General features: G+C 46.8%; 3 protein-coding genes and 2 pseudogenes across 4 annotated transcripts; 2 read left to right on the forward strand and 3 right to left on the reverse strand.

Annotated features, from left to right (window-relative positions):
• Nucleotides 1-8612: 8612 nt before the first annotated feature.
• LOC125518288 (F-box protein At5g49610-like) lies at nucleotides 8613-9782 on the reverse strand. The gene has a single exon (XM_048683179.2). It carries the CDS (start codon nucleotides 9765-9767, stop codon nucleotides 8613-8615), a length of 1155 nt encoding a protein of 384 aa, XP_048539136.2. The 5' UTR covers nucleotides 9768-9782.
• Nucleotides 9783-20414: 10632 nt separating this feature from the next.
• Nucleotides 20415-21057, forward strand: LOC147957705 (uncharacterized). The gene is made up of 2 exons (XM_087531830.1): nucleotides 20415-20483; nucleotides 20596-21057. The coding sequence occupies exons 1-2, from the start codon at nucleotides 20415-20417 to the stop codon at nucleotides 21055-21057; spliced, it is 531 nt and encodes a 176-aa protein (XP_087387956.1).
• A 2365-nt stretch (nucleotides 21058-23422) lies between these two features.
• LOC125519655 (protein DJ-1 homolog C-like) lies at nucleotides 23423-36726 on the forward strand. Of its 2 annotated transcripts, XM_048684385.2 has the most exons (10): nucleotides 23423-23696; nucleotides 23897-24057; nucleotides 24250-24567; nucleotides 24639-24839; nucleotides 26058-26207; nucleotides 26291-26470; nucleotides 26800-26868; nucleotides 27417-27617; nucleotides 35404-35541; nucleotides 35624-36726. In XM_048684385.2, the coding sequence occupies exons 3-10, from the start codon at nucleotides 24370-24372 to the stop codon at nucleotides 35843-35845; spliced, it is 1359 nt and encodes a 452-aa protein (XP_048540342.1). In that variant the 5' UTR covers nucleotides 23423-23696; nucleotides 23897-24057; nucleotides 24250-24369; the 3' UTR covers nucleotides 35846-36726. The 2 variants fall into 2 exon arrangements, with proteins under 2 accessions (XP_048540342.1, XP_048540341.1); XM_048684384.2 differs by lacking the exon at nucleotides 23897-24057.
• On the reverse strand, nucleotides 30136-32600 carry LOC147957706 (uncharacterized; annotated as a pseudogene).
• LOC147957707 (uncharacterized) lies at nucleotides 32390-35397 on the reverse strand (annotated as a pseudogene).
• Nucleotides 36727-72089: the final 35363 nt, after the last annotated feature.

Below are 72089 nucleotides of genomic sequence, written 5' to 3' on the forward strand. Positions count from 1 at the left end.
GGGGAGGGCATATTTATAGGTAGAGGAAGCTAGGAGAGTCCAAATGAGGTGCGGTTTTCGGCCACGCGATCGTGATCGAACGTCCGAGATGAAGGAGGAGGTTAAGGTGGGTTTTGGGCCAAATGGAGGGGTGTTGGGCTGCAACACACACGAGGCCTTTTCGGTCCCTTGGTTAACCGTTGGAGTATCAAACGAAGTCCAAATGGTACGAAACTTGACAGGCGGTCTACCGGTAGTAAACCAAGGCCGCTTGGCAAGTCTCGGTCCAATCCGGAAATGTTTAATCCCCACACACGAGAAGAAGGTAGAAATGACCACCGGAGGAGAACGGAGCGCCGGAATGCAAAACGGACAACGGGAAAAATGCTCAGATGCATGAGACGAACATGTATGCAAATGAAATGCACATGATGACATGATATGCAATGCATGACACGTAAGCAATGACAAGGCACAACAGCGAATAACTGGAGGACACCTGGCACATCGGTCTCGGGGCGTTACATCATCGCTTTCTCATAGTTCGTAGGCTTGTCATGGTCAAGTAACATGACCTCCAGAACAGGATTACCGTACCACTCTGGTGCCGATCTCACTCTGGTTTACCTACAAGGTTCGGTAGTAACTTGATCTGAAGTTACATGATCATCATCATTAGCTTCCTCACTAATCGGTGTAGTAGTCACAGGAACAGATTTTTGTGATGAACTACTTTCCAATAAGGGAGCAGGTACAGTTACCTCATCAAGTTCTACTTTCTTCTCACTCACTTCTTTTGAGAGAAACTCCTTTTCTAGAAAGAATCCATTCAAAGCAACGAATATATTGCCTTCGGATCTGTGATAGAAGGTGTACCCAACATTTTCTTTTGGGTATCCTATGAAGACGCACTTCTCCGATTTGGGTTTGAGTTTATCAGGTTGAAACATTTTCACATAAGCATTGCAACCTCAAACTTTAAGAAACGACAGCTTAGGTTTCTTGCCAAACCATATTTCATACGGTGTCATCTCAACGGATTTAGATGGTGCCCTATTTAACATGAATGTAGCTGTCTCTAATGCATAACCCCAAAACGATAGTGGTAAATTGGTAAGAGACATCATAGATCGCATCATATCTAATAAAGCACGGTTACGACGTTCGGACACACCATTACACTGTGGTGTTCCAGGTGGCGTGAGTAGTGAAACTATTTCACATTGTTTTAACTGAAGGCCAAACTCATAACTCAAATATTTTACTTCTGCGATCATATCGTAGAAATTTTTTATTTTTATTACGATGATTCTTCACTTCACTCTGAAATTCTTTGAACTTTTCAAATATTTCAACTTGTGTTTCATCAAGTAGATATACTCATATCTGCTCAAATCATCTGTGAAGATCAGAAAATAATGATACTTGCCGCGAGCCTCAGTATTCATCGGACCACATACATCAGTATGTATGATTTCCAACAAATCTGTTGCTCGCTCCATTGTTCCGGAGAACGGAGTCTTAGTCATCTTGCCCATGAGGCATGGTTCGCAAGCATCAACTGATTCATAATCAAGTGATTCCAAAAGCCCATCAGCAAGAATTTTCTTCATGCGCTTTACACCAATATGACCTAAACGGCAGTGCCACAAATAAGTTGCACTATCATTATTAACTTTGCATCTTTTGGCTTCAATATTACGAAAATGTGTATTACCACGATCGAGATCCAACAAACCATTTTCATTGGGTGTATGACCATAGAAGATTTTATTCATGTAAACAGAGCAACAATTAATCTCTAACTTACATGAATAACCGTATTGCAATAAACATGATCCAATCATATTTATGCTTAACGCAAACACCAAATAACACTTATTTAGGTTCAACACTAATCCCGAAAGTATAGGGAGTGTGCGATGATGATCATATCAATCTTGGAACCACTTCCAACACACATCGTCACTTCACCCTTAACTAGTCTCTGTTCATTCTGCAACTCCCGTTTCGAGTTACTACTCTTACCAACCGAACCAGTATCAAATACCGAGGGGTTGCTATAAACACTAGTAAAGTACACATCAATAACCTGTATATCAGATATAGCCTTGTTTACTTTGCCATCTTTCTTATCCACTAGACATTCAGGGCATTTCCGCTTCCAATGACCAGTCCCTTTGCAGTAGAAGCACTTAGTCTCAGGCTTAGGTCCAGACTTGGGCTTCTTCACTTGAGCAGCAACTTCCTTGCCGTTCTTCTTGAAGTTCCCTTTCTTTCCCTTGGCCCTTTTCTTGAAACTAGTGGTCTTATTAATCATCAACACTTGATGCTCTTTCTTGATTTCTACCTTCATCGATTTCATCATCATGAAAAGCTCGGGAATCATTTATGTCATCCCTTGCATACTATAGTTCATCACGAAGTTCTACTAACTTGGTGATAGTGACTAGAGAATTCTGTCAATCACTATTTTATCTGGAAGATTAACTCCCACTTGATTCAAGCAATTGTAGTACCCAGACAATCTGAGTACATGCTCACTGCTTAAGCTATTCTCCTCCATCTTTTAGCTATAGAACTTGTTGGAGACTTCATATCTCTCAACTTGGGTATTTGCTTGAAATATTAACTTCAACTGCTGGAACATCTTATATGATCCATGACATTCAAAACGTCTTTGAAGTCCCGATTCTAAGCTGTTAAGCATGGTGCACTAAACTATCAAGTAGTCATCATATTGAGCTAGCCAAACGTTCATAACGTCTGCATTTGCTCCTGCAATAGGTCAGTCACCTAGCGGTGCATCAAGGACATAATTCTTCTGTGCAGCAATGAGGATAAACCTCAAATCACGGATCCAATCCGCATCATTGCTACTAACACTTTTTAACTTAGTTTTCTCTAGGAACATATAAAAATTAAACGGGGAGCAACATCGCGAGCTATTGATCTACAACATAGATATGCTAATACTACCAGGACTAGTTCATGATAAATTAAAGTCAATTACTCATATTACTTAAGAACTCCCACTTAGATAGACATCCCTCTAATCATCTAAGTGATCACGTGATCCAAATTAACTAAACCATAACCGATCATCACGTGAAATGGAGTAGTTTTCAATGGTGAACATCACTATGTTAATCATATCTACTATATGATTCACGCTCGACCTTTCAGTCTCAGTGTTCCGAGGCCATATATGCATATGCTAGGCTCGTCAAGTTTAACCTGAGTATTCTGCGCGTGCAAAACTGGCTTGCACCCGTTGTAGATGGATGTAGAGCTTATCACACCCGATCATCACGTGGTGTCTGGGCACGACGAACTTTGGCAACGGTGCATACTCAGGGAGAACACTTTTATCTTGAAATTTAGTGAGAGATCATCTTATAATACTACCGTCAATTAAAGCAAGATAAGATGCATAAAAGATAAACATCACATGCAATCAAAATATGTGACATGATATGACCATCATCATCTTTTGCCTTTGATCTCCATCTCCAAAACATCGTCATGATTTCCATCGTCACCGGCATGACACCATGATCTCCATCATCTTGATCTATATCAATGTGTCATCACATGGTCGTCTCGCCAACTATTGCTCTTGCAACTATTGCTATCGCATAGCGATAAAGTAAAGCAATTATTTGGCGCTTGCATCTTATGCAATAAAGAGACAACCATAAGGCTTCTGCCAGTGGCCGATAACTTCAACAAAACATGACCATCTTATACAACAACGTATATCTCATCACGTCTTAACCATATCACATCACAACATGCCCTGCAAAAACAAGTTAGACGTCCTCTACTTTGTTGTTGCAAGTTTTATGTGGCTGCTACGGGCTTAGCAAGAACCGCTCTTACCTACGCATCAAAACCACAACGATAGTTTGTCAAGTTGGTGCTGTTTTAACCTTCGCAAGGACCGGGCGTAGCCACACTCGGTTCAACTGAAGTTGGAGAAACTGACACCCGCCAGCCACCTGTGTGCAAAGCACGTCGGTAGAACCAGTCTCGCGTAAGCGTACGCGTAATGTCAGTCCGGGCCGCTTCATCCAACAATACTGCCGAACCAAAGTATGACATGCTGGTAAGCAGTATAACTTATATCGCCCATAACTCACTTGTGTTCTACTCGTGCATATGACATCTACACATAAAACCTAGGCTCTGATACCACTGTTGGGGAACGTAGTAATTTCAAAAAATTTCCTACGCACACGCAAGATCATGGTGATGCATAGCAACGAGAGGGGAGAGTGTTGTCTACGTACCCTCGTAGACCGGAAGCGGAAGCGTTAGCACAACACGGTTGATATAGTCGTACGTCTTCACGGCCCGACCGATCAAGCACCGAAACTACGACACCTCCGAGTTCTAGCACACGTTCAGCTCGATGACGATCCCCGGACTCCGATCCAGCAAAGTGTCGGGGAAGAGTTCCGTCAGCACGACGGCGTGGTGACGATCTTGATGTTCTACCGTCGCAGGGCTTCGCCTAAGCACCGCTAAAATATTATCGAGGATTATGGTGGAGGGGGGCACCGCACACGGCTAAGAGAACGATCACAAAGATCAACTTGTGTGTCTAGAGGTGCCCCCTTGCCCTCGTATATAAAGGAGCAAGGGGGGGGAGGCCGGCCGGCCCTTGGGGCGCGCCAAGGAGGGGGGAGTCCTCCTCCTAGTAGGAGTAGGACTCCCTTTCCTAGTCCAACTAGGAAGAGAGAAGGGGGAAGGAAAGAGAGGGAGAGGGAGAGGGAAAGAGGGGCCGCGCCCCCCTCCCCTAGTCCAATTCGGACTCCTCATGGGAAGGGGGTGCGCCACCTCCTGGGCTGCTGCCCTCTCTCTCCCCTCAGGCCCACTAAGGTCCAATACTTCCCCGGGGGGTTCCGGTAACCCTTCCGGCACTCCGGTTTTCCCGAAATCACCCGAAACAGTTCCAGTGTCCGAATATAGCCGTCCAATATATCGATCTTTATGTCTCGACCATTTCGAGACTTCTCATCATGTCCGTGATCATATCCGAGACTCCGAACAACCTTCGGTACATCAAAATATATAAACTTATAATGAAACTGTCATTGTAACGTTAAGCGTGCGGACCCTACGGGTTCGAGAACAATGTAGACATGACCGAGACACGTCTCTGGTCAATAACCAATAGCGGAACCTGGATGCTCATATTGGCTCCTACATATTCTACGAAGATCTTTATCAGTCAGACCGCATAACAACATACGTTGTTACCTTTGTCATCGGTATGTTACTTGCCCGAGATTCGATTGTCGGTATCTCAATACCTAGTTCAATATCGTTACCGGCAAGTATCTTTACTCGTTCCATAATACATCATCTCGCAACTAACTCATTAGTTGCATTGCTTGCAAGGCTTAAGTGATGTGCATTACCGAGAGGGCCCAGAGATACCTCTCCGACAATCGGAGTGACAAATCCTAATCTCGAAATACGCCAACCCAACATGTACCTTTGGAGACACCTGTAGAGCACCTTTATAATCACCCAGTTACGTTGTGACATTTGGTAGCACACAAAGTGTTCCTCCGGCAAACGGTAGTTGCACATTCTCATAGTCACAGGAACATGTGTATGTCATGAAGAAAGCAATAGCAACATACTAAACGATCGGGTGCTAAGCTAATGGAATGGGTCATGTCAATCACATCATTCTCCTAATGATGTGATCCCGTTAATCAAATGACAACACATGTCTATGGTTAGGAAACATAACCATCTTCGATTAACGAGCTAGTCAAGTAGAGACATACTAGTGACGTTTAGTTTGTCTATGTATTCACACAAGTATTATGTTTCCGAATAATACAATTCTAGCATTAATAATAAACATTTATCGTGAAGTAAGGAAATAAATAATAACTTTATTATTGCCTCTAGGTCATATTTCCTTCAATGTCAGTTACGCGTATGTGGAAATTAGGTAAACACACATGACAACTATGATTAACCATACATGAAAACTATGGTTGGACCACACGTGGTAATTAGGTAAACACACATGACAACTATTGTTTGACCACATGTGACAAGTAGTTAATCACACACGGCAACTATGGTTTGATTACACGCGGCAACTACCATAAATTAGACACGGCAACTATAATTAACTAAAATAGAGAGAGTTGCCATACTTTTACAAGTACATTTGCCATCCCGGATAACTAAAGTTGCTATCCCCCGGGGTAACTAAAGCGTCATCCCGCGGGTAACTAACGTAGCTGCGTCAGCGATGTGTGGGCATATTTGCTTGGTGCCACACGCGCGGGGTGTGGATGAATAGTATTTGTTGGGCTGTGGCACGAAGTAGGTGCGTCCACACATGTATGGGCAGTTGTAATGTTTGCTCACACATGACCCGTGTAGGCTGCCTTCTGATTATGCCACATAGGGCATGTGGGCGGATCTCTAATATGCCACACGTGTGAACGTTATCGGTGTCCCAAAACAAATACATGGATAATCCAAAGCCATCTTCCTAGCGATCTATATGTCGCTACATCTATTAGTTTGCTGATGTGTCTTGACCTCACACCAACACATATCATCTACTCTTATGGCCTCACCAAGCTGCCCTACGACGTGCTGAGAGCACCAACCGGTCTAAATTCGTTGCCGCCATCTTTCGTCGTTTCAACTTCAGGAGAGATCAACGCATTGACCTTGCCAGACCAACTGTCGTCGATGCCAGATAGCGCTATAACACTACGCTCGTCCATCAACACACGTCCAATGCCGAGATCTCGTTGCGCCACGATGCCGAGACCCGCTGTCATTGACGCAGTAGATGGCATATAACATATACTCCCTCCATTCCATAATTTGAATTAATGGTTTTAGTTCAAACCACGACAAAAATTATGAAACGAAGAGAGTAATTAGTTAGTCAAATCGATGACCTAAAACTAGGTGTACCTAATACACCCAGACGGAGGAAGTAATAACATCTTATATTATATACTCCCTCCATTCCATAATGTAGTGCTTCCTCTATTTCCGTGCTTCAACTTTGACCGTAAATTTAACTGCCAAAACCGATTGCGGCGGGAGCAAACATTATATCAGCGAATTCATATTCGAAAGAAGTTTTCAATTATATAATTTTTTCTCCCGCCGCAGTTGATCTCGTTGGTTAAATTTATGATCAAAGTTGGATCTCGGAAAGCACGAGCGCACTATATTTTGAAATGGAGGGAGTATAAGACAGAGGGAGTAGAGGGAGTGATAGCAAGCGCGGAGCACTAGCAGAACTAAAACACAAACAAAAACACAAATGCAAGGGACATGCAACAGCAGCCTTGCAGAAAAATAATACTCCATTGGCCAACACGAGCCTTCGAACATTCTGATCAAAACAGCACCGAATCCTGGACACATAAGCAGCAGGGAAAGAAAGACCCCAGCAAACACTTCCAAACAGCCCAGGAATTACTTTGCCAAAAACTTCAACAGAGGCCGCGCTATAGTAACAATCGGAAACCACCAAACTTTGTTGAGTGTCAAATCACACCCAACCACGCAAGTCTGCCGCAAAAAAAAATAAAAAATAAAAAAAATCTCCACACAAAGAGCATGAGCAACTAGGTGCTAGAGTTGCTACTTCATTCATACTCCCTCCCTCCGTTCCTAAATATAAGATTTTTTTAGAGATTTCAATAAAACTATATACCGAGCAAAATGAATGAATTTACACTGTAAAATATGTCTCTATAAATCTATATGTAGACCGTGTTAGAATCTTTAAAAGGTCTTATATATAGAAATGGAGGAGAACAGTTAGGAGTTACGACCACGGTGCGTACTCCACACCAATGAACTATAAACCTATGGAAGGGCATATCTAAACTAAATAATCAACCATTTCAATGGTGCTTACTCAACACCAAGGAATCATTTTAAATTGCGACCATGCAATTTGTGCTTCTAAAAGTGCAGTACTATTATCAGTGTACAAAGTGTTCCGTCCTATTAGCAGTAATAACATCTAAGAACAAAGTAATATAAGACATCGGTCAATGAAATAAAGTACTTGCTATCTTTTAACAATAATCACGTTGAAGTAACAATCCGACCCAAAACAGATGCAGTGACCCAATTACTGCTGCTGCGGTAACAATCAGACACAAAACCATGTTGAGAACCCAGATCACAGGCAGCTTCCCAAATATGGCTGAGAAAAAAACATCTCCACACAATGCAATAGGACCAAGGTGTGCACTGAACATGAAAGATTGAATTATTAAGCAACAGAAAGGAATATCAAAACCAAACATTTGTACAACTAAAACGCCATAATTAACTTCTGATGAAGGAATCAGCATTCCGAACTGCAACCATGCCTTTCATGCTTTTGAACAATGAACGCTGAAAGTAAATAGGGGGGAATTTCAGAACAGTTCTATAGCATAGGATACTCCATTGTTTATAATACTAGCATGATGCTCAAGATATCATAACAAGCACCGAATGATGATAGAAGAAGTGCCGATTCCGCCATCCAAATTGTTCGCTTCATACATGATAGATGCTTCAAGGGCACGAGTGCACGACTAGTCCAAAACATTAAGATGGAGCATGGCATCTCATAGCACAATAGAGAACAGAGGCTCCTTGTTCACAGCTTCTTGTTTTTGCGTCTCAAACAATGGAAGTGAAATCATGCTCTCTTGGAGGCGATGCCAACTAAGTGTCCAGTGGTTTTCATGCTCTTCGCTTTCCACATTTCCTAAAAACACTCCATCAATATCACAGTGTAATATACGGCTACGACGATTCTGAACCAACAACTCACGCTCGTTCATCACAGCCATGCTACGAACATATTTGATTTGCAAATCAAGTGGTAGTGATGCCTCCATCACTGACAAGTTAATCTGGTACAAAAAGCCCCAAGTTTCAGCATCGTAGTCCTGCAACACCCAAACATCTAAAGTAGTGACACATTCAGAGGACGTGCGGCACAATGCTAGGGCACCACCCATATCCATCAATGACACCATATCGCCCAATTGTGTTGGGCGGCTCATCTGCCGGAATGTCTCGGCTATTGTGTCAAATATGTTGAGACCCATTGCCCAATGCAGGCTACCACGATGGTGCACTGCTCGGCAATGGTAGAACCAATTATCAGGAATAAACCTTTGTTCTGGAACTGTCGGCCACTGGATGCTTCTTGGCTGATCCGATCCGACCATGAGGACGAAGTACTCAAGCGACTCAATTGCTACGTCGCTCCCATCGAGCAGCGTGTATGACCAGGGGTATGACACCCAAAGCACTCGGTGTTCTCCAGATGTGTGATGCCGGTAGAACCCGGCTACACTGACCAGGAAGTGTGGTCGTCGTGCAGGATGTGGCAGGGACGCACACTTGCGGGTGGCCGGGTTGCAGACGTAGAAATCGGATTGTTCTTGTTGCGACAGAATGAGGAGGCCATCACAGGTGGCGCGGTGTACAATGACGTCGTATTTGTGCCGAAAGACGGGCCGTATCTTCAGATCATCACCGGAGGTTCTGACGACGCGGGAGATGCCCTTCCCGTGATTGATGATGGGGAGCGAGGGCTGGTGGCGGTGGTGGTCGAGGATGAAGGCGTCGGTGGAAGTGCCGCTGCGCCACGACCTGTGGACCGCGTGGCAGCGGAGTACGTCTTTGACAGGCAGCCGGACGAGGATCTCGTGGACGACCACCCACTCCGGTAGGTCGTCGAAGATGGTCGCGCTGCGGCTCCCTTGCATACTGATTCCTCGCTGATATATATATACACACACACACACACACACACACACTACTATATAGTGTATGAGTTTTGAATCTTTGAATTCATGCATTGAAATGCATTTCTGGCCATTCATTGAGCTCCATCGGACGGCTCATAGTGCAGGGATTCGCTGCTACAGTACCATTCAATGTTATCAGGGTCTTTCCAGAAACATCTATTGATTGGCCCTGAGTAAGGGAGCCCACGGCATGTCAGTTCACTGGAGCAAACAGAGTCATCATGTCATACTCGCATCGCCTGAAGCAGTACAAATTGTTTTATCAAAGCAGACGGCCGCAGAGGTACATGGCCTGTGTGGTTGGAGAAACAAATGGGATCCGTACCAATAAGTCTGACAGGAGGTGAAAAAGTAGAACGATAAAGAAGTAAACAAACCAAACCAGTGCGTGAACCAAACAGGTGCATTGCGATCATACGATACATGGCATCACTGCCTCCCATGCATTTCTGGGTGGAAAGCCATGGTAAACGCTACGGTAAAACATGGCAATAGGTAGAGTATATTACAACCTGCATTTTAAAAATACATTTTAAATATGTTAAAAAGCAGTACAAAAACAAATTTCACATGTGCATTTTTGCAAAATAGTGCAGGGAATAAAGTTTTACAAAATATGTCTTTTTATTTTACCTCCACATAAAAGATAATTTTTACTGCTTCTAAATAGCGTTTCACGACACATTTTTTTGCCTTTTCACACATACAAAAAGAAATATTTTTCCACGAAATTTCCTGTGAGCGCATATAACTTGGAGGGGGATGAATGCGTGCAACTTATTTAAAAAAAAATTGTCATTACGAAATGTATTTTTTGAAGTTGGTTCATATGTATTTTTTCAGAACTTTTTAGGTGAGTTCATATGTATTTTTTCATAATTTTTGTCATTTAGAAATTTGTTTTGAGAAGTGGGTTCATATGTATTCAGGTTCGTCTATGTATTTTTCGCAATAGGTATCCCAAATTTTGTGCAAATTACATATTCATGTGATATGCCAATTCCGAATACATGCACAATGGACATTTGTCTTGAATCATTTCTTCGTCATTTTCATGACTAATTCTCGCCAAATCACCCTGCAACGTAATGACGCGCATTGCGCGTGCATGCATACTAGTATATATATATATATATATATATATATATATATATATATATAGTGTTACTATTCATCACCCAGGATGCGGAATAAGTTATTCTTCATCCGAGGTAATTTTACGATCATTTCATAATTAAATTACGTTTCGAATTCAAATAATTACATTCCTATTGATTCACTACGTAAAAGTTGACATAAGAAAATAAAAATATAGGTCATAAGACAAGAAAATTTGCAGTTTATGTGTATTTTAGACTATGTTTTTCCGTTTATAATTTTATATAACATAAAATATTTTTTACGGCGATTATATATTTTCTTACGATCCCTATATATATTTGTAGGACGGTGGAGCGAGGGGTCGACGCTTGAAAAAAGGTTCCAAGGAAAGAAAACAGGCGGATGGAGAATGCCATGGCCGGAGAGAGTCGAGGTGACTTACTTTACTCTGGAGCGGAGGACGATGGAGCGAGGGCGGCGGTCTCCGGCGGTGACGGGACGGTGTCGTGTTCGTTCCCGGTGGCGTCTCTGGACAGGAAGACGAGACCTATCGATCTGAGGGGCGAAGGGTAGACCTTTTTTGACAAGAAAAAGGGAAAGCAACACCGCAGATGGGATTTGCTTACGATCGTTGGATTACTAGCGACGTGGGTCCTTTTGTAGGGTTTCCTTGGAATTTGCTTGTGTATGACTAACAGAAACAAGAAATCACGGTGGATTAGCATTTGGAACGTGGATCCACCTTAGTTTGCTTCCGTGTAATGCTTCCTCAGAACGAACTGCTCCCGAGAATCTAGCGCACTAACAACCATGCCATTCCTCAACGTTTGTCCGTATACCCAGGCGATGTCATCAGGGCCGGGCCGGTAAAATCCGGGACCTTGTGCGAAACTAAAAAAATGAGACCCTATCTCACTAGAAAAAAAATAAAATATCAAGCAATTATAATGTATATTTGATATAGTGTCTTACGTAACAAATTATATTGTATTGAAACACAAGATATAAAAGGTGAATAAAATAAAATTATAGTAATATGGTAGTAGATATCAATTAGAGATTATGCATCAATGTTTGACAATTAAACGAACCGTCTAATTCACCTAGTCTTGTGTCCCGTCAGATTGAACTGCTATACTATGATCTTTAATCGAGGAGCAATAATGCAAGAACATATCTTTCCATTGATACATGTGAAAAGTTAATTAAGAAATAAGAATTAGGAGAATAGGAATAGAATTTGGAGTAAGAACCCAGCGGTATTCCTACCTGACTCAAGAATCTGAGATCACGAAAGTAATAATCGATGGATGAGAAGTTGCAAACCAATGAGATACTGTATTTGCAATACCAAAACTAACGTACAACGTAACCTCATCATATCCTGCCTCTACCTATACCTGTCGGCGTGTCGTCCGTCGCGACGTCGTCGGATCTTGATGTCTCGATGGCAGGAGGCAGGGGGATGCGCATGCGCCATGTCGCCTGCCCATGGATTCTCGATGCGATCGATGGAGCAGAACTAAACCGCCCTTTGGTTACAAAAAAACCGAGCAGATTAGCTTATTAATTTTTTGAGGGAAGATCGAGGCATCGAGCAGATCAGCATGCCCTAGCACCTTGGCGTCTGGGATCGCAATCGAGGAATCGAGCAGTGGCTTGGGATGGTCGAGCAGCAGCCTAGTGGACGCACACACTGGGGAGTCACGCGCCAGCGGACAGAGGCCCAATTCTATGCGAGGCCCAACACCTACCGTAGAAAAATATGTACAAAGGCATTTTAAAAAAGTTTGGGGCCCCCTAAATTGATGGGCCCTGTGCGGGCCGCACAGTACGCACAACTATGGGCCCGGCCCTGGATGTCATTGTAACGTCCTCGATGCGGCTATATCTCCCACGTGTCGAAACACGACTTAGAGGCGTAACCGCATTGAAGGCAATGTCGCAAGAGGGGTAATCTTTACACATCCCATATACTGAATAAGAAAGGGAATATAGAGTTGGCTTACAATCGCCACTTCACACAATACATGAATAAAACATTACATCATCCAGATACAATCAAGGTCCGACTACGGAACCAAAACAAAAGAGGACTACCCCTAATGCTACAGATCCCCGATCGCCCCAACTGGGCTCCACTACTGATCAACTGGAAACGAAACAACACAATGAACGAGATCTTCATCGAGCTCCTCCTTGAGCTGGGTTGCGTCACCTGCACGATATCATCGGCACCTGCAACTGGTTTTGGAAGTAATCTGTGAGTCACAGGGACTCAGCAATCTCACACCCTCGCGATCAAGACTATTTAAGCTTATAGGTAGGGAAAAGGTATGTGAGGTGGAGCTACAGCAAGCACTAGCATATATGGTGGCTAACATACGCAAATGGGAGCGAGGAGAGAAGGCAAAGCACAGTCGAGAATCTATGATCAAGAAGTGATCCTAGAACTACTTACGTTCAAGCATAACTCCAACACCGTGTTCACTTTCCGGACTCCGCCGAGAAGAGACCATCACGGCTACACACGCGGTTGATGCATTTTAATTAAGATAAGTTTCGGGTTTTCTACAACCGGACATTAATAAATTCCTATCTGCCCATAACCGCGGGCACGGCTTTCGAAAGTTCAAATCCATGCAGAGGTGTCCCAATTTAGCCCATCACAAGGTCTCACGGTCAATGAAGGATATTCCTTCTTCCAGGAAGACCCGATCAGGCTCAGAATCCCGGTTACAAGACATCTCGACAATGGTAAAACAAGTCCAGCAAAATCACCCGCTGTGCTGACAAATCCCGATAGAAGCTGCACATATCTCGTTTTCAGGGCACACCGGATAAGCTAAGCGTACAGGAGCCCACGTAACCCAAGTTGCCAAGGGATGGCCCTGCACGGTGCTCTAGTTTGGACCAACACTCAGGGGAGCACTGGCCCGGGGGTTTAAATAAAGATGATCCTTGGGTTGGCCGACCCAAGGGAAAGAAAAGGCTAGGTGGCAAATGGTAAAACCAAGGTTGAGCCTTGCTGGAGAGTTTTATTCAAGGCGAACTGTCAAGGGGTTCCCATTATAACCCAACCGTGTAAGGAACGCAAAATCAAGGAACATAACACCGGTATGACGGAAACTAGGGCGACAAGAGTGGAACAAAACACCAGGCATAAGGCCGATCCTTCCACCCTTTACCAAGTATATATATGCATTAATTAAATAAGAGATATTTTGATATCCCAACAAATATCCATGTTCCAACAAGGAACAACTCCAATCTTCACCTGCAACTAACAACGCTATAAGAGGGGCTGAGCAAAGCGGTAACATAACCAAACAACGGTTTGCTAGGACAAGGTGGGTTAGAGGCTTTACATGGCAATATGGGAGGCATGATAAAGCATGTGGTAGGTAGCGTAGCATAGGCATAGCAATAGAGCGAGCAACTAGCAAGCAAAGATAGAAGTGATTTCGAGGGTATGGTCATCTTGCCTGCAAAGTTCTCCGAGAAGACGAAAGCTTGATCCTCGAACACGAACTCGTCTCCTGGCTCTACCCAAAGCAAGAACACAAGCAAAGGAAGACACAATCAACCATGTGCAATGCACAAGCAACATGATGCAAAACATGGCATGATATGCGGGATGAGATATGCAATGTATATGCGAGCTCCGGAAGGAAAAGATTGAATCAGGCCTCAACTTGGAAAACCAAGAGTGCCGCTGGAAAGATGAGATGATTTTGGTCAAAATCGATATAAAGATCACCGGAATCGGATGCACGGTTTGCAAATGGCAAGCAAAACAATAATGGCACAAAGCTGCGGTTAACAGCACGAGGCCATCTAGATGCATCAAGAACAACAAGCTACTGCACTCTAACATAACAACAAAGCACATTGCAGGGATCCACTCAAGATGCTTGACAAAAGATGAACACTGAGCTAAAGCTAATTCACTCAATAGCAGGTTCAAACAAGCATGGCAAAAGAGCAAAAGATATCAGGTTACAGACTTAGTGAAAATAACATGTCAGGATTTTAACATCAGAAAGCAATGTTTAGAGCAAGATAACAACATGCTACAGGAACATATCATATCAAAGAAAGGCATGGCATGAAGCTACTCAAAGCATACAACAAAAGTCCCTTACTAACCATAAGCCAAAAGGGATCAGAAAATATAATGACAACCATGTGAACATAGCAACTTTTGTTAACAGATTCAGACTTGGCAGAAAAATGGAACATGGCAAAACAGATTCATGTATGCATGTTTGCGAGCTCGATGCACTCACCACAAGGCATTGCATGACAAACTAAGCATACACCCAGCAAGTAGACATGGCATAGAAGCTAAACATGGCAAGAACAACAACATAGCATGCATGGAATAACTACAACAACCTCGGCAAAATTGATTAACACGTAAACAATCTGCCAGGAACATTTTATAGCAAACGTAGAGCAAGATTGAGTCATGCTAGGGTACTCCATAATTACAAACAAAGACATGGATGGATAGAACATAACAATATCTCAAAATCATCCTTACTGAACATGCTCAAAAGAGGTATGGATCTCACTGTAGCAACATGAATACATGACATAAAAATAATATCAGGGAAATGACTTAGAAGAATTCTAAGTCCCTGTAATCAGCAACATCACAAGAGCTACTTTGCATGCTTGTGCTAGTCACCACAAAGATCACAAAAATACATGTCATACACCCATGTAAATATGGCATGACATACTTCAAAACACATGAAGGGCTCAAGTTCATAGGAGGCACACAACAATCATTGCAAAAATGACAAATGTTCAAATACTGATAAGAATCTGAAACTAATATAAACTAGCACTCTTACAACAGAATTTAGGGCATCAAGATGAACTCAAATGAACATGGTCCAATGGAATGAAATGAAGTACTCGTCGAGGCGGACAATTTAATATGCTACACACCCAAAACGGAGCCACGAATGCAAAGTTATAATGCGATGTAGAATGCATAAAAATAAGCAGATCTGGGGACAGACGAAAATCAACCTTCAGATCTAGGGTTCCGTCCGCGAAAAATTCGGGGAGAGCCACATATATATAGGTAGAGGGAGTTAGGAGAGTCCAAATGAGGTGCGGTTTTCGGCCACGCGATCGTGATCGAACGGCCTAGATGATGGAGGGGGTTTAGGTGGGTTTTGGGCCACTTTGGAAGGGTGTTGGGCTGCAATACATACGAGGCCTTTACGGTTCCTCGGTTAACCATTGGAGTATCAAACGAAGTCCAAATGGCACGAAACTTGACAGGCGTTCTACCGGTAGTAAACCAAGGCCGCTTGGCAAGTCTCGGTTCAATCCGAGAATGTTTAACACCCGCACACGAAAAGAGGCAAAAGGGAACACCGGAGGACATAGGAGCGCCGGAATGCAAAACGGAAAACAGGGAAAATGCTCGGATGCATGAGACGGACATGTTGGTATCCCCTCCTTGCTCTTGTAGTCTTCCTTCTCTCACCACTCTATTTTTACTTGTGATCTTGCACCTGGGTGCACTTCACAGGACCAATGTAACATGTGACTTTCACAGGTTTCTAACCTGTTTTGAAATATAAGGTTGGCATTCAGCCACCTTTTCTTTCAAAAAAAATGCGATGCACATGATGACATAATATTAAATGCATGACATGCAAGCAAATGACAAGGCAACAACAACGAATAACTGAAAGACACCTGGCACATCGGTCTCGGGGCGTTACAGTCATTCTCTTTCTTAAGGCAGCACATAATGAGGTAGAGGCAACTAAAGTACTTCTAAATATTTTTGGGAGTGCCTCAGGTCTGAGTTGTAACATGAACAAAAGTTCAATAACTCCAATTTCTTGTGAGGATCAGCTGATTGCCGAGTTTGGTAACACCTTAAACTGTCAGATTGAACAACTTTCCATAAAGTATTTGGGTCTACCGCTTAGTCTAAAAAATTTGCGCAAAGAGGACTTTCAGTGATTGATTGACAAGATCAGGAACAAATTAGGGACATGGCGAACCGGCTTTCTGTTTCAGAGTGGTCGTTTGATATTGGTTCAGGTCGTGCGTTCGGCTATACCAATTTTCCACCTCACGTCGTTGGATCCACCTCCGTGGGTGTTCAAGGCCATTGATAAAATTAGGAGAGCTTTTCTTTGGAAGGGTACTGAAGTTGTGAATGGTGGCCATTTTTAGTGAGTTGGAAATATGTTTGCAGACCGAAGGAGTGTGGTGGCTTGGGCATACTGGACCTTGAAATTATGGATTCTGCTCTCAAGTTGTGTTGGGCGTGGAAGGCTCGTACTGCTCGGGATCGCTTTTGGAGTATCATGCTCAACCCCCTGGAGTATAACAATAGACAACTTTTCAATGCTACGGCTCGAGTGGTTTTGGGAAATGGGCAACGATGCTACTTCTGGACGGATAGATGGATTGAGGGGGCCACTGTTGCAGATTATGCACTGGATGTTATTAACGCTGTCTCAACAGTCGTCAGAGAAAGAAGAACTATTGCAGATGCAATGATTGATGGAGCTTGGATTAAAGATATTAAGGGGCAGATTTCTATTCGTACCTTCCATCAGGTGTTAAACTTATGGGAGATCGTTACCAATATTCATCTTGATCCCTCGAATGAAGATAAGTGGACTTGGACTTGGGAGGCAAAGGGAGATTATTCACCAAGGTCTGTTTATAATGCACATTTTTGTGCTGCGGTAAAGCAGCATGGCCAGTGGTATCTGGAAGACTTGGGCGCCTCTGAAAATTAAACGTTTTCTATGGTTGGTCGTCAGAGGGTATGTATGGACAAACGACCGTCTTGCAAAACGTGGTTTTCCTCGCCAGGTTGCTTGCTACTGTCATAACACTCCAGAAATCGTTCATCATTTATTCATAGGTTGCTCGGTCATGCAGATTATTTGGAATATGGTGCTTCAGTGGGCTGGTTTTTGAGTGAGATAGTGGCTCAAGGATTACCGTCTCTCCAGGATTGGTGGCACAATGCTAGACTCATTACTCAAGGAACTAAGAGAAAATCTCTGAACTCCTTAGTTCAGTTGATAATCTGGAGCATATGGCGCGAGAGAAACAGAAGAGTCTTTGATAATCGCTTCACACCTTTGCAAAATGTCGGTGATCAAATCAAAGCTGACGCTAGGCAGTAGGAGGTGGCGAGTTTTGGTCGTTTGATCCTTCATTAACTGCATGTTATTGTGTTCGGCTTGTAGGGGCTTTTTTGCGTGTTAGCTGTTCCGCGGTTGGGCGTGTAGTTCGTTTTTCTATTTTTTTTCTGAGTTGTTTTGGATTGGTCATGTTGTTTACCCCTCTTTCTTTAATATAATACATGTAACTCTCCTGCATGGTTCGAAAAAAAACTGCAAGTCATCCGGCGCCAACTGCCTACGGCCTTCATGAGGTCCTGTTCATCGACCCCAAACTGGTTAGGGCGTGGCGTACAACGGCACTGCGGCACGGCTTCCTCGAGGTCTTGTTCAAACGGCACGGCTTCCTCAGGGTCCTGCTCATTCAGTGCTAACCGCCTACCACAGGGTTCTATTCATCCAACCTCTAATCGGCTGGGGTGGAGTGTACACGCACGCGGTAGCAATGGAGACTATTCATCGAGAGTCAACCGGCTAGGTCAACTCTACGTGTCGCGCAAGGTGGCTCGATGCAACAACTGGTTGGTCTCGACTCTACGTATCGCGTGCGCGATCGACCGGGCCTCCTACACTACCGTGCAAGATCGCAATAACTTGATCGAGTCACAAATCGATCGCTCGGGTTCAGTAGTGCGAAGGAATCGCTCGGATTTGATAGTGCAGAGGGACCACTCGGTTTTGATAGTGTGAAGGGATCGCTCAGGTTCAGTAGCATGAAGGGCTCGCTCGAGTTTGATAGTGTGAAGGAATCACTCGGGTTTGATAGTGTGAAGGGATCGCTTCGGTTCAGTAGTGCGAACGGCTCGCTCGGGTTTTATAATTGATAGTGCGAAAGGCTCGCTCGGGTTTAGTAGGGCGAAGGGCTCACTTGGGTTCAGTAAGCTAAGGGCTCACACACATGCGCGTACAAGAGAAACACGCAAATTACCCCTACATCGCTCGGGGCCGACCACCCACCATATATCGAGAAATCCCTGCAGTTTTTTTGCCCCACTTCTAGCATGATTTTTAAAGTCATGACGGCCCAAAGAATATCATGCAAGTGCGCCTTCAGCCTACCCAGGATGAAAGGTTCATTTTATGTCATAATTTTCTATCATAGAAGTAGATGTCCACCACATCCGTAATGATATACTCCCTCCGTTTTTAAATATAAGACTTTTTAGAGATTTCAATATGGACTGTGTGCGGAGTAAAATAAGTAAATATACACTCTAAAATACGTTTATATACATCCATACGTAGTCCATATTGAAATTCTCTAAAAGATCTTATATTTAGGAAGAGGTAATATGTTTTTGTCATAATTATCGTCATGTAAGTGACAAAATATAATTTTATTCGGGTCATAACGTCATGGATGTGTCTTTTCCTTGTAGTAGTTTGGGTCCTTTTTCACAAAAACCCTTTCAAACCAATCCAAATCTGTGCAACAGCTAAATGTTCTAGCTAGTCAACTGCGAGGTGTTTGTGGCGTCAAGATGCTATGCCGGTTCAGTCTTTTGAAGGTGATCATAGGGTTTAAGATGTGCATGCGTGCGTTCATAGCGGTGAGTGTATGCTTATGTATGTGAGCGACTTCGATTGTACTGTGTTAAAAAAAAAGAAGCTATCCACCGTGTGATGTTCGCCTGCTGGAGATTTGCTTAAGATATGTGTGCAAAGTTCAGACAAACGAAGATGTCGAGGAGCCAGACTACGAGCATCACATGCAGCATTGTAATCTATCCAAGAACCATCGATAAGATACATTAGTAACACACATAATGAGCTCCAGGGGAAGAAGAACAAGTGACTGGCGCTCCAGACAAGCCATGGTACCAATCTAGAATAATATTACCGGCTTACCGCCCAAAGAGTACATCAGTGCGGGAGGACGATTAGCATCCAAAGCAACGTTGCTATACACACGACGTCTATGCACGATTTACGGACGATACTAATAATCAAGTCCGGTGGTGTCATCAAGCTCTTTGCGGGACACCATCCGATTGCACATCGTGCATGCATCATCCATTCACCAGTCATCCGCGAAGTAGTTTCGCATTCAAAGTGTTGGAAGACATTTTCGGTTCCTACATCCACGCCACCACACCATACCGTTAGCTCTCCAAGACTCCAACGGCCCATGATCGGATGCACCTTCCTTCTAGGAGATAGCCTAGGAGTCAGCTTAGGTAGTTTGTTTTCTTGTGTGTGTATGAGACTGTATATATGTTGCCACTGTCAATTAACGAGATCATCCTGACTCAATCCTTGTGTCTCCTCTCTACATGGTATCAATCTTTCTCCATCCTTGGCATCTCGCTTCCGCCTAGCCTCGATGGATATCTTCTCCGATGTCTCCTCGTCCGGCACCAACCCCTTCGCCGCCGCGGCCGGTTCGCCATTGGTGCCACTCTCTACATCCTCTCCCTCAACGTCCACTCGGCGATGCCTGTTACTCTGCAGCTCTCACCGCCAACTACACTCTGTGGTCCTAATTCTTCATCGCCGTGGTCCAGTCCTTAGGCATCACGGATCACATCGACGACACCGTGGATGCTCGTCAGCGTCGCTTCGACCCCGTTTGGGCCCAGGTCGACTGGTGCATCATCCGTTGGCTCTACGGCCCTGTCTCCGAGGAGATCGCCAACACCATCCGCGTCAACAACCCTACCGCCATCGTCCTGTACACGGTGATCAACACCCTGTTTCGTTCCAACCGGAACCAGCAGGGGGTGCAGGCGCTGGAGGAGTTCGACGGGCTGCACCAGGGTCATCTCTCCATCCAGGAGTATTGCACCAGATTGAAGATGCTCGCCAACACCCTCGCTGACTGTGGCATCCCGCAGACCGACAAGGCCATTGTCACCAACCTGGTTCGCGGCCTCAGCCGGAAGTTCGACCACGCCGTCGGCCATCTCACCTACGACGAGCCACCAGGTGTTGTAAACGGCGTAGGTCGGTTCGAGATATACAAATAGGCATTGTGAGAAAATGTGAATGCTCTTAGTAAAATAATAACTGCACTTGTACTGCACGGTGTGAGTGTGATTCACATGATACAGCTAGCCCAGCATGCTTATGGTACGAAAACGAGAAGAGACCATCAACACACTATCAATAAATTTCCCTTTGTCTGTTTCGTAAGAAAATGGGCTCCTTTTGCAAAGATTTAAGAAGTTTTCTAGTAAGTACAAACTATAAAGAAAACCACTAATCTAGAGTTCAGAGAAGTCATACACTTTAGTAACTTCTTTTTTACTGGAATTGTCCTCTGAAATCTTGTAAAGCTTTCCATGCATGACATAGTCATACTTGTCAGCAAGTGTTTTCCTACCGGCCTGGAACAAAGAAAGCAATAACATGAGCTTCCCGAGTATCTGCCCCTAAACATGCGTCCTCCATGAAGACAAGTGCATGTGAGGTAATAACAACATTTAGGCAACTGCCACACATAATGAGCCGCATTCACCTCATTCAGTTGCCAAATCATTTCATGATCAACTTGTAAAAAGAATCAGGTCCTGTTACCTGTGTATAGATTCAGTGTCGGAGCTAAAACCATGGTGAACTTGTCACCAACACGCATTGGGTACACATCGGTAGCCACATCTAATAACATGTACACATCGGTAGCCTATTGGTCTATATACCGTCGTGCCGTAGCCACTCCTCCACCGTCGGTGATTTCGCTCGGTAGTCACCCACCGCCGCTCGTTCGTTGACCCCTGACCGCGCCGCCTAGCCGCGCCGTTTTGGATCCGCTGATGCGCGCCGTTTTTCTTGCCGATTCGGCCGTTGGCCGGAGCGCCGGCGCCCGTTTTTGCGCCGGAGCTTGTCAGCGAGGCCCGACCTGAGTTATACGTACGTGCCATGCACGGCCGCACAGCACGACCCTGCCAGGCACACTAATTACATGGACCATGTCGGGCCGGCACACGGGCCTTCCACCCAGGCCCAGGCACGGGCGACCCATCGACACGTTTAGTAGTCAGCCGATCTATTATTCAGCCTATTGGCCTATATAAATTAAAAATATATAATAATAAAACTAAACGGCCGGGCCGGGCCAGCATGCATGCCCAGCCTCCAGGCCCAGACACGGCCTGGTAAACCATGTGCCGGGCCAGCCAGTCACAAGCCGGGCATGCATGCTAACGGTCCAGCCTGCCAGGTACGGCCCAGTTGGCCAGGTTTGCGAGAGCAACTAGTTAATGAGGACTCATTCGGAAGCCTCGCAACGATAAGCGTCACTTGGCACGCTCTCAGCCATTTGCCACGTGTCGCACTTCGGGCGTTCCCTTTGGATTTTATTTTTTCGCCCGCGTTTTCAGTTTTTAAAACGGTTTCTTTCGATGTTTTGGTTTTCCACGGGCCTTCCTTAGCTTTTCGACAAAAAAATTTTGCGTGAAAAAACGCGTTTTTTTTTTCTTTCGCTAGAGTCATGGTTTTGCTTTCGTGAGAAGCACGGTTTTGCTTTCGCGAGAGTCACGGTTTTACTTCTGCGAGAGTTACGGCCGTGCCTCTCGAAAACGGAGAAAAACGCGTTTTCTATTTTTTTTCCTTTCGCGAGTCACGGTTTTACTTCCGCGAGAGGCACGATTGTGCTTTCGCGAGAGTCATGGCCATGCCTCTCAGAACGAAAAAAATGTGTTTTCTGTTTCTTTTTCTTTTTGTGAGAGTCACGGTTTTGCTTCCGCGAGAGGCACGGTTGTGCTTTCGCGAGAGTCACGGCCGTGCCTCTTGGAACGAAAAAAATGTGTTTTCTATTTTTTCTTTTCGCGAGAGTCACGATTCTGCTTCCGCGAGATGCACATTGTGCTTTCGCGAGAGCCACGGCCGTGCCTCCTCGGAAACGAAAAAAAACATGTTTTCTCTTCTTTTTTTTCTTCTGCGAGAGTCACGGTTTTGCTTCCGCGAGAGGCATGGTTGTGATTTTGTGAGAGGCACGGTCGTGCCTCTTTCGGAAAGGTAAAAAACCGTGCTCCTGGTCTGGTTTTTTCGTTCGGTTTTTTTTTGAAAAAAGTTCATCAAAACCTATCAACATGAGATCTATTTTTGAAGATCTCGACGCGAGGAATCCAATTGTGAAGGCGGTTTGAGATTTGGACGCACGGTTTGAGAGATAAAACGGTTTGAATAAACGGATCTACGAAAAAAGGAAAAAAACTGCCCGGTTGTCGCGCGCTGCATGTGCTCCACTTGCCGCAACCAGGCGAGTTGGAGTGATTTCGCAGATTTGCGCAGGACATGAGACTAGAAAACAAAAAGGTAGCCTGGGGCGCAGCCCACTTTCTCTACTTTGCTGGGCCTCGGCCAGTCAGCCCAATAACAAACAGCGAAAAATTGAGTTTTCGACGAGAAGAAAGGAGTCGTCCCGTGCCCGTCGAACCTTATCCAGCCGCCGCTCGCCGCCCGGCAGCCGTGCGTTCCATGCCCATCCGGCGATCCCCGTGTAGCAGCGAGCATTCCTCCCCTCCCATCTCCTTCCTGGCTGCTCCCCTTGCTGATCTACGGGCTGCTGCCCCGTCCGGCTGACGGCTGACCGACGAAGCGGCGCGCCGGTGGTCTCGACCTCGACGTCTGGCGTCCGTCCTTGGGCATTCCGCCTCAGCCAAAGGTATGCTCCACCTAGCCATCTCAAGTTCAACTCGATCTTAAGTTCTACAGGAAATGCGGCCGTAGCCCTCGGCATTATTAATGCTTGATAGATTGAAGCATGGTCTTTAATTAATTCTCGTTGCCGTTAGTTTGTAATAATTCTGCAGTTTTGTAAATGTGGAAACCAATTTAGTAATTTTGTTTCAATATAATTTGCAGGAAGGCAAGAAGAATAGAAAAAAATAAGACAATAACATCTTTTTTTTTCAAGCTCAAACCACGGTCCTTTGTATGCATTGAAACTGCCACTTTTTTTTTTTGGTCATTTATACAACAGCGACTGATTGACCATGCCTAGAGATTTGAGTTACAAGAGAGAGGTAAGCAAACCTAGAGTTATGAGTTATCTAACAGGAATGTCACCTGTTATTACTTCCTGCAAATAGAATTAGCTTCTTCATACTTTAGCTATCAAATCTGAACTGGAGTGCTCTCTCGAACTGGCAGATATCATATTGCAGTTTGTGTATCTAAAAGTCCAGCTAAACCTGCACTTCGTCTCCATTTTGCAGTCAGAAGGAGGGCGAGGCCGTGAGGGTGCCGTAGCTTATATCAGTTCGTGTGTGCTTTGACGGCTCAAAGGCTGCATATTTGTTGGCTTGATTTTGTTCATCTCCGAACTCCAAATTCTAATGCTCTCCGTGTCTAAACCCCTTCTCTCCCCGACCTCCCTTGCTGCCATGGCTATTCGGCTGCCGCCGACGCCGCATGCACCAACCCACTACGCCCCGCCTCACAGGCGGACATCGCCATTCCGCCCCGTCATGCGAGCGGCTCCTTCTTCTTCCACCGCCGCAACGGCCGTCTCATTGCCGCCATCTCCCAAGAAGGTCTGGTCTCCACTAGTTACCTTTCTCTTTGACAGCGTCAAGAACCTGAATTTCTGCTTTGTACTGTGAAGGTTCTTGTGCCCATTGCCATGGGCACAGAGGAAATGGAGGCAGTCATCCTAGCCGGCGTCCTCAGGCGAGCAGGCGCTGACGTAACGCTGGCCTCTGTGGAGGACGGCCTCGAGATTGAGGCTTCCTATGGGACGCGCATCATCGCAGACAAGCCCATTGCAGCGTGTGCAGACCAGGTGTTCGACCTTGTGGCTGTCCCGGTAACCCACCTCTCTTATTACGATTATTATTTTAATATTTGTTTTGTTTATAAAAGGAGCAAGAGCTTCTTATTTTCATTGCTGAAAAACGATAAAACAGGACATAAACAGTTTTTTTGGGCACCAACATGGCTGTGCTGGTATCCTGAAAATTTTGGCCTGATGCAACACCACCATCCTCCTAGCTGGCCCCATCCAGCCTTAAAAACCTGACTCTTAGAACTCCAACATAACAAGCAGGACAGCCTCAACACCTTACAGCCAAACTAGTCAATGCAGCGACCCTTTCTGATAAACCACCAAAAAATAGCACAAAGAAATTACTCTCTGCTCCAGCTTTTCAAGCTTCAACCCCCTTTGACCAAAGACCACGGGTGGCATGTGCAGTACCAGCCAAGCTCCTTGCCATTGTTTGTTTTGAAGAATATGGTTCTGAAGAACAACCCAATCCGACGACAGGTTAAGCCATCATCAAAATAACTTGTGATTGGATCAGTGGGAATAATACTATTGGAACTATTCCTACATTTTCATTAAGACCAAATTGAAGCTGAAATCCCAGAAGCAATAACCTGACGTTCCGTAATAGTACTTGACATTTGCCAACTATGCAACAGATAATCCTTACTGAATATTACTGAACCACATTTTTTATAAGGCCAAGAAACCTGAGCATCTTTCAGCGTAAGGTAAAGGGAACGAACTGTAAACTTGCCATTCTTCCCCAATGTCCAATGACGTCTATCATGCTCCTCCAACAAAACCACCGCACTACATAACTGACTTAAAGAACTCCAAATAACAGCCTTCTTCTCCCAAAGGTTTCTCCTAAATGTGACACAACCAAAACCCTGAGTGAAAACTTCAGCTACTGTCCAATTCGTACTAAAGGTAAGATTGCACAGCCGAGCAAACTGAACCACTAATGGCCTATCTCCTATCCAGTGATCTTCCCAAAACCGAACAGCTTATTGGATTTAGCAGCAGAAACTTATGGAGCATTTATAGTCTCTCTTTGGGAGAGCATTCAAATATTTCTCAGCATTTCTCTTCGATACTGCAAAATTTCAAACTGTTTCATCATATTTTCTCCCTTCTCGTGCTGATTGCAGCATGCCATCTCTTCGTTGTCACTCACTTGACCTGTGTTGTTATATGTGTGTTACAAACTGGCAGTATATAAAATCTAATTTTTGATTGTTGGGGCGATGTGTTCAGGGAGGAATGCCTGGTTCAGTACGGCTGAGAGATAACGAGATCCTTCAGAGAATTATGGTTAGACAAGCTGAAGAGAAAAGATTGTATGGTGCTATATGTGCTGCACCAGCTGTTGTTCTCATGCCCTGGGGTCTTCACAAGGGAAGAAAGGTGGCCATTTTTGCTACATGACTAGGTTTAGTTGATCAAGATCTTCTTTAGTTGACATTGCACCCTTATTCCTTTTTTGCAAGATCACCTGTCACCCGTCCTTCATAGGAGATCTTCCAACATTCCGAGCTGTTGAGTCAAATGTTCAGGTTTCAGGAGAGCTCACTACTAGTCGTGGTCCTGGGACAGCATTTCAGTTTGCTTTATCATTTGTCGAGCAATTGTTTGGGCCTCACGCTGTTGAAGATGTGGACAGTACTTTGGTTCGTCAAAATAAAACTTGCATATCTTTGTTTTGTATCATGCCTTTTAGCTGACTAGACTATTTCTTGTAAATTTAGTTGTTCATGTGTTGTTAAACTTTTATTAATAGTGTACTACTGTACCTGCAATTCAGATTGTTGTTTTTATTCTAGGAAGTGCTATTTATCTTTCAGTTCCTTATGCTAGCAAAAACAATTTAGGGAAGACTGCTATCAAGTTTTTAGACTATGTTCTTTTGCTATAACTTTATGAGGTGCAATTTCTTTCTTGTATTGTAACACCTTCTGACCACTGTGCCATTGTTGGAAATTGCCCATGGATATTACAGATTGATGCTGCTCTTGAAAGAAGTACAGAAGTCAACAGAGTTGAATGGCCTTTTGATCACAAACCTCAGGTCAGTTCATGTTTGAACTATGATTTGTGCTAAATTATTAGCTCAATAATGTTTGTTTTTTACATGTACAACCATCATTAATGTAAAATTTATGTTACAACAAAAAGGATAATATGCTTATGCAAGTCTCTCCTTTTTTTACAAAGGGCAACAAGTCTTGCTTGACAAATGGATGCCTAAAGCATTTCTTGTAAAGAAAATGGGATTGGGCAACACCAGGGTGAATACTTGCACTTTCTTTATTTACAGCAATGCCTGCCTAAAGGTGCATGCTTGATTTAAGAAAACTCGGTTTGATTGCGTATGCCCTAGCATGCTATATGAATTATTGTCTATCTATTGATTTCCCCTCATACACTGTCACTGTATGTGAAAACGCCCCCATGCCATGTTTCTATGTGAAACACATTCAAGCTAGTGCACGTGAAAAATAAAGATCATCCATCTGTCTAGTCCTCATTATTTCGGCCATGAGCACTGATGGGGAAAATATTAGGAAAGGTGCAATCAGAGTCCAAGTTGTGTGGCATTGATTCTCTCTGAAACAGGTTCTCATTCCAATTGCAAATGGGTCTGAGGAGATGGAGATCATAATGTTGGTGGATATTTTAAGACGGGCAAACATAAATGTGGTGTTGGCATCAGTTGACGAGTCCACAAATATTGTTGGGTCTCAAAGAATGAAGATTGTTGCTGATAAATGCATATTGGATGCTTCTGATTCAAAATATGATCTAATCATTATTCCTGTAAGCTGTTTTGCATTTCACGTTTTTATTTGATACTTCCTATTCATAATATAAGCTATTTTACAGTTTGTGCTAGTCAAATATTTCCTTGTTTGGCCATCAGTATATATTGCAAATATTGACAATATTAAATTGCCCTTACTAGATTTTCATGAAGTATTTTGTTCATAATATATAATTAATTTTTTTGACGCAACATTGTAGAAATTGATGGTCAGAGTATTTATTGGGGGACCATGTAAATATCTCAATAATCATTAATCGGAGGGAGTAATCATATATGTCAAGTTGCCTACTCAAAACGCAGCTGTTGTTCCTGTAAGATATTTGGTGTTGAGTTGATTCGTGGATGAGGAACAAAATGCTCAACCTTTTTATCATAATGCATGCCATTCCAAAGTGTGTGTTACTAATAAAAGACCATTCCAAAGTGCATGCCTAACATGCCATGATCACCTCACTCCACTATTTCTTGCATAGGAGTTGGCATGCACACCAATTTGTGACATAGATAGCTACTAGAATACGAAAAAGTCCAGCTCAAGAAAAGTTTGAAAATAAATAAATTTACACGTGCATCTTTCGTAGTCATATATGAGAATGTTTAGCTCGGGACTAGTTTGTAAAGAAATAAACTTACATGTACATCTCTCATGGTTATTGGTAGAAACTAGGGTTCTACCGGGTCTAGGCCGGAGGTTGTAGGGGAAGGAGGGAGCTGGTTGTGGACGAACTCGCGGCCGCCGGCGGCTGGGCGCCGTCGTGCGCGAGGAGGCAGCGACTGAGAGGGAGATGGCGCAGGGGAGGAGGCGGCTAGGGTTAGGTCTCCCGGCTCCCTAAGGAAGCCGAGCAAATATGATTGCTTCTTGCTTAATTCCAAAACGGATCCTTACACGAGTTTATATAATCCTCCTACTAAGATAATTGGGCTAAGCCCCTAATGACGATAAGATAGACTGGGCCACAACTAACTGGGCTAAGCCCCTAATATGCCCGTCATAACATTTCTCCCCGCTTGCACAAACAGCTCGTCCTTGAGCTGGAAGGCGGGAAAGTGCTTGCGGAACTCCTCGAGGTGATCACCCGTCGCCAAACACCTCCGCGGCAGCTGGGGCGGGCAGGTCGCCGAGCCCAGCGCCGGCGGCATCCTCCTCAATGTAGTCCGCAACCTCCAGGTAGAAGTCGTGGGCAGACGTGGCCGGGCACGTAGGGCTCGTTGCCATTGAAGCACAACCCTTGGCGGCGACGCTCGAGTTGCTCGACCGGGGTGAGCCGTCGAAACGGGCGCGCCGCGGTCGCGGCTAGGGGTGCCGCGGAAGCCTGAGCAGGCCGACCCTGCGCGGGAACGTCCGGCCAAGGTGGCGGCCCAGCGGCCCGGGAGGGTGACGCCTGCTGAATGGCCACCGCGAGGCGCTCGAATGCGCGAGCGTAGTACATGGCCGTCTGGAGGTCCTGGGGTCCCTGCAGCTCCACATCCACACAAATTTGATCCGGCAGACGGCCAACAAAGAGCTCGGCCCGCTGGCGAGCCGTCACGCTGGGCGCGTGGCACGCCAGGGCCTGAAAGCGGTCTGTGAAGTCCTGCATCGTAGAGGTGAAGGGGAGACGGCCCAACTCCGCCAGCCGGCTCCTACGTATCGGCGGCCTGAAGCGAAGGAGGCATAGCTCGCAAAAACGCTCTCATGGAGGCATGCCGCCCTCGTCCTGCTCGAGAGCGTAATACCAAGTCTGTGCAGCGCCTCGAAGGTGATATGAAGCGAGCCAGGTGCGGTCCGACGCAAGCGTGTGTTGCCCCCGGAAGAACTGGTCACACTGATTAAGCCAGTTGAGGGGGTCCTCAGTGCCGTCGTAGGTGGCGAAGGTGAGCTTTGCGAAGCGCGGCGCCGTCTGGGTATGACCGCCGTGGCCCGTGGGGGTACGACTCGGTGGTGCGGAGCAGCGGCGCCGGGTCGGTGATCACAGGGGCCCCCACGTGGAACGGCGGCGCGTCGAGGCCAACGTAGGGGCCCGCGGAGCTGGAGGATCCGCCGTACTGCGCCTGCTGTGACGACACATGCGGCGGTCCCGAGGCTAGCGTGTAGACCGGCTGAGACGACGACTCGGTCAACCAAGCCGGTAGCAGGGATGGCGAGGGCGGGAACCGGACCTAGTGGATCGGGACTCCCGCCGGCGCGGTCGATGCGGGGACGGAGCTGACCGACGGTGGTTGCTGCAGCTGCAGCGGTGTCGCGCCGGGCAGCGGCAGCGGCTGCAGCGGAGCACCGGGCATGGCGGAGACCGCCAGGAGCGGCGGCTGCCACTGCAGCCAGGGCGGGGCGGTGGTGGCGGTGGATGGCAGCAGCCACGGCGGTTGCTGGATGGGGGCGGTGGGCGCGGGAGGCGCGGCGAGAGCCGGCACCGGCCACGACGACCACTGCGGGGTAGGGACGGGCGATGGCCGCAGTTGTAGCCTCCCAGCAAACGCAACGGAGGCCGCTGCGTGCGGCGAGTACCACGGCAGGGCTGGTGGCCCGGTGGCGGGCTGGCGTCGGCCAGCGGCAGGGGCGGCGACAGCCCGTAGGGGCTGGCTAGGTACAGCCGAATACCCTGGACGACGGCGACGAGGTCGTTGAGGACCTCGGTGACCTCCTCCGGGGTGTAGGCGGCTGCTGGCGGCGCGGTGGAGGGCGCCGACATCTGGGTAGCTGCGGCGCCGGAGGTGGAGAGCAGCAGCACGGATGGGGAGGGCAGCGATGCGGTGGAGAGGGCCAGCAGCGCGGTGGTGGTGGTCGGCAGCGGAAGCGACTGGGTTGGCGGCGGGGAAGACATGATCGAACCGAAGCGAGCTGATACCAAACTGGTAGAAACTAGGGTTCTACCGGGTCTAGGCCGAAGGTTGTAGGGGAAGGAGGGAGCTGGTCGTGGACGAACTCGCGGCCGACGGTGGCTGGGCGCCGTCGTGCGCGAGGAGGCGACGGCTGAGAGGGAGATGGCGCAGGGGAGGAGGCGGCTAGGGTTAGGTCCCGGTTCCCTAAGGAAGCCGAGCAAATATGATTGCTTCTTGCTTAATTCCAAAACGGATCCTTACACGAGTTTATATAATCCTCCTACTAAGATAATTGGGCTAAGCCCCTAATAACGACAAGATAGACTGGGCCACAACTAACTGGGCTAAGCCCCTAATATGCCCGTCATAACATTTCTCCCCGCTTGCACAAACAGCTTGTCCTTGAGCTGAAAGGCGGGGAAGCGCTTGCGGAACTCCTCGAGGTGATCACCCGTCGCCAAACACCTCCGCGGCAGCTGGGGCGGGCAGGTCGCCGAGCCCAGCGCCGGCGGCGTCCTCCTCAATGTAGTTCGCAGCCTCCAGGTAGAAGTCGTGGGCAGACGTGGCCGGGCACGTAGGGCTCGTTGCCGTTGAAGCACAACCCTTGGCGGCGACGCTCGAGTTGCTCGGCCGGGGTGAGCCGTCGGAACGGGCGCGCCGCGGTCGCGGCTGTGGGTGCCGCGGAAGCCTGAGCAGGCCGACCCTGCGCGGGAACGTCCGGCCAAGGTGGCGGCCCAGCGGCCCGGGACGGTGACGCCTGCTGGATGGCCACCGCGCGACGCTCGAACGCGCGAGCGTAGTACATGGACGTCTGGAGGTCCTGGGGTCCCTGTAGCTCCACGTCCACACGAATTTGATCCGGCAGACCGCCAACAAAGAGCTCGGCCCGCTGGCGAGCCGTCACGCCGGGCGCGTGGCACGCCAGGGCCTGAAAGTGGTCTGTGAAGTCCTGCACCGTAGAGGTGAAGGGGAGACGACCCAACTCCGCCAGCCAGCTCCCGCGTATCGGCGGCCTGAAGCGAAGGAGGCATAGCTCGCGAAAACGCTCTCATGGAGGCATGCCGCCCTCGTCCTGCTCGAGAGCGTAATACCAAGTCTGTGCGGCGCCTCGAAGGTGATATGAAGCGAGCCAGGTGCGGTCTGACGCAAGCGTGCGTTGCCCCCGGAAGAACTGGTCACACTGATTAAGCAAGTTGAGGGGGTCCTCGGTGCCGTCGTAGGTGGCGAAGGCGAGCTTGGCGAAGCGCGGCGCCGTCTGGGTATGACCGCCGTGGCCCGTGGGGGTACGACTCGGCGGTGCGGAGCAGCGGCGCCGGGTCAGTGATCACAGGGGCCCCCACGTGGAACGGCGGCGCGCCGAGGCCAACGTAGGGGCCCGCAGAGCTGGAGGATCCGCCGTACTGCGCCTGCTGTGACGGGACATGCGGCGGTCCCGAGGCCAGCGTGTAGACCGGCTGAGACGACGACTTGGTCAACCAAGCCGGTTGCGAGGACGGCGAGGGCGGGAACCAGACCTGGTGGATCGGGACTCCCGTCGACGCGGTCGATGCGGGGACGGAGCTGATCGGCGGTGGTTGCTGCAGCTGCAGCGGTGTCGCGCCGGGCAGCGGCAGCGGCTGCAGCGGAGCACCGGGCGTGGCGGAGACCGCCAGGAGCGGCGGCTGCCACTGCAGCTAGGGCGGGGAGGTGGTGGCGGTGGATGGCAGCGGCCACGGCAGCCATGACGGTTGCTGGATGGGGGCGGTGGGCGCGGGAGGCGCGGCGAGAGCCGGCGCCGGCCACGGCGGCCACTGCGTAGTAGGGACGGGCGATGGCTGCAGCTGCAGCCTCCCAGCGAACGCAGCGGAGGCCGCTGCGTGCGGCGAGTAGCATGGCAGGGCTGGTGGCCCGGTGGCGGCGGCCGGCAACAGGGGCGGCGACGACCCGCAGGGGCTGGCCAGGTACAGCCGGATACCCTGGACGATGGCGACGAGGTCGTTGAGGACCCCGGTAACCTCCTCCGGGGTGTAGGCGGCTGCTGGCGGCGCGGTGGAGGGCGCCGACATCTGGGCGGCGGCGGCGCCGGAGGTGCAGAGCAGCGGCACGGATGGGGAGGGCAACAGCGCGGTGGAGAGGGCCAGCAGCGCGGTGGTGGCGGTCGGCAGCGGAAGCGACGGGGTTGGCGGCGGGGAAGACATGATCGAACCGAAGCGAGCTGATACCAATCTGGTAGAAACTAGGGTTCTACCGGGTCTAGGCCGGAGGTTGTAGGGGAAGGAGGGAGCTGGTCGTGGACGAACTCGCGGCCGGCGGTGGCTGGGCGCCGTCGTGCGCGAGGAGGCGACGGCTGAGAGGGAGATGGCGCAGGGGAGGAGGCGGCTAGCGTTAGGTCTCCCGGCTCCCTAAGGAAGCCGAGCAAATATGATTGCTTCTTGCTTAATTCCAAAACGGATCCTTACACGAGTTTATATAATTCTCCTACTAAGATAATTGGGCTAGGCCCCTAATAACAATAAGATAGACTGGGCCACAACTAACTGGGCTAAGCCCCTAATATGCCCGTCATAACATTTCTCCCCGCTTGCACAAACAGCTCGTCCTTGAGCTGGAAGGTGGGGAAGCGCTTGCGGAACTCCTCGAGGTGATCACCCGTCGCTAAACACCTCCGCGGCAGCTGGGGCGGGCAGGTCGCCGAGCCCAGCGCCGGCGGCGTCCTCCTCAATGTAGTCCGCAGCCTCCAGGTAGAAGTCGTGGGCAGACGTGGCCGGGCACGTAGGGCTTGTTGCCGTTGAAGCACAACCCTTGGCGGCGACGCTCGAGTTGCTCGGCCGGGGTGAGCCGTCGGAACGGGCGCGCCGCGGTCGCGGCTAGGGGTGCCGCGGAAGCCTGAGCAGGCCGAGCCTGCGCGGGAACGTCCGGCCAAGGTGGCGGCCCAGCGGCCCGAGACGGTGACGCCTGCTGGATGGCCACCGCGCGACGCTCGAACGCGCGAGCGTAGTACATGGCCGTCTGGAGGTCCTGGGGTCCCTGTAGCTCCACGTCCACACGAATTTGATCCGGCAGACGGCCAACAAAGAGCTCGGCCCGCTGGCGAGCTGTCACGCCGGGCGCGTGGCACGCCAGGGCCTGAAAGCGGTCTGTGAAGTCCTGCACCATAGAGGTGAAGGGGAGACGACCCAACTCCGCCAGCCGGCTCCTACGTATCGGCGGCCTGAAGCGAAGGAGGCATAGCTCGCGAAAACGCTCTCATGGAGGCATGCCGCCCTCGTCCTGCTCGAGAGCGTAATACCAAGTCTGTACGGCGCCTCGAAGGTGATATGAAGCGAGCCAGGTGCGGTCCGACGCAAGCGTGCGTTGCCCCCGGAAGAACTGGTCACACTGATTAAGCAAGTTGAGGGGGTCCTCGGTGCCGTCGTAGGTGGCGAAGGCGAGCTTGGCGAAGCACGACGCCGTCTGGGTATGACCGCCGTGGCCCGTGGGGGTACGACTCGGCGGTGTGGAGCAGCGGCGCGAGGTCGGTGATCACAGGGGCCCCCACGTGGAACGGCGGCGCGTTGAGGCCAACGTAGGGGCCCGCGGAGCTGGAGGATCTGCCGTACTGCGCCTGCTGTGACGGCACATGCGGCGGTCCCGAGGCCAGCGTGTAGACCGGCTGAGACGACGACTCGGTCAACCAAGCCGGTAGTGGGGACGGCGAGGGCGGGAACCGGACCTAGTGGATCGGGACTCCCGCCGGCGCGGTCGATGTGGGGATGGAGCTGACCGGCGGTGGTTGCTGCAGCTGCAGCGGCTGCTGCGGTGTCGCGCCGGTTAGCGGCAGCGGCTGTAGCGGAGCACCGAGCGCGGCGGAGACCGCCAGGAGCGGCGGCTGCCACTGCAGCCAGGGCGGTCCGGTGGTGGCGGTGGATGGCAGCGGCCACGGCAGCCACGGTGGTTGTTGGATGGGGGCGGTGGGCGCGGGAGGCGCGACGAGAGCCGGCGCCGGCCACGGCGGCCACTGCGGGGTAGGGACGGGCGATGGCTGCAGCTGCAGCCTCCCAGCAAACGCAGCGGAGGCCGCTGCGTGCGGCGAGTACCACGGCAGGGCTGGTGGCCCGGTGGCGGCGGCCGGCGGCAGGGGCGGCGACGACCCGTAGGGGCTGGCCAGGTACAGCCGGATACCTTGGACGGCGGCGACGAGGTCGTTGAGGACCCCGGTGACCTCCTCCGGGGTGTAGGCGGCTGCTGGCGGCGCGGTGGAGGGCGCCGACATCTGGGCGGCGGCGGCGCCGGTGGTGGAGAGCAGCAGCACGGATGGGGAGGGCAGCGGCGCGGTGGTGGCAGTCGGCAGCGGAAGCGACGGGGTTGGCGGTGGGGAAGACATGATCGAACCGAAGCGAGCTGATACCAAACTGGTAGAAACTAGGATTCTACCGGGTCTAGGCTGGAGGTTGTAGGGGAAGGAGGGAGCTGGTCGTGGACGAACTCGCGGCCGGCGGCGGCTGGGCGCCGTCGTGCGCGAGGAGGTGACGGCTCCTGTCTGAGAGGGAGATGGCGCAGGGGAGGAGGCGGCTAGGGTTAGGTCTCCCGGCTTCCTAAGGAAGCCGAGCAAATACGATTGCTTCTTACTTAATTCTAAAACGGATCCTTTCATGAGTTTATATAATCCTCCTACTAAGATAATTGGGCTAAGCCCATAATAATGATAAGATAGACTGGGCCACAACTAACTGGGCTAAGCCCCTAATATGCCGGTCATAACAGTTATGCTTGTGCGTTTCTATGACACATGATGTGTTTTCTGCAACTATGAAGTCATATGTTCATCATTTTAGTCTCATTCTTCTTAATTATGTCTTAAGGTGTAGCATTGATAATTTCAGTGCCCAGCTACCTATAATTCAGGTGTTCTTGTGTGTGCATTTGCATGTTCTACTGTCCCTTTGCTTGCTTGCTCTGCTTTTGGTTTCGTTGTCCAATAATATTTTTTTCTATAATGTTTTATCCCTTGATATTGTCCAGGGGGGACCTGCTGGAGCTGAGCGTCTTCACAGGTCTACCACTCTTAAAAAGCTACTCAAGGAACAGAAGCAAGCAAGCAGGATGTATGGTGGGATCAGTTATTCTCCATTGATATTGCAGAAGCAAGGTTTACTCGAGGTGATTTTTCGGACTAAAAACTCGTAGCATCTTATACTTCACTGAAATGGAAGTAAATTGACGTTGGAATTGTGTTACTCAGGATAAAACAGTGACTGCTCATCCTTCCATAGTCAATCAGCTCACTTGCCAGGTTATTGACGGTTCAAAGGTTGTGATTGACGGAAATTTGATTACTGGGAAGGGACTCGGAACAGTCATGGATTTTTCCCTGGCCATTGTAAGAAAATTCTTTGGCCATGGACGAGCGAAAAGTGTGGCAAATGGAATGGTTTTTGACTACCCCAAGAGCAGAAACGCCTAGCATTCCTGGTACTATGGAGTAATGCGCTGAATGTTTGGTTATGGGATATGGATCTTGCGGTAGCTATGCTCAAACTTTTAAGTGACTGTCTCTTGGGGAGATGGCAAAACTTTCTTCTGTTGCCACCTTAGTGGATAGCTGCAGACTGCAGTGAAATGCCCACTAATTATGTTGGGATGAACCACAACTGCATTGGGAAAATCCAGTTTGGGTCAGTTCATCTCGAGATGTTCCTCGCCGATGCGGCATCATGGGCATCAAGGGCTGCGTGCTCCATGTGTGCTTTGAGGGCGCGGAGGACCTCCCCAGCGGTGGCGGCTCCAAGTACAGCAGCAGCGTCATGTGCTAGTGGGCGCTGGACCCGTCGCTGGAAAGCATGTGAGAATATATCGGCACTATGTTGACAAGTTTATTTTCAACCTCCGGGCAATCTGCTTGCGTACGCTTTCCTGAATATTGAGATGCATGACCTGCAAAGATGACAATACAGCAAGCAGAAATAGATCCATCCAACTGCTCATCGTTTGATACTGCTTTGGTGCGTAATACTCCCTTCGTCCCAAAATAAGCGTCTCAACTTTGTACTAACTTACTAAGGTTAAGACACTTATTTTGAGACGGAGGGAGTACTTGCTTATAATTTTGCTTCGTGACTGAACGAGTTTATGTTATGTTTGCTGTCAGAATTTTGCAATGCTGGTACTAGAACACTGCCAAAACTGGTACTCCCTCCATACCAAAATATCAAACGTTTTTTATTTTGGGTCTAAATTTAGACCAAACAACCATCTTATATTTTGGTATAGAGGGAGTAGTATTCGGAGAAAAAAAAAGGTGACGAAAAACAAATCTGGTAATGCATCTTGGGTCAGTTTTTTTTATCAGTTGGGTCAGTGTTTCTGTTTGCTGTATGTGTTTGCTGGCTTAGTCAGTTAGTCACGTTGTATGTGTTTGCTGGCTTAGTCATCCCAAAGCATGTTTTGTGGAGTCCAATTGGCGCCAAAGTTTGTAATTTGCAGGATACTTTAGAGCAGTACAAGGCCCTTCTGTCTGATAGATCCAACTGGTAAATGTGGCGACGTTTTTTTCCCGTTGCTGGTCTGGTAGCACGTGAGATCAGCTGAGCTAAAATCGAGAGAGTTTATGTTCAGTGGTGCCTTGCAGGTGATAGCTATGATAATGTAAGACGTTTTTTTTTTGACGTAGCTAGGGAGCACTGCTGCTCGTTCGTTGTTTGAAGCGCACTCCCATATATGGTAAGTATATGTTCTTGTGTCCAGCGGTGTATTCTAGAAAAGGAATCTGTCTAGCTACATCCAGTAGCGCACAGGCGTGCCGATGGAATCAGCCTGCATCTTGTCCCCATGTGCATTTACTTGGGGTTCAAAAGTCTTAAAAGCCGTAACTTTTGATTCAGGCATGGAAATCTAGTTACGTTTTTACCACTATATTTCTCACAACGAGTTCTTCAAAACTAGATTCCATATGGGTAGGTTTCGGCAAAAAAAAGTTCAGAGCAACTTTGGGTGCTACGGAGACAACTTTAGTGCTATAAGAAATCAACTCTTTTTTATTCTCTAGTATGGCTACCTGTCAGCCAGGAGTCTTTCTAAGTTTGTTATCATGACTACCAATTGACTAGATTCATCTCTAAGTGTACTATAGGGAAGCAAACACCTTTTTTTTGTCCTAGTTGGACTGTCTATTAGGTTGGTTTGTCTCAAGACGAGAAACACACACGAAAACATGAAGCATCTTTAGTGCTACATGCAAGCAACTTCACTGCACTATGTGTACATATGAATTTTGGTAACATTACCCCAACTTGCCTATAATGCATGGTTGTTCAGTTGCCTACGGTTGATGCTCAGTTGCCTATAAATACTATGCAATTGCCTACCATTGATGCCCAGTTGCCTGCTATTGGTGATTAGTAGCCTATCGTCGCTACTCAGTTGCCTATAACTACTATAAATTGTCTACCATTGATGCACAGTTGCCTACCATTGCTGATCAGTTGCCTATCTTTTCAAATTAGCTGCCTACAAATATTGTGAGGTTGGTTATCATTGTTTTTCTAAGTCGCCTACAAACACTCTGAAGTTGCCTAACAGTGATGCTTAGTTGCCTGCCATTACTGTTTCAGTTGCCTACGATACATTGAAAAGTTGTCCATAAGTGTAATACTATAAATTGCCTACTATTGATGCACAGTTGCCTATGTCCGTGTGAAACGACACCTATGGGATCACAAGAATCCCTACTACGGTTGCCGGGGCGTAGGGTTGTGAGGAGAGCAGGGCTAGTAGACAACACGAGGATCGTTTACCCAGGTACGGGCCGCGAGGATGCATAAAACCCTAGTCCTGCTTTGGTGGGTGTATTTCTGAGAGTTCTTGAGCTCTCGAGCTAGCTGTGGTCAGCGTGTGGTTTCAAAGAGCCGAATCCCTCTCCTTGTCGCCTCGGGCCTCCTTTTATAGGAAAAAGGGGTCGTCACAGTGGCACACAGGAGGTGGAAAGGTCTAAAGTGGCGCGAGGTTATCCCTCGTATTACATGACAAGGTGCATTTAATGCACTGCTTAGGTGTCCTCTTGCTTTATGGGGGACGGGGTTGAGGCCCGTCCCGTCCGTCGCCGCTTCTCCTTGTTTCGACACGCGCCTCGGCCAGGGATGCGTGCGGTGCCATGTAGGTAGGCAGGCAGCTGAGTTGGCGTGGTGGTGGAGCCTTCACGAAGATCTGCATGTCGCCATGCAGGCACTTGAAGAGTTGGCCTGGGAGCAGCATGTTGCCACGCAGGTGCCTGCCCAGCTGGTTGGGCTGGCAGCTGCATGTGAACGGCCGTGGGAGCATGGTTGACGTGGGCTTGGTGGTGGCCTTGCCGGCATCTTTGGGGAGGGCCTTGCCGGGTGGCCCGGCAAGGGTCTCGCCATGGCGTGTTGTCGTCCCCGGCAAGGATCTTGCCGGGGGTCTGGTGGCCTTCCTAGGCAGGGATCTTGTCTAGGATCGTCGTCTTCTAATATGATCTTGAATATGTCTTCACAAAGATCCGTATGCCACCACATGGGTGCCTTCCCAAGCCCTGGCCCTATGCTGATGATGGTATTGGGGGCCAGGGGCTCAAGGGTGGCTCGCTCTGTTGGCGTGGGGCGAGCTGTCCCGACAAGAGTTTTGCCGGGGCCGCTGAGGCCACCCGGCAAGGTCTTGCCGGGGGAACCTGCTTCGTCCCTCTACTCTTTGTGCTCTTGGCCTTGGCGTTGCTTTGATTGTCTTGGGCTTTGATTCTTACCTTGGCTCACCTCCCTTGTTATGCTTGGTGTGGTCGTGGGCGCGGCTCTGACTGCCCATGCACAGGAAAATGGGTACAAAGATGCGCCCCTATTTTTGTACACCGACAGGAGCCCCCGGGCCTGGGCCACACATAAGCGCAACACGTTGTTGGGCCAGTCCCAAAACAGTGTGCGGGCAGGTGGGGCGGTTTTTACCGTGGTAAGTTTCTTCGTGCGCTCCGCCTCCCACGACCCGCGCGCGTGGCACGGCGTGCGGGGGGAGGGGGGATGCGTGACGTGGGCGGCATGCGTGGGATGGTTTCCACACGCATGCGTCACGTCGTAGTAAAGAGGCGGCTTGCGTCTTCCCCGTAAAAAGAGGGAGGCATGGAGGTGCGGCTCATTTACTGAGCGGGGTCGGTGTGCGGTCTTCAAGGCATCCACTCCCCATGATCACGGGGAGTGGAGAGGTCGCCTCACCCGTCCCTTCAGTTCTGCACGTCTGCCACGCGTCCTTGTGGTGGCAAACGGTGGAGGCGAGAAACCGGGCCGCCGCTGGTTGGGCGGCGGGTCTATCCTGATTCCCCGCGCCTCTGGTGTCTGGATTGGCCGAGCGGGGCGGCCGAGCCTCAACCCCGTTACTTTATAAAGAGGAGGAAGGGGGAAACGGCACCCCGCATTCTTCCATCTTCCATCTCTTCTCTGCTTCTGCTCCTTCCTCTCACCTGCCATGGAGAAAGGGAATCCTGGCCCTTTGACGGTGGCGGCGATGGTCGCCGCTCAACAGGGCGTCCCCCCCTTCTGAACCCGTGGTGGTGGAACCGACCGCGAGGGGAAGGGGGAGGGGGCGAGGCCATGGGCGAGGCCGCGGTAGAGGCCGTAGCGCTCGGGGAAGAGGAGGACGGGGCGACGCGCCGCCCCCGCCCCTGCCAATGATGCCCTTCTCGATGGAGGGCCACGTTGAAGACCAGCCTTGCGAGTTCTTCATCAGGCTCCGCCGGCCCCCACGTCGTCGTCTTCGTCTCCCCACTCCGTTCGCTCTGGTGATGGAGCGTGCCCCGCCCTAGACCCTCAGGTTGTACATGAGGGGCTGCGGGAACGGGGGCACGCGGGTCAACGTCGACTCCCCGGCTCTTCGAGTCATGTATCTCCGCCGTGGATGGAAGACGTTCGCCCGCATCCACAGCCTGACAGCGGGGCTCGTCCTCTACTTCAAGTTAATGGAGGACGACCTGCTCCCCGTCAAGGTCTTCGGAGATCTTGGAACTCGTCTGAAATGCTGCGTGGAGAGATCCTCTGATGGAGATTCTGACGATGGGAGCTCGTCCTCGAGCGAGTGCGCCGAGGAGGACAGCGGGGCAGACAGCGGGGACGAGTCCGACTAGGCGTCGGACGCCCCGCGCCTGGGCGGGTGCGGCAGCAGCAGCATCTGCACCTGGCCGCTCCTCCGGCAGAAGCTGGCCGGGGGCAGGGCCAGCTCCTTGAACCTTGCGGGGCTGTCTCCTTGGGCGGCTGGCGTCGGGAGGCTGCGGAAGAGGAAGAGGGCGGGCGGCAAGGCCGTCAACTCGGAGTACGCAGGCACCGACGCCTTCGTCGCGTATTGCCGGTCCTAGGGATGGCAATGGGTCGGGTTTGGGGCGGGTGGAGCTGGTCCAAATCCAACCCATGACCCATCTTCCTACCCTCTACCCATCCACCAAATTATCCATGGGCACAACTTGTGCCCATGCCCAAACCCGCTGGATACCCACATACCCATGGAGCTCCATGGGCATAGAAAAGTCAGCATGAAGCCTTCCCAAATATCAAATCAACTCATCATCATTCACTCACAAATGACAACATAAGCTACATGCATAAGTAGGTAACAAGTAATACGATGAGTCCTTAAGTGTGACATACCAGAGGTTGATTATGTAGCATATAGCTCATGGCACAAGTTGCAAATTTCCTGCCATTTACCATTGATTCGCTCTTTCTACTGTCACTGGCATATGACCCCACATGTCATATGGGTATCCATTGGATATCCATGGAGCACAAACTATAACCATGCCCAACCCGGCTGTTCGTGGGTATCCATATCCACGGACCCATGGGCAGAAATGTGCTCCATACCCTTGCCCAACTGGGTCGGGTATCCATGGGTATCCAGATCCATGGATAAAATTGCCATCCCTAGCCGGTCCTGCCGCCTCGTCTTCTAGCTCCTTTCCCGGCACCGTCATCACCAGCCCGCCCGTGGGTGGCCACTGAGATGTTCTCTTGGTGCTTTCTGCTGCTCGTAGCTCGCCTAGGCGCCCCTTTTGCCCTTTCGCCTCCTTGACCTGCCTCCTGAGGAGAGGGACAAGAATGGGATTACGGGCATCTTTATCTTTTTTTAGTTTGTAAGCCTGCGGGCCTTTGTTAAATTTGAAACTTGTAATCCTCTTGCTCATGTTTTTCATCTCGCACGAACTGTACCTGTATGGGATGTTTTTAATGAAAAAGGGATGCTTGCCGGGTTTTCCGTTCGCGGGTAAATCCCGCGACAAGGAGCGAATCCTTGTTATTGTTTTAAGATAAACGTTTTTCGCCCGGCAACAGGCCTTGCCGTCCCCCCACTCCACTCGACCGTTCTCGCGCTCTTGGCGGAGGCAGGGATGAAGTGGGCTTTAGGCTCCTCGTCCCACCTCGCCACCGCGGCTACGACCAAATCCGGACCCAGGAAATAATCCCTAGGTATAGGAAAAAAGGGGAGCACGACAGCCTAGAGATAAAAGCGAGGTTTCACATGCCCCATTCCGGTTTCGAAATGCATGACAGAGGATAAAAGACTTATCTGGATCCGCAACCCTTGGCAATCTCATCTTGCCGCGGTTGGATCCTTCTGCTTGCAGCCCCCGGCAACCCTGGCTTGCCGGGGTCGGGGTGCCGGTCCGTTTCCTTCTTTCCGAGTAGCTCAGTAGAAGTGCTCATGTGCCCTGCGAACCAAAGGAGGACAGAAAAGGAACAGACAGATGCGCACTCGACCTCTAGGCTAGGGGTTAGTCGCCGCTAAGCACTATCAACCCTAACCAAGGAAAAGACTCGACCTAGCATGCATGCTATAACTTAGGGTGCCAGCGCTTCATTTATTTATGCTCAGGGTCTGTGCCTGGCTTTGTACAAAGGGTCACATGCCTTGTCGGCAAAGCTTGTACAAAAGGTGGCTTGCCGGGAGGCCCGGCAAGCCGCGCCTTACGGGTAAAACTTGCGAAGATGCTCGATGTTTCAGGAGTTGCTCATTGGGACGGCATCTTCGGTCTCCAGGCGGACTGCGCCAGGCCTGGTGACTCGTATTACCCGATAAGGGCCTTCCCACTTCGGCGTCAACTTGTTGGAATTCTTGGTCGTCTGAACGCGTCGAAGAACAAGGTCGCCTTCCTCAAGGCTTCGGGCATGAACCTTGCGGCTATGATAGCGGCACAAGGCTTGCTGGTAGCATGCCGCTCTCACAGCCGCCCTAAGACGATCTTCCTCAAGGAGCGTCGCGTCATCTTGGCGCAACGGCTCTTGCTCAAGATCATCATAAGCGAGCACTCGAGGTGACCTGTATATGAGTTCCGTGGGGAGAACTGCTTCTGCCCCATATACCAGGGCAAAAGGTGTCTGGCCGATGGCTCGATTTGACGTTGTCCTGATCGACTAAAGAACCACCGGCAACTCATCAATCCAGCGCCTTCCACTCTTGTGAAGCTTGTCAAAGGTCTTTGTTCTCAAGCCTCACAACACTTCAGCATTCACCCTCTCCACTTGGCCGTTGCTCCGTGGATGTGCCATGGAATCAAAACAGACCTTGCTGCCGAGGTCTTGGATGTACTGCATGAAGGCGTGGTTTGTGAACTACGTGCCGTTGTCTGTGATGACTCTGTTTGGCACACCAAAACGGCAGAACAGTCCTTTGAAGAACTTGATGGCTGACTGAGCAGTCACCTTCCTCACTGCTTCCACTTCCGGCCACTTTGTGAACTTGTCGATTGCAACGCACAAGTACTCAAAGCCCACGACAACGCGGGGGAAAGGGCCTAGTATATCGAGCCCCCATACCGAGAATGGCCATGAGAGAGGGATTGTTTGAAGGGCTTGAGCAGGCTGATGAAGCTTCTTTGAACGGAACTGGCATGCTTCACACTTGGTTACTAGTGCTGTCGCATCCTGGAGGGCAGTGGGCTAGAAGAAACCTTGCCGGAACGCCTTCCCGGCAAGGGCCCTTGACCCTATGTGGGAGCCACATATGCCTCCATGTATCTCCACCAACAGCTCCAGTCCTTCCTCCCGGGGAATGCACTTGAGTTTCACACCGTTTGGCCACGTCCGGTACAGGACGTCATCGACGAACTGGTACAGGGTGGACCGACGGGCTACTTTCTCTGCTTCTTCCTGCTCCTCAGGAAGCTCCCCTGTTTGGAGGAAGTGGACGGTAGGCTGCGCCCACGCCGGAGCCTGGGGCTCGACGGCAAGGACCAAAGGCATTTCTTCCGCCATGAGAGCGGCTGTCTCTACGGCTAGGGCTTGATGCCCTGTCGGAGCCAGTCACTCTTGGGCAGGCTCAGCGTCCGCGACAGCATCCTTGCCAGCGGCCCCAGGGGGCTCGGTAGGAAAGTACTTGTCGGGACCTGATTTCCTTCGCTTGTTCTGCCCCGCTGATGGTTCGACAGATGGTCGAGTTAACCGGAGCAAAAAGGTACCTGGTTCCACAAGTAGCTTGAATGCGGCATGATAACCCACAAGTATAGAGGATCGCAACAGTTTTCGAGGGTAAAGTATTCAACCCAAATTTATTGATTCAACACAAGGGGAGCCAAAGAATACTCTCAAGTATTAGCAGCTGAGTTGTCAATTCAACCACACCTGGAAACTTAGTATCTGCAGCAAAGTATTTAGTAGCAAAGTAATATGATAATAGTGATAACGGTAACAAAAGGTAATGGTAGTAAAAGCAATGTTTTTGGTATTTTGTAGTGATGATAGCAATTGCAACGGGAAAGTAAATAAGCGAAGAACAATATGTGGAAAGCTCATAGGCAACAGATTAGTGATAGAGAATTATGCCGGATGCGGTTCATCATGTAATAGTCATAACCTAGGGTGACACAGAACTAGCTCCAGTTCATTGATGTAATGTAGGTATGCATTCCGAATATAGTCATACGTGCTTATGGAAAAGAACTTGCATGACATCTTTTGTCCTACCCTCCCGTGGCAGCTGGGTCCTTATGGAAACTAAGGGATATTAAGGCCTCCTTTTAATAGAGAACCGGAACAAAGCATTAACACATAGTGAATACATGAACTCCTCAAACTACGGTCATCACCGGTAAGTATCCCGATTATTGTCACTTCGGGGTTAACGGATCATAACACATAATAGGTGACTATAGACTTGCAAGATAGGATCAAGAACACTCATATATTGATGAAAACATAATAGATTCAGATCTGAAATCATGGCACTCGGGCCCTAGTGACAAGCATTAAGCATAGCAAAGTCATAGCAACATCAATCTCAGAACATAGTGGACACTAGGGATCAAACCCTAACAAAACTAACTCGATTACATGATAGATCCCATCCAACCCATCACCGTCCAGCAAGCCTACGATGGAATTACTCATGCACGGCGGTGAGCATCATGAAATTGGTGATGGAGGATGGTTGATGATGACGATGGCGACGGATTCCCCTCTCCAGAGCCCCGAACGGACTCCAGATCATCCCTCCCGAGAGGTTTTAGGGCTTGGCGGCGGCTCCGTATCGTAAAACGCGATGATTTCTTATCTCTGATTTTTTTCTCCCTGAAACTCAATATATGGAGGTGGAGTTGGAGTTGGAGAGGCAACAGGGGGCCCACGAGGTAGGGGGGCGCGCCCTAGGGGGGCAGGCGCGCCCCCACTCTCGTGGAGAGGTGGTGGGCCCCCTGGCCTTCATCTTTGGCAGGTATTTTTCTTATTTTCTGAAATGGCTCCGTGAAGTTTCAGGTCATTCCGAGAACGTTTGCTCCTGCACATAAATAACACCATGGTAATTCTGCTGAAAACAGCGTCAGTCCGGGTTAGTTCCATTCAAATCATGCAAGTTAGAGTCCAAAACAAGGGCAAAAGTATTTGGAAAAGTAGATACGACGGAGACGTATCAACTCCCCCAAGCTTAAACCTTTGCTTGTCCTCAAGCAATTCAGTTGACAAACTGAAAGTGGTAAAGAAAAACTTTTACAAACTCTGTTTGCTCTTGTTGTTGTAAATATGTAAAGCCAGCATTCAAGTTTTCAGCAAAGATTATAACTAACCACATTCACAATAATGCATAGGTCTCAAGTTTACTCATATCAATAGCATAATCAACTAGCGAGCAATAATAATAAATCTCGGATGACAACACTTTCTCAAAACAATCATAATATGATATAACAAGGTGGTATCTCGCTAGCCCTTTCTGAGACCGCAAAACATAAATGCAGAGCACCTTTAAAGACCAAGGACTGACTAGACATTGTAATTCATGGTAAAAGAGATCCAGTCAAGTCATACTCAATGTAAACTAACAATAATGAATGCAAATGACAGCGGTGCTCTCCAACTGGTGCTTTTTAATAAGAGGATGATGACTCAGCATAAAAGTAAATAGATAGGCCCTTCGCAGAGGGAAGCAGGGATTTGTAGAGGTGCCAGAGCTCGGTTTTGAAACAGAGGTGAATAATATTTTGAGAGTTATACTTTCATTGTCAACATAACAACCAAGAGATGGCGATATCTTCCATGCTACACACATTATAGGCGGTTCCCAAACAGAATGGTAAAGTTTATACCCCCCCTTCCACCAACAAGCATCAATCCATGGCTTGCTCGAAACAACGAGTGCCTCCAACTAACAAGAGTCCTAGGGGGAGTTTTGTTTGCAATTATTTTGATTTAGTTTTCATAAAGCATGGGACTGGGCATCCCGGTGACCAGCCATTTATCTCATGAGTGAGGAGCGGAGTCCACTCCTCTTGTGAATAACCCGCCTAACATGGAAGATACAGACAACCCTAGTTGATACATGAGCTATTCAAGCATACAAAACATGATGTTTATTTGAAGGTTTAGAATTTGACACATACAAATTTACTTGGAACGGCGGGTAGATACCGTATATAGGTAGGTATAGTGGACTCATGTGGAATAACTTTGGGGTTTAAGGAGTTTGGATGCACAAGCAGTATTCCCGCTTAGTACAGGTGAAGGCTAGCAAAAGACTGAGAAGCGACCAGCTAGAGAGCGACAACAGTCATGAACATGCATTAAAATTAATCAACACCGAACGCAAGCATGAGTAGGATATAATCCACCATGAACATAAATATCGTGAAGGCTATGTTGATTTTGTTTCAACTACATGCGTGAACATGCGCCAAGTCAAGTTACTTAAATCATTCAGAGGAGGATACCACCCTATCATACCACATCATAATCATTTTAATAGCATGTTGGCACGCAAGGTAAACCATTATAACTCACAGCTAATCAAGCATGGCACAAGAAACTATGATCTCTAATTGTCATTGCAAACATGTTTATTCATAATAGGCTGAATCAGGAACGACGAACTAATCATATTTACAAAAACAAAAGAGGTCGAGTTCATACCAGCTTTTCTCATCTCAGTTAGTCCATCATATATCATCATAATTTCCTTTCACTTGCACGACAGAACGATGTGAATAATAATAATAGTGCACGTGCATTGGACTAAGCTGGAATATGCAGGCATTCAATAAACAGGAGAAGACAAGGCAATATGGGCTCTTTTGTCAGATAAGCAATAATGCATATAAGAGCCACTTCAACAATTTAATTATGGTCTTCTCCTATCGACACCCAAAGAAAAGAAAAGAAATAAAACTATTTACACGGGAAAGCTCCCAACAAGCAAAAAGAAGAGCAGGGAATCTTTTTGGGTTTTCTTTTTAATTACTACTACAAGCATGGAAATTAAACTAACTAAAAGCTACAACTATTTTTTTGGTTTTTCTTAAGGTTTATTAAACACACAAGAAGAAAGCATAAAAAGGAAAAAAACTAGCATGGATGATACAATGAAAAAGTATGAGCACCGACATCTAGCAATGAGTGTGTGAACATAAATGTAATGTCGGTGGGAAATACGTACTCCCCCAAGCTTAGGCTTTTGGCCTAAGTTGGTCTATGGCCATGGCTGGCCTGGCGGATATCCATAATAATAGTTGGGGTCGTATTGCGATGAAGAAGAGGAAGACTCCGCTTGCCACTGGCTGACAATCATCTCCGGATCCCCCTGATAATTAGACTGTCGTGAAGGATCAATTTGTGGTTCCGGCTCTGGCTCCTCAGCTGGTGCAGGGTTCCGGTAGGCGTGAATAGCCTTCAACGGAACAAGGTACGTGCCTACAGATAAATCAAACAAAGAAGGAGCAGGCAGGGTAATAGTCTCAGGATGATGTTTATTAAAGAACAATTGATATTTAAGCTCTCCTTCCCTATTCTTAACAATAAAATCATGTGCCACCATACTTTTATAATCTAGATAAACACGAGGCAACACTTTTTCTTCCTTCTCAGCATGCCTAATAGGTATGTTAAAATGTGCAGCTAGGCGTGAAGCGTAGATGCCTCCAGAGATGGGGCCCTTTGTACAGTTCAGACTTAACCGTTTAGCAATAATGCCGCCCATACTAAAAGTGTTATCACTGTATAAACCTTGGAGCAAAATAATAATATCAGGGATACTAAGGTTTCCATAGTTTCTGCGACCAATTAAGCAACGACTAGCAAATAATGCAAAGTAACGTAAAACAGGAAAATGTATGCTAGTGATTTGTGCATCGGAAACCTTCCTTGTTTCCCCTACAGTGATAGTATCAATAAATCCCTCCACATCATCACGATGTGGTTCTTCTGTCTTGTCCTCAAAAGGGACTAAACAAATCTGACAAAAATCATAAAGTGACATGTCCTTATGCTCATCATATAAATGAAACTCCACCGTAGGTGGTGAGTTCCTAGAATGAAAATGAAAGTTTTGCACAAAAGTATTTGTGAGTAAGAGATACTGATCGCATTTGTTGAGGCCTGCATTCTGAGTCAATTCATGAAAATCTTCATAAATCCCAGCTGCTCTCAAGAAATCCTCGGAAGGCCATTCACACACCCGAACCTCCGCGGTGTGAGGCAGATTATACTTAGGCTTCGGTGCCTTTTCCTTCGAGCTTTGGCTCGATGAGCCCCTCAAAAGTCTCCTCATCATTTTCTGAAAAATTCTGAAATTTTTAGTAACTTCAAAATAAAAGTAAACCAAACTCAATAATATTGATAGCAACTACTCCTACAAGTGCCTAGAGCCTATATCATGCATCAAAACTACTTGGAACCATATAAATTTGACATGCAAGCTCAAGAACAGGGTCACCTAAGCAACAAAAATTTGCAATGAATAAAGCACTAGAACAAAAACTAATTGGACCAATGGAGGAGTCACATACCAAGGAACAATCTCCCCAAGCAGTTTTGTGAGAGGTGCTTTGAGCAAGGAGATCGAAAATGGCAGCAAAAAGAGCTTGGACTCGGGTTTGAGCTGGTTATTCGTGTTTGGGGGAGGTAGAAGGAGTGTATGGGTGAAAGGATAAGTGGAGGGGGGCCACCATGGGCCCATGAGGCAGGGGGCGCGCCCAGGGGGTAGGGCGCGCCCTCCACCCTCGTGGGCAGGTGGTTAACCCCCTGCCGTGTTCTTAGTGCCAAATATTCTCAAATATTCTGGAAAAATCATATTTAAATTTCAGGGCATTTGGAGAACTTTTATTTTCGAGGTATTTTTATATTGCACGGATAATCAGATGACAAACAGAAAAATATTTATTGTATTTTATTTAATGTAAATAACAGAAAGTAAAAGTGGGGTACAGAAGGTTGTGCCTTCTAGTTTCATCCATCTCATGATCATCAAAAGGAATCCACTAACAAGGTTGATCAAGTCTTGTTAACGAACTCATTCTGAATAACATGGAACCGGAGAAATTTCGAATAACACTATGTTACCTCAACGGGGATATGCACATCCCCAATAATAAGAATATCATATTTCTTCTTGACAGCAGGAAGAGGAAATTCAAAACCTCCAAATATGATCGATGGAATTTTTCTAATAGAGTTGATACTATAAACTTGAGATTGTTTCCTCGGAAAGTGTACCGTATGCTCATTACCATTAACATGAAAAGTGACATTGCCTTTAGTGCAATCAATAACAGCCCCTGCAGTATTCAAAAAGGGTCTTCCAAGAATAATAGACATACTATCGTCCTCGAGAATATCAAGAATAACAAAGTCCGTTAAAATAGTAACGTTTGCAACTACAACAGGTACATCCTCACAAATACCGACAGGTATAGCAGTTGATTTATCAGCCATTTGCAAAGATATTTCAGTAGGTGTCAACTTATTCAAATCAAGTCTACGATATAAAGAGAGAGGCATAACACTAACACCGGCTCCAAGATCACATAAAGCAGTTTTAACATAGTTTCTTTTAATAGAGCATGGTGTAGTGGGCACTCCTGGATCTCCAAGTTTCTTTGGTATTCCACCCTTAAAAGTATAATTAGCAAGCATGGTGGAAATTTCAGCTTCCGGTATCTTTCTTTTATTTGTAATAATATCTTTCATGTACTTAGCATAAGGATTGATTTTGAGTATATCAGTTAATTGCATACGCAAAAAGATAGGTCTAACCATTTCAGCAAAGCGCTCAAAATCCTCATCATCCTTTTTCTTGGATGGTTTGGGAGGAAAGGGCATGGGTTTCTAAACCCATGGTTCTCTTTCTTTACCATGTTTCCTAGCAACAAAGTCTTTTTTGTCATAACGTTGATTCTTTGATTGTGGGTTATCAAGATCAATAGCAGGTTCAATTTCTATGTCATTATCATTACTAGGTTGAGCATCATCATGAACATTATTATTAACATTATCACTAGTTTCAGGTTCATTACCAGATTGAGTTTCAGCATCAGAAATAGAAATATCATTTGGATTCTCACGTGTTTCAGCAATAGGATCACTAGAAGCATGCAAAGTCCTATCATTTTTCTTTTTCTTCTTTTTAGAGGAACTAGGTACATCTATGTTATTTCTCTGAGAATCTTGCTCAATTCTCGTAGGGTGGCCTTCATGATACAAAGGTTCATGAGTCATTCTACCAGTTCTAGTAGCCACTCTAACATCATTATCATTATCTTCACTATTCAATTCATTGAGCAAATCATTTTGAGCTTTAAGTACTTGTTCTACTTGAGTGGTAACCATAGAAGCATGTTTACTAATAAGTTTAAGTTCACCTTTAACATTAGCCATATAATCACCCAAGTGTTCAAGCATATTTGAATTGTATTTCAATTGTCTACCAAAATAAGCATTAAAATCTTCTTGCTTAGCCATAAATTTATCAAACTCATCTAAGCACGGGCTAGCAAATTTAGTAAATGGGATTTCAGCTTTATCATATGTGTAGAGAGAATTTACCTTTACTATCTGTGTCGGGTTATCAAGACCATGAGTTTCTTCAATAGGTAATGGAGTAAGATTACATGTTTCTTCAACATGCGGTAAATTAAGACCATGTATTTCTTTAATAGGAGGTAAATTATTATCATCTTTAGCTTTAATACCTTTTTCTTTCATAGATTTCTTTGCCTCTTGCATATCTTCAGGACTGAGAAATAGAATACCTCTCTTCTTCGGAGTTGGTTTAGGAATAGGCTCAGGAATTGGCTCCAGAGGTGTCCAATTATTTTCATTTGTCAACATATTATTCAATAGAATTTCAGCTTAATCCGGTGTTCTTTCCCTGAAAACAGAACCAGCACAACTATCCAGGTAATCTCTGGAGGCATCGATTAGTCCATTATAAAAGATATCAAGTATTTCATTTTTCTTAAGAGAATGATCAGTCAAAGCATTAAGTAATTGGAGAAGCCTCCCGAAGCTTGTGGGAGACTCTCTTCTTTAATTTGCACAAAATTATATATATCCCTTAAAGCAGCTTGTTTCTTATGAGCAGGGAAATATTTAGTAGAGAAGTAATAAATCATATCCTGGGGACTACGCACACAACCAGGATCAAGAGAATTAAACCATATCTTAGAATCACCCTTTAATGAGAATGGAAATATTTTAATGTTGTAAAAGTAACGAGTTCTCTCATCTTTAGTAAACAGGGTAGCTATAGCATTCAATTTAGTAAGATGTGTCACAACAGTTTCAGATTCATAACCATGAAAAGGATCAGATTCAACCAAAGTAATTATATCAGGATCAACAGAGAATTCATAACCCTTATCAGTAACAAAGATAGGTGAAGTAGCAAAAGCAGGGTCAGGTTTCATTCTAGCATTTAGAGATTGCTTACTCCATTTAGCTAATAACCTTTTGAGTTCATTTCTATTTTGGCAAGATAAAATAGCTAAATAAGCTTCTTGATCAAAAACATAACCCTTAGGAATAACAAGTGATTCTTCATCATCACTTTCATCAGTATCATCAGATTCAATATTTTCAATTTCTCTAGCCCTAGCAAGTTGTTCATCAAGAAAATCACTAAGTGGCATAGTAGTATCAGGCATAGAGGTAGTTTCATCATAAGTATCATGCATAGCAGAAGTGGCATCATCAATAACATGCGACATATCAGAACGAATAGCAGAAGCAGGTGTAGGTGTCGCAAACTTACTCATAACAGAAGGTGAATCAAGTGCAGAGTTAGATGGCAGTTCCTTACCTCCCCTCGTAGTTGAGGGATAGATCTTGGTTTTCAGATCTCTCAAGTTCTTCATAATGATAAGCAGATATAAATCCCAAGTGACTCAAAGAATAGAGCTATGCTCCCCAGCAACGGCGCCACAAAATAGTCTTGATAACCCACAAGTATAGGGCATCGCAACAGTTTTCGAGGGTAAAGTATTCAACCCAAATTTATTGATTCGACACAAGGGAGCCAAAGAATACTCTCAAGTATTAGCAGCTGAGTTGTCAATGCAACCACACCTGGAAACTTAGTATCTGTAGCAAAGTATTTAGTAGCAAAGTAATATGATAGTAGTGGTAACGGTAACAAAAGGTAACAGTAGTAAAAGTAATGTTTTTGGTATTTTGTAGTGATGATAGCAATACCAACGGGAAAGTAAATAAGCGAAGAACAATATATGGAAAGCTTGTAGGCAATGGATCGGTGATGGAGAATTATGCCGGATGCGGTTCATCATGTAACAATCATAACCTAGGGTGACACAGAACTAGCTCCAGTTCATATATATAATGTAGGCATGTATTCCGAACATAGTCGTACGTGCTTATGGAAAAGAACTTGCATGACATCTTTTGTCCTACCCTCCTGTGGCAGCGGGGTCCTTACGGAAACTAAGGGATATTAAGGCCTCCTTTTAATAGAGAACCGGAACAAAGCATTAACACATAGTGAATACATGAACTCCTCAAACTACGGTCATCACCGGTAAGTATCCCGATTATTGTCACTTCGGGGTTAACGGATCATAACACATAATATGTGACTATAGACTTGCAAGATAGGATCAAGAACACTCATATATTGATGAAAACATAATAGGTTCAGATATGAAATCATGGCACTCGGGCCCTAGTGACAAGCATTAAGCATAGAAAAGTCATAGCAACATCAATCTCAGAACATAGTGGACACTAGGGATCAAACACTAACAAAACTAACTCGATTACATGATAGATCCCATCCAACCCATCACCGTCCAGCAAGCCTATGATGGAATTACTCATGCATGGCGGTGAGCATCATGAAATTGGTGATGGAGGATGGTTGATGATGACGATGGCGACGGATTCCCCTCTCTGGAGCCCCGAACGGACTCCAGATCAGCCCTCCTGAGAGGTTTTAGGGCTTGGCGACGGCTCTGTATCGTAAAACGCGATGATTTCTTCTCTCTGATTTTTTTCTCCCCGAAACTCAATATATGGAGGTGGAGTTGGAGTCGGAGAGGCAACAGGGGGCCCACGAGGTAGGGGGGCAGGCACGCCCCCCACCCTCGTGGAGAGGTGGTGGCCCCCCTGGCCTTCATCTTTGGCAGGTATTTTTCTTATCTTCTGAAAAGTGGCTCCGTGAAGTTTCAGGTCATTCCAAGAACGTTTGCTCCTGCACATAAATAACACCATGGTAATTCTGCTGAAAATAGCATCAGTCCGGGTTAGTTCCATTCAAATCATGCAAGTTAGAGTCCAAAACAAGGGAAAAAGTGTTTGGAAAAGTAGATACGACGGAGACGTATCACCGCACGCTTTGACAAGTAATCGGTGATGTCGTTCTTTGCTCGGGGGACGTGCTCCGCCTGGATACCGTCAAAGCGTTCCTCCAGCTTCCTCACCTCATCTATGTAGGCTTCCATCAATGGGCTCTGATAATCCTTGTTGACCTGCCTGACAACAAGCTGCGAGTCGCCCCTAACGATGAGCTTCTTAACCCCGAGGTCTGCCGCGATCCTGAGACCGACAAGAAATCCTTTGTACTCAGCAGTGTTGTTGGTGGACATCTCCCTGGGGAAGTGCATCTGGATCACGTACTTGAGGTGTTCTCCTGTGGGTGCGACGAGTAGCACACCGGCACCGGCGCCTTGCAGCAAGAAAGCCCCATCAAAGTACATGATCCAGTCGCGATCTGCTTCCTTGCCGGGGAGAGTGGTCTCCTGAATTTCTTCATCAGGCGTCGAGGTCCATTCTGCGATGAACTCCGCCAAGACTCTGCTCTGAATTGTCGAGGTACTTACAAACTTTAAATCGAAACTTGACAGCTCGAAGGCCCATTCTACAATCCTTCCGGTTGCATCTGGTTTATGCAGTATCCGTTGTAACGGGAGGCGGGTGACGACGGTGATCTCGTGGGCCTGGAAGTAGTGATGCAGCTTCCTCGAGGCCATAAGGAGGCCGAAGAGCAATTTTTGCATGCCGGAATACCTCGACCTAGCCCCCTGCAAGAGGGAGCTGACAAAGTAAATCGGGTGCTGCATCATCTTCTTCTTTGGCACCACTTCACTTAACTGTGCGGGCATTGCCTTGGTGGCACCAGACTCCATCGGGGGCCGTGCCTTGCCGGCACCAGGTCTTGCCGGGGGAATCTTTGGCTTGCCATCCGCTTGTTCTGCTGCCACTTCCACCCCTTCGTCGGCCTCCCTCTGTGCCACCAGTGCGGCGCTGACCACTTGATTCGTCGCTGCCAGATACAGCAGCAACGGCTCTTGTGGTTTAGGCGTAACCAGTATCGGCGTGGAGGAAAGGTACTTCTTCAGATCCTGCAGTGCTGCCTCGGCTTCTGGTGTCCACTCTATTGGGCCTGCCTTCTTCAAGATTTTAAAGAAAGGAAGGGCGTGCTCTGTGGACTTGGAGATGAACCGACTCATGGCGGCAACGCAGCCGGTGAGCCGACGCACATCCTTGATCCGCATGGGCGCCTCGATCTGCTCAATAGCCTTGATCTTGTCTAGGTTTGCCTCGATCCCACGTTGTGACACAAAGAATCTGAGAAGCTTGCCAGACGGAACATTGAAGACGCACTTCTTAGGGTTCAGCTTGAGGTTGATCTTGCGCAGGTTAGCAAATGTCTCCTCCAGATCTTGCACAAGAGTGGGCCCGTCTTTGGTTTTGACCACTATGTCATCCATGTAGGCCTCCATATTTCTATGGAGCTTAGGTTCAAAACCAATTTGGACCGCTCTTGCAAACGTTGAGCCGACACTCTTCAACCCGAAAGGCATTCGTAAAAAGAAATACATACCACATGGGGCGATGAATGCCGTCTTCTCTTCATCTTCTCTTGTCATGAAGATATGGTGGTAGCCTGAGTAGGCGTCGAGGAATGATAACAGATCACACCTGGCCGTGGAGTCAACAATCTGGTCGATGCGCGGCAACGGGAAGGGGTCCTTAGGGCAAGTGATAACCCACAAGTATAGGGGATCGCAACAGTTTTCGACAAGTAAGAGTGTCGAACCGAACAAATATTACCTCAAGTTCTATCGACCACCGATACAGCTCTACGCACGCTTCACGTTCGCTTTACCTAGAACAAATATGAAACTAGAAGTACTTTGTAGGTGTTATTGGATAGGTTTGCAAGATAATAAAGAGTGCGTAAATAAAAAGTAGGGGCTGTTTAGATAAAGAAACAATAAAGTAAATATAGCGAGTGTGGAAAAGTGGTGGTAGGAGTTGCGAAATTGCCCCTAAGCAATTAACTACTTTACTAGACCGATAGCAAGTATTATGTGGGAGAGGCCACTGTTAGCATGTCATCCCCTACTTGGAATTCTATGCACTTATGATTGGAACTATTAGCAAGCATCCGCAACTACTAACGTTCATTAAGGTAAAACCCAACCGTAGCAATAAGATATATTGGTCCCCCTTCAATCCCGTATGCATCAATTTCTATGCTAGGTTGAAGCTTCTGTCACTCTTGCCCTCCAATACATAGTCCTATCAACATACAACTAACCCTAAGGTGTGATCCACGCGCGCAATCATATGATGGGCACCAAAGGACAGCAACATAACCACAAGCAAATTAAACCAATCATAGCAATTCATCAACCACTGAAAGGACAACGAAAATCTACTCAGACATCATAGGATGGCAACACATCATTGGATAATAATATGAAGCATAAAGCACCATGTTCAAGTAGAGGGTACAGCGGGTTGCGGGAGAGTGGACCGCTGTAGATAGAGGGGGGAAGGTGATGGAGATGTTGGTGAAGATGGCGGAGGTGTTGGTGTAGATCGCGGTGATGATGATGATGGCCACTGCAGCGTTCCGGCGCCACCGGAAGAGAAGGGGAGAGGGGGCCCCTTCGTCTTCTTCTTCCCTGACCTCCTCCCTAGATGGGAGAAGGGTTTCCCCTCTGGTCCTTGGCCTCCATGGCATGGGAGGGGCGAGAGAGCCCCTCCGAGATTGGATATGTCTCTCTGTCTCTCTCTGTTTATGCGTTCTCAGATTCTTCCCTTTCACCGTTTCTTATATTCCAGGAGAACCGGATATTAGCTTTCCTGCGGCGAAAGAAGGGCATCAACCGCCTTACGGTGGCCCACGAGGGTCAGGGGCGCACCCAGGGGGTAGGCCCCTGCCTCATGGCCACCTCGGGCACCGTCTCGCGTGGATTTTTCTTCCAAAAAATCATATATATTCCAAAAAAAATCTCCGTCAGTTTTTATCGTGTTTGGACTCCGTTTGATATGGATATTCTGCGAAACAAAAAACATGCAACAAACAGGAACTATCACTGGGCACTGGATCAATATGTTAGTCCCAAAAATAGTATAAAAAGTTGCCAAAAGTATATGAAAGTTGTAGAATATTGGCATGGAACAATCAAAAAATATAGATAAGACGGAGACGTATCAGCATCCCCAAGCTTAATTCCTGCTCGTCCTCGAGTAGGTAAATGATAAAAAAATAATTTTTGATGTGGAATGCTACCTAGCATAATCTTGATCACATATCTAATCATGGCATGAATATTAAGGTACGAGTGATTCAAAGTAATAGTCTATCATTTGACATAAAAACAATAATACTTCAAGCATACTAATAAAGCAATCATGTCTTTTCAAAATAACATGGCCAAAGAAAATTATCCCTACAAAATCATATAGTCTGGCTATGCTCCATCTTCACCACACAAAATATTCACTTCATGCACAACCCCGATGACAAGCCAAGCAATTGTTTCATACTTTTGAAGTTCTCAAACCTTTTCAACTTTCACGCAATACATGAGCGTGAGCCATGGACATATCACTATAGGTGGAATAGAATATGATGGTGGAGAAGACAAAAAGGAGAAGATAGTCTCACATCAACTAGGCGTATCAACGGGCTATGGAGATGCCCTGTAACACCCCGGATGTAACTACCTTAATTGTATTCCGACTCTTGCCTTTTCCGTCATTAAGTTATGTCATTTCCTCGTTGTCGGGTTTTTGCCTTCGTGTGTTTTTGTCTTTGTCATGCATCTCATATCATGTCATCATGTGCATTGCATTTGCATACATGTTTGTCTCATGCATCCGAGCATTTTCCCCGTTGTCCGTTTTGCATTCCGGCGCTCCTATGTCCTCCGGTGTCCCTTTCTACCTCTTTTCATGTGCGGGTGTTAAACGGTTTCGGATTGGACCGAGACTTGTCATGCGGCCTTGGTTTACTACCGGTAGACCGCCTGTCAAGTTTCGTGCCATTTGGACTTCGTTTGATACTCCAACGGTTAACCGAGGGACCGAAAAGGCCTCGTGTGTGTTGCAGCCCAACACCCCTCCAAAGTGGCCCAAAACCCACCTAAACCCCTTCCATCATCTAGAGCGTTCGATCACGATCGCGTGGCCGCAAACCTCACCTCATTTAAAGCTTCCTAGATCCCTCTACCTCTATATATAGGCCACTCCCCGAAAATTCCGGATCCAAAACCACTCTAACCCTAAAATTCCGCTCGCGCCGCCGCCAGATATTTCTACCTGCGTGCCGGGCACTGCCCAGATCCAGTGAGCGAGCGACACGTGGCTCCGTCGCCTCCTTCCACCGCGCGGCCCGGCGAGCCCATGGCCGGCCCCCGCGGCCCACGTCGCCCCGCCGCCACCTACCTCTGCTTCCGCCGCCCAGCCTTCCTCGCCGCGCCACCCGAGAGCTACCGTGCGCCGCCCGCCGGCGAGCGCCGCGCCGGCGACCGACCGGAGCCGCCGCATCTTCGCCTGGCGCCGCGCCGCCGCTCGTCGCTCCGGCGACCTCGCCGCACTCCGGCCCCGGCGACCCCTCCTCTCCGGCGTCCTCCTCCGACCGCGTCCCCGTCGCTGGTGAATAGTAACTCCAGCGCTGACGAACCTTGTAATCCGCACCAGATCTGGATCTGAGAAGTTTTGGTTGACTTCCCCCCCAAACCCTAGATATTTTGCATACTTTGACGCATCATAACTTCCTCATCGTGGCTCCGTTTCGTGCGTGTAGCATATCAAAATGTTCGTCTCGACGATTACATCGTTTCATCTCATTGCATCATTTTCAGTTGAGCTCATCTTGATGCCCGAAATGCTATTGGAAGAGGGCTATGTGATGATAGTTTCAGATCTGTTTCAGCAAATGCACTTTTGTCATTTTTGCCATGATTAATGTGTGCATGCTATGATCCTGAGCTCTACATGTGTTTTGAAGAATGCCATGCCATCTTTACAGGGGTGTATGCCATGTATTTTTGTGATATTTGTGGTGACTAGCACAAGCATGCAAAGTAGCTTACTGAATGATGCTGATTTCAGGGACTTAAGTCCTTGCCCTGTCATTATTTTTATGCCATATGTTCATGTTGTTTCCTAGTGATCCGTGCCTCTTTTGAGCATGATCAGTAAGGATGTTTTGTAGATATTGTGGTGCTCTATCCATCCATGCTTTTGTTTGAATTTATGGAGCATCCTAGCTTGAGTCAATCGAGCTCTTCTTTTGCTATAAAATGTTCCTGGCAGATTGTTAACATGTTTAGCACTTTTGCCGAGCTTGTTGTTGTTGATCCGTGCATGCTATGATGTTATTCTTGCCATGTCTAGCTTCTATGCCATGTCTATTTGCTAGGTGTATGCTTAGTTTGTCATGCAATGCCTCGTAGTGAGTGCATCGAGCTCGTAAACATGCCTACTTGTTATCTGTTTTGCATGCTCCAGTTTTTCACTAAGTCTGAATCTGTTTATGTTTTTGCTATGTTCACATGTTTGCAATTGTATTTTCTGATCCCTTTTGGCTCATAGTCACTAAGGGACTTTTGTTGTATGCTTTGAGTAGCTTCATGCCATGCCTTGCTTTGCCATGATATGTTCCTGTAGCATGTAGTTATCGTGCTCTAAACATTGCTTCCTGATGATAAATTCCTGACATGCTGTTAATTTCACTAAGTCTGAAACCTGTTATCTTTTGCACTTTTGCCATGCTTGTTTGAAGCTGTTAACGAGTGAATTAGCCATAGCTCAGTGTTCATCTTTTTTCAAGCATCTTGAGTGGATCCCTTACATGTATTTTGTTGCCATGTTTGAGTGCAGTAGCTTATTTATATTAATGCATTTAGAAGGCTACTTGCTGTTTATCGCAGACCGGTGCCATATTTGTTTTGCTTGCCATTTCCAAACCGTGCATCCGATTCCGGTGATCTTTATATTGATTTCGACCGAAATCACCTCACCTTTCCATTGGCTCTCTTGGATTTCCAAGTTGAGGCCAGGTTCAATCATTCCTTTCCAAATCTTGCATATGCATCACATATCGCATCCCGCATATCGTACCATGTTTGCATCATGTTGCTTGAGCATTGCACGTGGTTGATTGTGTTCCATTTGCTTGTTGTTCTTGCTTGGGTAGAGCCGGGAGACGAGTACTTGATCGAGGAGCCCGTTGAGTACGCTTACGAGGATCAAGTCGACTCTGAGAACTTTGCAGGCAAGATGACCATACCCTCGAAATCACTTCTATCTTTGCTTGCTAGATGCTCGCTCTTTTGCTATGCCTATGCTACGATACCTACCACTTGCTTACCATTCCTCCCAAATTGCCATGTTAAACCTCTAACCCACCTTGTCCTAGCAAACCGTTGTTTGGCTATGTTACCGCTTTGCTTAGCCCCTCTTATAGCGTTGCTAGTTGCAGGTGAAGATTGGAGATCGTTCCTTGTTGGAACATGTTTATTGTTGGGATATCACCATATTATCTTGTTTATCTTAATGCACCTATATACTTGGTAAAGGGTGGAAGGCTCGGCCTTATGCCTGGTGTTTTGTTCCACTCTTGCCGCCCTAGTTTTCCGTCATATCGGTGTTATGTTCCCGGATTTTGCGTTCCTTACACGGTTGGGTTATAATGGGAACCCCTTGACACTTCGCCTTGAATAAAACTCCTCCAGCATGGCCCAATTTTGGTTTTACCATTCGCCACCTAGCCTCTTTTTCCCTTGGGTTCTGCAGACTCAAGGGTCATCTTTATTTAAACCCCCGGGCTAGTGCTCCTCTGAGTATTGGTCCAACCTGTCAGCTGCCGGTGGCCACCAGGGGCAACTCTGGGCTGGCCTACCAGAACCTTGGACAATCCGGTGTGCCCTGAGAACGAGATATGTGCAGCTCCTATCGGGATTTGTCGGCACATTCGGGTGGCTTTGCTGGTTTAGTTTTACCATTGTCGAGATGTCTTGTAACCGGGATGACGAGTCTGATCGGATTGTCTTGGGAGAAGGAATATCCTTCGTTGACCGTGAGAGCTTGTGATGGGCTAAGTTGGGACTCCCCTGCAGGGATTTGAACTTTCGAAAGCCGTGCCCGCGGTTATGTGCAGATGGGAATTTGTTAATGTCCGGTTGTAGAAACCTAAAACTTAACTTAATTAAAATGCACCTACCGCGTGTGTAACCGTGATGGTCTCTTCTCGGCGGAGTCCGGGAAGCGAACACGGTGTTGGAGTAATGCTTGACGTGGGTTGTTCTAGGATCACTTCTTGATCATAGTTGTTCGACCGTGATTTTGCCTTTCTCGCTCTCATTTGCGCATGTTAGCCACCATATATGCTAGTCGCTTGCTGCAGCTCCACCTCATACCTTTACCTTACCTATAAGCTTAAATAGTCTTGATCGCGAGGGTGTGAGATTGCCGAGTCCCCGTGACTCATAGATTCCTTCCAAAACCAGATGGAGGGACCGATGATACCGCTCCAAGTGATTCAACTGAGCTCAAGTGGCTGTTCGATGAGCACTCAGGATGATACTACGTGTCTTTCCCAGATGATCAGTAGTGGTGCCCAGTTGGGGCGATCGGGGACTATGTTGCATTTGGGGTTTATCTTTATTTTGGTTCCGTAGCCGGACCTTGAGTGTATTTGGATGAATGTAATGTTATTTATGCATTGTGTGACGTGGCGAGTGTAAGCCAACTATGTATCTCTTTCCCTTTATGTATTACATGGGTTGTTTTCAAAGATTACCTCACTTACGACATTGCTTTCAATGCGGTTATGCCTCTAAGTCATGCTTCGACACGTGGGAGATATAGCCGCATCGAGGGCGTTACAAGTTGGTAATCAGAGCCTTCCCCGACCTTAGGAGCCCCCCTGCTTGATCGAATCGTTGGCGTTGTTGAGTCTAGAAAAATGTTTTGAGTCATTTAGGATTATATATAACGGAGAGTTAGGAATTCTTTTTACTCCTCAGTCCCTTCGTCGCTCTGGTGAGGCCTCCTCACGTAGAGTTTTGACTCTTCTCTTCTCAAATTTCACTAAATTTTTTTAGGATCACGCGGGTATCTTGGAATCGTCCGATGGTTTTGTGACAAGAACATTATTCTTGGTGCCTCCTGTCATTTAGGGGTTGTGGCAGTGTCCCGGGGAGTTGAGCTCCAAGGTGTTGTCGTCACAATTTTATCATTGCAATTCTGGAATACCTGAGTTTCGCCGACATCGAAAATCTCTTTTATGCAGTTGTTGGTGAGATAACCTCGACGCCACCCAGTACTGGGGCGGGAGTTCGGGAGTATTGCCATAACTCGTATAACGGATGCTTTTCGAAGGTTGAGGTAAACGATTTCCGAAGTTTTCTTGGTTATGTGTTGAAGGATGGATACAGCTGGATGTAGGATTTGCTAGCTTTGGGTGAGATATTATGCTTCCCCTGTATCCCCAACACCTGATTGCATAACCGGAAAGGTTCGGGAGTTTCATAGGTGGGAATTCATGTAGCTCTAGTATTTCTTCCGCGGATATTTGGTTTGGGATTGGGTAATTCCTTACCAAGTATTTGCTCTTGTCTGTACCTTGTTGTTTTATTCTTCTACCTCTATCTAAGTGGCTTCTCAATTTATGGAAATGTGACCATTTCAATTGGGATGCATTCGTTCATTTTGTTCGGATGTGAAGACTTTATGTTGCAATTTCTATCCGTTGGATTCGGCTTCAATATATGTCTGTCAAGATGCTAACGGATGTCACCCTCTTCAGGATGGCTCCTGCTAAGGGTCAGAATCAGAATCAGGATCCGCCACCACCACCTCCATCTCCGGAGGCATGGCAAGCTGTGATGGCTGCTACCAATGCAAACACGCAACTGATGATGCAAATTCTGCAAGAGCGCAACCAAGGGAACCAAGGCCATGGCAACAATCAGAATCAGTTTGCTACACTCAACCAGTTCCTTGCTAATCAGCCAAAGACCTTCAGCAACTGTGTCGAGGCCTCATACGCTGATGATTGGCTCGTGGATATATGCAAGCATTTCGAGTGCAGTAACGTCAGGCCTAAGGACTTTGTCAAGTTTGCCTCCTTCCAACTCAAAGACCAAGCTGCAGAATGGTTTCAGCAATACAAAGATTCCAGAGGAGGCCGTGTGATTACCTGGGATGAATTCCGTCAAGACTTCAAAGCTCATCACATTCCTCAGAGTGTTGTTGAAAGCTAGCGTGAGGAATTCCGCAACTTGAAGCAAGGTATCTTGTCTGTTTACCAGTATAACATTCTGTTCCAGAGGCTCGCTCATTTCGCCAAGCAGGACGTCCCTGACGAGAAGAGCATGATTTATCAGTTCAGGGGTGGCCTCAGAGAAGATCTCCAACTAGCTCTCGTCCTTTTTGAGCCAAAGAAGTACGATGAGTTCTACAATATGGCAATGAAGCAAGAGACTTCTCAACTCAAGTGCGATGCTTCCAAGAAGCGAGTCAGAGATGCAACTCCTTCTTCCTCAACTCAAGTGGCTTCTAAGCAGCAAAAGTATTGGCTGCCTCCTCCTCCATTCCGTCATCCTTATCAGCAGAAGAGCAAAGGTGGCAATGGATCTTCCCACCTACCCAACCCAGGCTTTCAGAACAAGAATTCGTCTCAAGCTCCAAGATCAAGTGCTCCGTATCACCGCCCGCTCTCGGAGGTCACGTGCAACAAGTGTCAGTAGAAGGGTCACTATGCCAACAAATGCTTCAATCAGAGGTGTCTTCCTCCTCCTCCTCCTGTGAGGTCTGCCAGCACCGCAGTGGTCAAGCATAACCCCAAGTTTGCCAAGGTCAACATGATAAATGCAGCTCAGGCAGAGGACTTGTCAGATGTCATCATGGGTAACCTTCATGTTAACGATATTCCTGCAAAAGTTCTTTTTGACACTAGTGCATCGGATTGTTTCATCTCAAGACCTTTTGCATCTAAGCATGAATTGGCTCTCCAAGTTTTGCCTAGACCGATAGCAGTTGTCTCTCCGGGTAAACGCATGAACGCTAACTCCATGGTTCCGGATGTTACTATCACGTTGGGCGACTACAAGTTTCTGTCTTCTCCTACGGTTCTTGGTGACTCAGATATTGATCTTATTCTCGGAATGGACTGGCTTTCTAAGCACAAGGCTCAACTTGATTGTGCTGCCTAGCAGATTCAATTGACTCATTCGTCTGAGGATGTAATTGTCTTCGCCGCTCGTGATGATACCATCCGTCTGTTTTCTCTCAATGAGAAGGGTGAGCTAGATGCCATTTCTCAGATTCCGGTCGTTTGCGAATATCAAGACGTCTTTCCAGAAGAGCTTCCAGGAATGCCTCCGCACCGGCCAGTTGAATTCGTCATCGATCTTGAGCCTGGCACGGAACCTGTTTGCAAACGTCCTTACAAGCTTGGACCTGAAGAGTTGAAGGAGCTGAAGAAGCAACTCGATATTCAAGAGAGAATGGGTCTCATCCGACCAAGTTCTTCTCCATGGGGTTGTGGAGTTCTTTTGTGAAGAAGAATGATGGAACGGACCAACTTTGTGTCGACTATCGTCCATTGAACAAGAAGACCATAAAGAACAAGTACCCACTTCCCAACATCAACGAGCTGTTTGAACAACTCAAAGGTGCTCAAGTATTCTCCAAGCTTGATCTCCGTATGGGCTATCACCAGATTCGCATTCTGAACAAGATATCCCCAAGACAGCATTCAGAACAAGTTATGGTTCACATGAATACACTGTCATGTCTTTCGGCCTCGTCAATGCTCCGCCAACATTCTCTCGCATGATGAATTTCATCTTCAACGCCTACACAAATGACTTCGTCTTGGTCTACCTCGATGACATTTTGGTCTTTTCCAAGAACAAGGAGGATCATGCCAAGCACTTGCGTTTGGTGCTGGATAAGTTCAGAGAACATCAGTTCTATGCCAAGTTTTCAAAGTGCGAGTTTTGGCTCGATGAGGTTCTCTACCTTGGACATATCATCTCTGCCAAGGGCATAGCGGTTAATCCTGAGAAGGTGTCTGCAATTGTGAATTGGGAACCACCTCAGAACGTGAAGCAACTCTGCAGCTTCTTTGGGCTCGCAAGCTATTGCCGAAGGTTCATTGAGAACTTCTCAAAGATCGCGAAGCCTCTTTCCAACCTTCTCCAGAAGCATGTGAAGTACGTTTGGTCTCCTGAATGTGACATCGCTTTCAACACCCTGAAAGAGAAGTTCGTCACTGCTCCAGTTCTGACTCCTCCTGATGAATCCAAACCGTTTGAGGTCTTCTGTGATGCTTCCCTTCAAGGTCTTGGTGCAGTGTTGATGCAAGAGAAGAAAGTTGTGGCCTATACCTCTCGCCAGTTCAAGGCCAACGAAAAGAACTACCCCACTCATGACCTCGAGTTGGCGGCAGTTTTGCATGCTCTTTTAACTTGGAGGCATCTCTTATTGGGAAGAAAAGTGGACATCTTCACTGATCATAAGAGTCTCAAGTACATCTTCACTCAGCCAAACCTCAACCTCAGACAAACTCGTTGGGTCGAAATGATTCAAGAGTATAATCCGAGTATCGAATATACTCCAGGCAAGGCCAATGTAATTGCTGACGCATTGAGCAGGAAGGCTTACTGCAACAGTTTGATTATCAAGCCTTACCAACCTGAGCTTTGTGAAGCTTTACGCAAACTCAATCTGCAAGTTGTTCCTCAAGGTTTCCTCGCCAACCTCCAAGTCTCTCCTACTTTGGAAGATTAGATTCGTGAGGCTTAACTTCTTGATGCTATGGTGAAGAAGGTGAAGATTGGGATTGCCAAGAGTCAACCCAAGTACAAGTGCTATCGTCTTGACGACAAGGATACTCTATTCTTCGAGGATCGCATTGTTGTGCCAAAAGGTGATCTTCGTAAAGTCATTATGAACGAGGCTCACAATTCACTCCTCTCTATCCACCCGGGAAGTACAAAGATGTACCAGGACCTCAAGCAGTTGTATTGGTGGAATCGAATGAAGCGTGAGATTGCTCAGTTCATGAATGAATGTGATGTCTGCAGAAGAGTGAAGGCAGAACACCAACGACCAGCTGGTCTCCTCCAACCTCTTGCCATCCCAGAATGGAAGTTTGACCATATTGAGATGGACTTCGTGACTGGATTTCCAAAGTCCAAGCGTGGCAATGACGCTATCTTCGTTGTCATAGACAAGCTCACTAAAGTGGCTCATTTTCTTCCTATCAAAGAATCTACCACAGCAGCTCAATTGGCAGAGCTATATACCTCCCGGATTGTCTCTCTGCACGGCATTCCGCAGTTGATTTCTTCAGATCGTGGCAGCATCTTCACCTCCAAGTTCTGGGATTCTTTTCAGAAGGCCATGGGCACCAACATTCGCTTCAGCACAACTTTTTGATAACCCACAAGTATAGGGGATCGCAACAGTTTTCGAGGGTAGAGTATTCAACCCAAATTTATTGATTCGACACAAGGGGAGCCAAATAATATTCTCAAGTATTAGCAGCTAAGTTGTCAATTCAACCACACCTGGAAACTTAGTATCTGCAGCAAAGTGTTTAGTAGCAAAGCAATATGATAGTGGTGGTAGCGGCAACAAAAGTAAAGACAACAAAAGTAATGTTTTTGGTATTTTGTAGTGATTGTAACAGTAGCAGCGGGAAAGTAAATAAGCGTAAACCAGTATATGGAAAACTCGTAGGCACCGGATCAGTGATGGATAATTATGCCGGATGCAGTTCATCATGTATCAGTCATAACATAAGGTGACACATAACTAGCTCCAATTCATCAATGTAATGTAGGCATGTATTCGTATATAGTCATACGTTCTTATGGAAAAGAACTTGCATGACATCTTTTGTCCTACCCTCCCGTGGCAGCGGGGTCCTATTGGAAACTAAGGGATATTAAGGCCTCCTTTTAATAGAGAATCGGAACAAAGCATTAGCACATAGTGAATACATGAACTCCTCAAACTATGGTCATCACCGGGAGGGGTCCCGATTATTGTCACTTCGGGGTTGCCGGATCATAACACATAGTAGGTGACTATAGACTTGCAAGATAGGATCAAGAACTCACATATATTCATGAAAACATAATAGGTTCAGATCTGAAATCATGACACTCGGGCCCTAGTGACAAGCATTAAGCATAGCAAAGTCATAGCAACATCAATCTCAGAACATAGTGGATACTAGGGATCAAACCCTAACAAAACTAACTCGATTACATGATAAATCTCATCCAACCCATCACCGTCCAGCAAGCCTACGATGGAATTACTCACGCACGGCGGTGAGCATCATGAAATTGGTGATGGAGGATGGTTGATGATGACGACGGCGACGAATCCCCCTCTCCGGAGCCCCGAACGGACTCCAGATCAGCCCTCCCGAGAGGTTTTAGGGCTTGGCGGTGGCTCCGTATCGTAAAACGCAATGATTTCTTCTCTCTGATTTTTTTCTCTCCGAAAGCAAATATATAGAGTTGGAGTTGGCGTCGGAGGGCAGGGGGCCCACGAGGTAGGGGGGCGCGCCCTAGAGGGGGGGCGCCCCCCACCCTCGTGGACAGGGTGTGGCCCCCCTGGTCCTCATTTTGGCAAGGATTTTTTATTATTTTTTCTAAGATGTTCCGTGGAGTTTCAGGTCATTCCGAGAATATTTGTTTTCTGCACATAAAACAACATCATGGCAATTCTGCTGAAAACAGCGTCAGTCCGGGTTAGTTCCATTCAAATCATACAAGTTAGAGTCCAAAACAAGGGCAAAAGTGTTTGGAAAAGTAGATACGACGGAGACGTATCAACTCCCCCAAGCTTAAACCCTTGCTTGTCCTCAAGCAATTCAGTTGACAAACTGAAAGAAAGAAAGAAAAACTTTTACAAACTCTGTTTGCTCTTGTTGTTGTAACTATGTCAAGCCAGCATTCAAGTTTTCAGCATAGATCATAACTAATTTGCAATAATTCTCAGGTCTCATAATTACTCATATCAATAGCATAATCAACTAGCAAGCCATAATAATAAATATCGGATGACAACACTTTCTCAAAACAACCATAATATGATATAACAAGATGGTATCTCGCTAGCCCTTTCTGAGACCGCAAAACATAAATGCAGAGCACCTTTAAAGATCAAGGACTGAATAGACATTGTAATTAATGGTAAAAGAGATCCAATCATAGTCATACCCAATATAAATTAACAGTGATGAATGCAAATGACAGCTGTGCTCTCCAGCTAGTGCTTTTTAATAAGAGGGTGATGACTCAACATAAAAGTAAATGAATAGGCCCTTCGCAGAGGGAAGCAGAGATTTGTAGAGGTGCCAGAACTCGGTTTTGCAATAGAGATAAATTGTATTTTGAGCGGTATACTTTCATTGTCAACGTAGCAACTAAGAGATGGCGATATCTTCCATGCTAAACACATTATAGGCGGTTCCCAAACAGAATGGTAAAGTTTATACTCCCCCTCCACCAACAAGCATCAATCCATGGCTTGCTCGAAACAACGAGTGCCTCCAACATACATCGGGTCCCGGGGGGAGTTTTTTTGCAATTAATTTTGATTTAGTTTGCATAAAGCATGGGACTGGGCATCCCGGTGACCAGCCATTTATCTCGTGAGTGAGGAGCGGAGTCCACTCCTCTTGAGAATAACCCGCCTAACACGGAAGATAAGGACAGCCTTTGTTGATACATGAGATATTCGAGCATACAAAACAGAATGTTTATTTGAAGGTTTAGAGTTTGGCACATACAAATTTACTTGGAACGGCAGGTAGATACCGCATATAGGAAGGTATGGTGGACTCATCTGGAATAACTTTGGGGTTTAAGGGATTGGATGCACAAGCAGTATTCCCGCTTAGTACAAGTGAAGGCTAGCAAAAGACTGGGAAGCGACCAACTAGAGAGCGACAACAGCCATGTACATGCATTAAAATTAATAAACATTGGATGCAAGCATGAGTAGGATATAATCCACCATGAACATTAATATCGTGAAGGCTATGTTGATTTTGTTTCAACTACATGCGTGAACATGTGCCAAGTCAAGTCACTTAAATCATTCAAAGGAGGATACCACCCCATCATACCACATCATAATCATCTCAATAGCATGTTGGCACGCAAGGTACACCATTATAACTCACAGCTAATCAAGCACGGCACAAGAAAGTATGATCTCTAATTGTCATTGCAAACATGTTTATTCATAATAAGCTGAATCAAGAACGAGAGACTCATCATATTTACAAAAACAAAAGAGGTGGAGTTCATACCAGCTTTTCTCATCTCAGTCAGCCCATCATATATCATCATAATTGCCTTTTACTTGCACGACCGAACGATGTGAATAATAATAAGAGTGCACGTGCATTGGACTAAGCTGGAATCTGTGAGCATTCAATAAACAGGAGAAGACAAGGCAATATGGGCTCTTGGTTAAATCAACAATAATGCATATAAGAGCCACTTCAACAATTTAATTATGGTCTTCTCCTACTGACCTCCAAAGAAAAGAAAAGAAATAAAACTATTTACACGGGAAAGCTCCCAACAAGCAAAAGAAGAACGGGAAATATTTTTGGGTTTTCTTTTTAATTATTACTACTACAGCAAAAAAATAAACTACTACTAATTTTTTTGGTTTTTCTTAAGGTTTAACAAACACACAAGAAGAAAGCAGGAAAAGGAAAATAAACTAGCATGGATATTACAGTGAAAGAGTATGAGCACCGACATCTAGCAATGAGTGTGTGTGAACATAAATGTAATGTCGGTGAGAAATACGTACTCCCCTAAGCTTAGGCTTTTGGCCTAAGTTTGTCTATTGCTAGGGATAGCCTGGCGGATACCCATAGGTGTAGCTGGGGTCGTACTGCGACGAAGAATAGTTGGGATCATACTGTGATGAAGAAGAAGACTTTGACTGCCACTGGCTGCCAGTCATCTCTGGATCCCAAGAATAAACAGATTGTCGTGGAGGCTCATCTTGTGGTTCCTGTTCCGGGGTTGGTGCAGGATTCTTGTAAGCTTGGACGGCAACCCACGTAACGAGGTAGGGTCCTACAAAATTAAACAAAGAAGGAGCAGGCAACGTAATAGTTTCAGGATAATGTTTATCAAAGTATAACTTATTTTTGAGCTCTCCATTCATGTCCTTAACAAGAAAATCATGAGCTATCATGCTCTTATAGTCTAGATAAGCATTAGGCAGCAATTTTTCTTATTTCTCATAATGCCTAATAGTTATGTTAAAGTGTGCAGCAAGGCAAGAAGCATAAATGCCTCCAAAGATGGGGCCTTTAGTATGGTTCAGACTCAACTTCCTAGCAATAATTCCGCCCATACTGACAGTGTTTTCGCGGTATAAACCATGGAACAGAATAATAATATTAGGAACACTAAGGTTCCCACAGTTCCCACGACCAATCAAGCATCGACTAGCAAATAAAGCAAAATAGCGTAACACAGGAAAATCTATGCTAGTGATTCTTGCATCAGAAACCTTCCTAGTTTCTCCCATAGAGATAAGGTTAATAAATGGTTCCAAATCTTTATGAGGTGGTTCCTCTAAGATACCATCAGGAGGTATGTTGCAGACTGCGCAAAATTCAGAGAATGGCATTTTCTTCACAACGTCATATAAATGAAACTCTACTGAAGGAGGTGACTCTTTAGGGAAAAAGTAGAAGTTTTGCACAAAAGTATTTGTGAGTAAGAGATACTGTGGACGTTGGTCGCGGACGGAGTCGGTGAGGCCAGCATTCTTAATCAATGAATAGAAATCCTCACAAATCCCGGCCTCTCTCAAGAAATTACCAGAAGACCATTCACACGGCCGGATCTCCGCGGTACGAGGCAAATTATATTTGGGCCTCTGAGCTTCTTCATTTTGTTTATCCTTTGAGCTTCGGCTCGATGAACCCCTCAAAAATCTCCTCATTATTTTTCTGAGATAATCTGAAATTTTTAGTAACTTCAAACAAAAGTGAGCCAACTTCAATAAAACTGATAACAACTACTCCTACAAGTGCCTAGAGCCTAAATCAAGCATTAGAACTACTTGGAACCATATAAATTTGACATGCAAGCTCAAGAACATGGTCACCTATGCAGCACAAATTTGCAAAGAATAAAGCACTTAGAACAAAAACTAATTGGGCCAATGGAGGAGTCACATACCAAGGAACAATCTCCCCAAGCAGTTTTGCGAGAGGTGCTTTGAGCAAGGAGATCGAAAATCACAGCAAAAGTGGCTGGAACTCGTGCTTAAGTTGGTTTTTCGGTTTTGTGTGTGACACAGGAAGAAGATGGGTGCTGGGATAAGTGGAGGAGGGCCACCGTGGGCCCACGAGGCAGGGGGCGCGCCCTGAGGGGGGGCGCCCACCACCCTTGTGGCCAGGTGGCAGCTCCTCCAGCGGTAATTTTTGCACAGTAAATCCTCAAATATTCCCGAAAAATCATATTAAATTGGCATGGCATTCTGAGGACTTTTATTTTTGGGATATTTTTATATTGCACGGATAAGTCAGGAAACAGACAGAAAAAAATACTATTTTTACTTTATTTCTACTAATTAACAGAAAGTATAGAGAGGGTACAGAAGTTTGTGCTTCTAGTTTCATCCATCTCATGCTCATCAAAAAGAATCCACTAACAAGGTTGATCAAGTCTTGTTAACAAACTCATTCCGATAATCATGAAACCGGAGAAATTTTAAATAGCACTAAGTTACCTCAACGGGGATATGCACATCCCGTATAATAAGTATATCATATTTCTTTTTGACAGTAGGAAGAGGAAATTCAAAACCTCCAATTATAATCGATGGAATTTTTCCAATGGAGTTGATACTATGAACTTGAGGTTGTTTCCTCGGAAAGTGTACCGTATGCTCATTACCATTAACATGAAAAGTGACATTGCCTTTGTTGCAATCAATAACAGCCCCTGCAGTGTTAAGAAAAGGTCTTCCAAGAATAATAGACATACTATCATCCTCGGGAATATGAAGTATAACAAAGTCCGTTAAAATAGTAACATTCACAACCACAACAGGCACAACCTCACAGATACCGACAGGTATATCAGTTGATTTATCATCCATTTGCAAAGATATTTCAGTAGGTGTCAACTTATTCAAGTCAAGTCTACGATATAAAGAGAGAGGCATAACACTAACACCGGTTCCAAGATCACATAAAGCAGTTTTAATATAATTTCTTTTAATGGAGCAAGGTATAGTAGGTACTCCGGGATCTTCAAGTTTCTTTGGTATTCCACCCTCAAAAGTATAATTAGAAAGCATGGTGGAAATTTCTGCTTTCGGTATCTTTCTTTTATTAGTAATGATATCCTTCATATATTTAGCATAAGGATTTGTTTTGAGCACATCAGTTAATCACATACGCAAAAAGATAGGCCTAATCATTTCAGCAAAGCGCTCAAAATCCTCATCATCCTTTTTCTTGGATGGTTTTGGAGGAAAAGGCATGGGTTTCTGAACCCAAGGTTCCCTTTCTTTACCATGTTTCCTAGCAACAAAGTCTCTTTTATCATAACGTTGATTATTTGATTGTGGGTTATCAAGATCAACAGCAGGTTCAATTTCTACATTATTGTCATTACTAGGTTGAGCATCATC

The sequence above is a fragment of the Triticum urartu genome, chromosome 7A (assembly GCF_056163025.1).
Source record: "Triticum urartu cultivar PI428250 chromosome 7A, HENAU_Tu73, whole genome shotgun sequence".
NCBI classification, from domain to species: domain Eukaryota; kingdom Viridiplantae; phylum Streptophyta; class Magnoliopsida; order Poales; family Poaceae; genus Triticum; species Triticum urartu.

Excerpts from the sequence above, each read along its gene's own strand:
- LOC125518288 (XM_048683179.2), bottom strand. The coding sequence starts at position 9,767 with ATGCAAGGGAGCCGCAGCGCGACCATCTTCGACGACCTACCGGAGTGG.
- LOC147957705 (XM_087531830.1), top strand. The coding sequence starts at position 20,415 with ATGGATATCTTCTCCGATGTCTCCTCGTCCGGCACCAACCCCTTCGCC. Across the intron at positions 20,484-20,595 it reads CCGCGGCCGGTTCGCCATTG|TCCTTAGGCATCACGGATCA; the intron begins GTGCCACTCTCT and ends GCCGTGGTCCAG.
- LOC125519655 (XM_048684385.2), top strand. The coding sequence starts at position 24,370 with ATGCTCTCCGTGTCTAAACCCCTTCTCTCCCCGACCTCCCTTGCTGCC. Across the intron at positions 24,840-26,057 it reads TCGACCTTGTGGCTGTCCCG|GGAGGAATGCCTGGTTCAGT; the intron begins GTAACCCACCTC and ends CGATGTGTTCAG. Across the intron at positions 26,869-27,416 it reads CTTTTGATCACAAACCTCAG|GTTCTCATTCCAATTGCAAA; the intron begins GTCAGTTCATGT and ends TCTCTGAAACAG.